This window comes from Gossypium hirsutum, chromosome A13 (genome assembly GCF_007990345.1).
Source record: "Gossypium hirsutum isolate 1008001.06 chromosome A13, Gossypium_hirsutum_v2.1, whole genome shotgun sequence".
In the NCBI taxonomy this organism is placed as follows: Eukaryota; Viridiplantae; Streptophyta; class Magnoliopsida; order Malvales; family Malvaceae; genus Gossypium; species Gossypium hirsutum.
In genome coordinates, this window is record NC_053436.1 from 83276657 (window position 1) to 83348745 (window position 72089).

A 72089-nucleotide genomic window follows, 5' to 3' on the forward strand; every position below is an offset into this window, starting at 1 on the left:
TCCGAGTTCACTTATGGATGCGAATGCTCGAGCTCGTTGAGTTGAGTCCAAGTTCGTTTATGGGCGGGTTACATGGTAACTTGATTACATATATTTCAAAAGCTATTGAGCTTGTTTAGCTATGAGTATAGCACTTACGTGCACACTATCCGCGTATCTGAAATTATATTCCGATGTGTTCAACGGGAGAATCCTAAGAGAATATGGAGAATACTTAAAACGAAAGTGATTCGAAGATGAATGTGTTGAAGAAGTGAAAATGGACAGGTATGAGTTTAATCCTTGGTTGAGAACTTGGGGAGACAAAATTGTGGTAAGATAGTTAGTATTCTTATGTTATGAGTGTCTTAATGATGTTTACGTTGGATTGCATGATCATGTTACTTATTATTTGCATGTGAACTTACTAAGCATTTATGCTTACTTCCTCCTTTTCATTCATTGTAGTTGTGACAAGCCGGCTTGAAAATCGGGATAGGTCGAAGGCTCGTTCACACTATCCGAAGACCTAAATTGGTAAAATGGCTTGTATATTTTGAGTGTGGCATGTATAGCACTATACTCACTTTGTGTAAATGATCATATGATATGGTTATGGTTTGGTAAGAAAAGGGTTTGTAAATGATTAGCTATTGGAATGGCTAATCAAGTTTATATATGATAACATGTATGCTTTATGTCTTAACTAAACCATGAAAATCCTTGGAAAGGTAAAATTGGCCACAAATCAGAATCAGACAGTAGCAGTGACGTGAATTTAAAAAATCACTAAAAATAGTTGAAATGGAATTAAATGATGAATAAGTTATGGAATCAAAGCTTGATGAGTCTATTTTCATATGGAAGAAACTAAACAGGTAAATCAGTTTTATTTTATAAGATATTTAAAGTTTTGTGAAATAGGGCCAGAGCGATTTCTGAATCCGCTATTTTGACTTTGGAAATTCACAAAAAACTATAAAAAAATATTTAGAAGCCATTATTTATATTTAAAGATTTATTATTGAGTCTAATTTTAAGAGAAACAAATGGCATAGTCTTTTGAGTTTTGTACAAAGAGAAAAGGGGTTCGTAGTGAACAGAGGTGTAAGCAGTCAAAAATTGAAACAGGGTAAACTTTAACTAATAAAATGTACTAATTTGTCTGACCAAAAATTCCAGAAAAAAAATTAGTAGATATATATATGTGTCTAGTTTTAGGAAAAATTTATGGATATTAATTTCGAGTTTCAAAACTTGAGATATGAATTTTTAAACGACTGTTATGCAGTTAGCCAAATTGTCTGGAAATTTTAAAAACAAATTGTTTGAGCTGTTTAATTAATGAATTATGTTCGTTAACACCTTGTGCTCGACTCTAGCGATGGTCTCGGGTACGGGGGCATTACATTACCAAATCACTTCATGCTAAATTCACACTAAAAAGGCATTAACATATGAATAAATTCATATCCATTATATATATATCAAGAAAATATAAATCACATCACAAAACATTGCCATATGCACATGCATAATTATATGGGCTTACAACCAATTAGCCAATATAGCCAATTTGCATGGCTACAAATTTCATCCAACCTTTATCCTTCACAAGCCAATACATTTAACCAATTCATAATGACTCATACAGAAAATAACCAAGTCCCTATACATGCTATAAACTTAAAGGGGTTTGCATTCACTTATACCCAACATGATAGCTTGATAGTGTGATAGCATCTATGGCAATCTCCAACCCGAGCTAGCTAAATAAACCTATAAGAGATGGGAAAAGAAGGGGAGTAAGCTTTAAATCTTAGTAAGTCTATATGAAAATAATAAGCACTTTATTAACATGCTTCTACCAATTCTCACAACATGATCTCAAGGTAAAACTATCATATTTGCACTTTTTTACTTATATTCATGACAAGCTGTCCACTCGAGTCATGGTCACTCAATTATTTATAACTTGAGCTATAGAATTATAAATTAATATCCATTAAAGGAATTTGAAACTAGAATCATATATCTTTCTACTGTGAAATTTTCAGAATATATGGATTAGCCAATGAGTATAGTTTATTCTTCAAATTTACCCATGTTTCGCTGTTCGACAGTTTCGACCACTCTTCAATAAAAATTATTTATCTCCTCATAAGTGATTCAGATGATGTTTTTGTTTGTTTCCTTTAAAAATAGACTCATTAATAATTTTAATCATATAGATTATAACCCATAATTATTTTTTTACAATTTTTAGTGATTTTCCAAAGTCAGAACAGGGGAGTCTGAAATCATTCTGATCTTGTGTTACGAAAATTCAAATATCTCATAATATGAAATTCTTTTTCTACACAGTTTCCTTTATAAGAAAATAGACTCAATAATCTTTAATTTCACATTTTATTCAGTCTCTAATTCAACTTCCACATTTTTTTTGGATTTTCAAAGTCAAACTACTGCTGCTGTCCAAAATGTTTTTAGTGCAACATAATGATAACTATCATAAGTTCATTTTCAACTAATCATGAACTCACCATTTTATGGATTCCATATTCAATCACACAATGTAAGTTAGCATGATATTGCAACAAAATTCATAATCATAATTCATACATCTTAGCTCACCGAGGTCTCGACATTTCAAATTCTCAATAACCATAAGCTTAGTGTACATACCTGTACCCTTTCAACATTTTTCACATATTCATTCTCTTTGACATACCCTTTTGGGATTATCATCAAATCATTCTTTGAACTACCTGTTGAACACTTGGAATACTATTGAATACGCAAAAAACTTGCACATAAGTGCCACATATACATACGTAGCCAAAGCTACCTCATATCATGTAACACTCGCCATGGAGCTACTCACGGGCCCGCTCATAAAAGCTATCGGTCAAGGTGTAACTACACGGGCTGCTCACACAAGCTGTCAGGTGGCTGACCCATTCAAGGATTAGCTAGCCATTAGTGGAACACATAAGACCATTGCCTGGAACCCAATTATATGTATCGCATCCATTATGAATCCGGACCAACTCAATGAGCTCGGATGCCACATACATATCACGAACCTAGACCAACTCAATGAGTTCGGATTTCTTAATTCCTAGTGACATGTCACTTGTATCCTAGACTATTCTTAAGGTTCAAATGGGATTTTTTTCCTCACAAGTGCATAACATCTCCATCGTACTTGCTCGTAACGTAGTGGATAATAACCAATATCATTCATACTTACAAAGTTGCCATTAGACATAGCATACATAATAATGATAAAACATTTATCACATAATGTCAACACATCAAAATATATTATATTGTCACATTATTTACACATGTATTTACAATTCATGTAATATCAAGCATTAACATTCAAGTATAACGTTGCATTATTATTATCACACGAACTTACCTCGATACCAAAAATGGTGAAAAAAGAACTTAACCGTCAAATACTTGTTTTTCCCCGATCTAAGTCCGAATCTCTTTTTCCTTGATCTATAATATCACATCTAGCTTATTAATTAGTCAAATTATTCATTGTGACCCAAAAATCATATTATGGCAAAATTACATTTTTTGCCCTTTGTCATATTTATATTTTTGCTCCTAGGCTTGTAAGATGAAATTTATTCAATTTATTTCTACTTTAAGCCTAGTTGAATCATTTTCATAACTATACCAGCCCACAATTTCCACTAAATCAGACTTTTATGACCAATTTTATAACTTTTACAAATTAGTCCTTTTTAGCGTTTTCACTGAAAAATACTTAGTAAAAGTCGTTTAACACACAACAAACATTCATATTCCTCTCTTAAACATCAAAATACACACATGTAGCATATGGGTAAATTTTTAAACATCAACCCTAGCTCAAATAAATGTTAGAAATAGCTAGATCTTGTTACGAGGATTTCAAAAATGTAAAAATCATTAAAAACGGGGTAAGAACAGACTTACTATTGAGCTTGGAAAGCTTGAACAAAACCCTAGCCATGGCTTCCATGCAAATTTAGCTTTTATTTTCCCTTTTTATTATTTTAATTGCCAAATGAGCAAAATACCCCTAACTTAAAAATATTCTAATTCACCCATTTCATGTGTCCAAAAAATTAACCAATGGTCTAATTACCATATAAGGACCTCCAATTTAAAATTTCATAGCAATTAGACACCTCTAGCTTCTAGAACTCAAGTTTTGTATTTCTTACAATTTAGTCCTTTTGACCAAATTGAGTGCCCAAATGTCAATTTTCGAACGAAATTTTCATGAAATCATCTTGTGAAATTGTAGACCATAAAAATATAATAAAAATAAATTTTAGTTTTTCAAATTTGTGATCTCGGAACCACTATTCTGACTAGACCCTAAATTGAGATGTTACAAAACCACCAACTAACAACCAGGAGTCCTCGATTCTTCCCTTAATCGACCATAATAGTACCCATTAATAGAAAGTTAATAAAAAGAAATAAAACACTTACTCTCAGACTTATCGATTGGATGGGAACAAGAGTTGCACGCAACGGGATGACTAAAAAAAAGAAAAACGAGAGAGTGGGTGTTGAAAAAGCAAGATTTTGGCACAGGAATGAAGAAGGAAAAGAAATGCAAAGAGGGGGAAGATGATAGAGAAGTTGGTGGGAGAGGAGCAAAAAGAATTAAGAAATGCAATCTCTTACTGGTGCCAAAAGCCAAAAATTAATCATCTACAGCCACGCAATGGTTTGAACATAAGACCCCAAACACACTAACACTCCACTTAACCACTAAACCAGCAAACCCATTCTAACATAAGCTTACCAATAATTAAATAAAAGCCAATTGACCAAAGGTAGGGCTTTATTCATAAAAATACCACAAATTAAGCCAAGGATAGGGCTTTAACCCAAGACCTCTCACACACTCCCAGAACACTTAGCCATTGAAGTAGATACACAATTATGTCAAAAAATTACAAAAGCTAAAAAACAAATTTTTGGAGCGTTACATGTAAAATTTTTATTAAATACATAGATCAAATTGGATAAAAACGTAAAATTAAATCATATATTAAGAAAATTTAATTTAAAAATAAGTAAATAGTAGATTGCAGATATGATTTTATTTATGTGAATTTCATATAAGCAAATTGAGAATAACATACATTAGGATTATTCTAAAACTAAGCACCAAATTTTTTTTCCACATCATCAAATTTTAAAGACATGAAATTGTTATTATACATTCACCTATAAAGAAATTATTTTATACACCCTTCCCACTACAAGATTCTTGGCCTTCTCCAATTATTTAATAACATTTCAGAAATTTTTTTTATGTTAGTGACTCATAATTTTGCTATTTTTTTACCCTAACCCTAAATCTACAATCCCGAACCATGAACCCAAAACTTAGAACCCTAAAATCGTAAACCCTAAAACTCCTAACCTCAAATCTTAAATCTCAAACTCATAACCCTTGAACCCTAAACCTTAAATCTTGAACCCAAACCTCAAACTTTAGGGTTCGTGGTTTAGGGTTTAAGATTCATGGTTTGAGTTCAAGGTTTGGGATTCGACATAAAATTATTATAGAAATTATGTGTCAAAAACATGGAAAAAAATTTCACAAAAAAAAGTAATTTTATTAAAGATAAATTAAGTTGGAGAATATATTAGATATAGATAAAACATCTCAAATTTAGCTCCATAAAATTTAGAAATATATCAAAAATATGGAATTGACCCAATGATTAGTCATTAAATGTGAAAGCTTGAAGGTTAGTTGGAGGTCCCAGTTCAAGTCTCAACTTTTACAAAATAAATTATTTTTTTTACGAATTCCCTTATTTTTTTTATATGTGTTGGCATCCAAGTTTAGTAAACCTAGGTATAAATACATTTTTTTATCAAAATAATTAGCTAATCCATTTTCTTCTACCTTATCCATTCCTAACCCCCTCTCCCTCTCTTCATCTTTATTTTTTTTTCTGTTCCCTTTTTCCTCCATTGTTGTCTTTACCTACACCTCTCATTTTATCATCTTCTTCCTCTTCTTTTTGCATCAAGATTGTGCACCATCTCCTTTGATATATTGCTGAAAATTTCCCTCAATTAAATTAGCCCTAAATCTTAAATTTTTTACTTCAAGATTGATCCCAAACATCTCTTAGAAGTGCCATTGCCGTTTCTTTCGACTAGCTTGTGTAAGGCCTCTTCTCTCGTCAAATTCTTAATTAATCTTGTCCATTAAAAATATAAATTTCCAGATCTGGAATTTAGGGTATTTTAAATGGTTTTAAATGTATTTTTCCAGATTTTAATGAGGTTTCAAATCATTTTAAAATTCAGCCCCAATTTCCGCCACCATGGGAGGTGGTGCGTACGCATATGTGTAGAATAGGGGGTTCTTTTGTTTCTTGAATCTTGGTCAATTAATTCCAGCCTTAATTTGAGTTCTTGAACACTCCTAATCATCTATTAAACCCATGTCAATTAGGGAAAAAACGTTCTTGATTGTTTGGGCATTCAAATCTCACAAATCTGGAAGCATAAGTGCGGGTAAGTGTAAAATTAATTGTTGCTTCGACATAGTTGTAGGGTAAGTGTTATGGATTGATTAAATGAAAAAATTAAATAATTATTAGCTACTTATTTTCGAGTATATTATGGAATTAGGTGCTGATCCAAATGCCTTGAATCAATTGTAAAGCCAAAGAACGATCGTACATATGGTTCGCATCGATACAATATAAGGAATCAAACTAGTTGAATTCATAAAATATTTATTAATTTGACAATTGGTTTGAACCCATAAGTGGGTAATTGGGAGTTGGTTAAGTGTTAAATTGATTTTATTTATACTGAATTTTGGTTTAGGATTGTATAAAGATTTATTAAGGAAAATTGGAAGATTCACTAGAGTGTTGCGAGAAAACAAAAAATAAGGTGTGGGTCCTAAACTTGTAAAATTTGTTTGATATTGATAAATTTTAGGTTATATTTGATAATTATCTTGTTTATTGGTTTGGAATAGTAGCCAAAATATTTTTTTTGCGAGTGGCCGAACCAGGTACGTTTCAAGCCTTAAAAGATGTGTTGGCAAAATTGCTAGTTTGGCTATATGAATGTGTAATTGAGATTGTTACGCATAGTTATATTATGTGGTATGAGAATGTTTGATGGAATGGTATGAACTGTTGAGATATTAGTTTTATGCATGATTTAAATGCATGAAATATTTACTATGATATATATACGTAAGGTTGCTATTGGTGCATAATGAAATTCGTAAAGCATGTGAATTGAACGATATTGATGGATACCATCTTAATGGTAATTTGAAAATTGGAACATTGTTTCCTTTCTCTGAAAGTATGTGATTATTGAGGACATGTTGAGCATGTCAAATAAAAGTGAAAAGTATTGAAATGTGATTGTGTATGAATTTGTATGACTTATTGCATGTGCATTGGGATAAGATTTTGTGGTTGATGGAGGAGTTCCGTAGAGTATTGGCGGCATATTAAGTCTGCATATATTTTTAATCAATGCACTGCATTTGGAGTACCGAGGGTATTGGTGATTATATCGCATTATAAATTTGGCAGTTTCACTGCATTATTGATTATTGGTGGTTTTACCACATCGAGCATTGCTCACATACGTTGGAGTTTGGCAGACGGGTTATGGGAACTCGTGGTGTGTAGCGGATGGTATAGGTAAGATCTCACATGTGCATTTTTCATGATCATGTGCATTTGAAAATTATTATTTTTAATGTTTGATCGTGCTATTGGTAACTCTATGGAATTTCTTGTATGAATGCTTAATACTCGTTTAGTCTCACATTGAGCTTGCTAAGCTCACCCCATTATCTCAACTTCTTATGATTGGAATTGGCATTCGGACGTATGGCGGACTTCGGACTTTACTTCGTCATATTATTTTAACTTAATTATATTTGTAGGTTATTTGATTATTATTTGGTTTAGGATTGTAAAGTTTCTTTAAACTGTGGTTTGGGACTATTTAAGATTTTGGGGTTTTTCACGAATGCATGGCACACATATTTGGTATAGATACATGGTTTTTATAATATGTTGACATGGACTATGCATGATATATGACTAAATTAATAATTTGACTAGTAATGGTACATTTCTACTACTAAAAAGATAACAAAATGATTTTTCAAAGGCAACGCCATCAGTAAGGTTTTACAAAAACTCACCTAATTCACTAATTTGACCTAAACATAGTTGGACTAAGTAAATAGATGTTTTTCAAAGATAACAATAGAAACCATGATTTTAAAAAAAGAAGTACTTGAAGGTTTTTAACTATCATTAGGGTAAGTTGACACTAAGATGTCTAATGTGGCCTTCTCGATTTGACTATAATGTCTAGGCCGGGTTTGAGAGGTTACATTTAAATGTATTAGAGCCAGGTTCAAAACCTCAGACTGAGATTTTAAATCTAATTAAGTTTGTCTGCATGCATGCATACATGAAAATGGAAAATTTTGGGGAAAAATAAACCACAATGGATTTGGAAAATGTTTTATACAAGAAAAGACGAAGTTCGAAGGTCCGATGCCAAGCCAATAGAAATAGTACTAAAAATCTACTAAGACTATAGAGACTATTGCATAAAACTTTTATAAAAGAATTATAAAATATGAGTGTATAAAAGACTAAAACAATGTACTAAAAGCTCTTACTTGTAAAATTGTAGATCCATAAAACACTGAAATGAATGCGAGTGGAATGATAACTCGTGGTAGGAGGGGCCGTAGAGAGTGACCTTTGAGGGCTCTGGTTGATCAGCTGCATCATTAAGGCCAGAATTGGGTAATGAACAAAATGAGGTTAACAGTAAACCCACCACTGAGGGCAGAAATATGGAAAATAAGAATGTGAATGATGACCATGTTAGGAATGATCCAGTAACTCAGGCTTTATTGAGGGCTTTGAATAAGGTTGTTGGGGCCCCAATAGGAGGTGTTAGTCGTGGGACGATTGCTGAAAGGCTCTGCTAAGTACTAGATGGAAACCACTGAACGAATTTTGGAGGATTTGGAATACACTCTAGAGTAGAAACTTAAGGGTGTCGTGTCTCTGTTAAGGGATGAGGCATATCGGGGGTGGCAATCAGTGGTTAGAGGAATACTACTAGAGCGTATTGATTGGGCTTATTTTCAAGGGGCTTTTCAGGGTAAGTATGTGGGCGCTCATTATGTGGAGGCCCGACGGTTGGAATTTATTGAACTTAAACAGGGAATCAAGACAGTTTCAGAGTATGAGGTGGAATTTCTAAGGTTAAGCCACTATACACCTAGTATGGTGGCGTCTGAGCAGGAAAAGAGTTTTTGTTTTTAGGAAGGTCTAAGGTATGACCTCAAGGTTGAGGTAGCTCCACACCAAGAACGTGTGTAAGAGGATTTGGTTTAGAAGACCAAAATTATTGAGGAGATTAAACGCATGGAGCACGAGAGGAAACAGAAACAGAGGGATCATCCCAAAATAGAAACGGGCTCTAATGGCCCAAATTCATAACCTGTTAAGCAAGCCAGAGAGGCTAGGCCACCGTAGAATAGAGAAGTAGTAAACCCTAGAGAAGGGAAGATTCAGGTTTGCCAGTATTGTCAAAGGCACCATCCGGGCAAGTGTTGGAGAGGATGGGTGCTTGTTTGGTATGTGGTTTAATGGAGCATAAGATTGGGAATTTTTCTAGTTTTCAGTATCAGGTGCAAGCTCCGGCTCAGAATCAAGGCCCAGTTGAAGGTCAAAATGGGGGAGGTAATCAGGGTGCTCAAAGGGTCCGTAATCAGAATTGAAATGAGAATGGTAATTGGGGTCAACGAGCACCAACACAAGATGTGAACTGAGTTGAGTCAAGACAACCTGCCTTAGTTTATGTGGCAAGGCATCGGGAGGATAGAGATGCGTTTGATGTCATAGCAGGTACCTTCACTATTTACTTGATACCCTATTTTGCTTTGATCGACATAGGATCTACCCATTCATATGTTGCTTGTAATGTGGCTGTAAAATTGGGGATTGGGGTAGAGGAAACTGGAAAAACTGTAATTGTAGTTAGTCCTTTAGGATCCTCCACACTTGTGAATAAAGTTTATAAAAGATGTCCTTTAGAGGTTTAAGGAGAGGTATTCCTTGTCAATTTGATGGAACTTCCTTTCAATGAATTTATTTGATTTTGGGGATGGACTGGTTTTTTGACATCAAGCTCGATTAGACTATGCATTGAAGAGGGTGAATTTGGTGACTGAATCTAGGAAAGAAGTTATTATGGTAGGGGGACGTCAGAATTATTTGTCTAATATAATCTCTGCTTTAGTAGCAGAAAAGATGGTTCGAAAAAAGTGCGAAGCATTTTTGGCTTATGTCTGAGATGCAAGTTTGGTTGACCCTGTAGTTGAAGGTATCCGTACAGTAAGGGAATTTCCCGATGTGTTTCTACATGAACTGCCGGGGTTACCTCCAGAGAGAGAAGTGGAATTTGGAATTGAGTTGTTGCCGAGAAAGACACCAATGTCCATCGCTCCCTACCGCATGGCACTGAAAGAGCTTAAGGAGTTAAAGGTGTAGTTGCAAGAACTGTTGGATAAAGGTTTTATTAGACCAAGTGTTTCGCCATGGGGTGCACCAGTTTTATTTTTAAAGAATAAATATGGAACCTTACGGTTGTGCATTGATTATCGGTAACTGAATAAATTAACTATCAATAATAAGTACCCTCTACCATGGGTTGATGACCTATTCGATCAGTTCAGAGGTGCAACTATCTTTTTCAAAATTAACTTAAGATCTGGGTGTTAACAACTCAAAGTGAAAGAATCTAATATTCCCAAAACTGCTTTTAGGACTCGTTATGGGCATTATAAGTTCCTTTTCAAGCCTTTTTGGGTTGACTAATACACCAACAACCTTTACGGATCTTATAAATCATGTCTTCCAACCTTTCCTTGATCAGTTCGTCCTGGTTTTCATTGACAACATCCTTGTTTACTCCAAGACAGAAAACGAGCATGATGAGCATTTAAAAGTGGTTTTTCAGATACTCCGTGAAAAACAACTTTTTCCCAAACTTAGTAAGTGTGAATTTTGGTTAAAGAAAGTGATGTTTTTGGGTCACATGGTATTAGCTGAGGGTATTCATGTATATCCCAAGAAGGTTGAAGCTATCTTAGATTGGAAGCAACCAAAGAATGTTTTAGAAATTCAGAGTTTTCTGGGTCTTGCTGGGTATTATCGAAGGTTTACCATGGGTTTTTCCTTGATAGCAGCTCCATTGACTAAGTTTTTGAAGAAGAATGCTCCATTTAAATGGGAAGATGAACAACAAGCTAGTTTCAAAATTTTGAAGTCCGTGTTGACAGAAGCTCCTACCTTAATTCAACTGGAATCTGGTAAGGAATATGTTATGTATAGCGATGCTTCGAATGTTGGGCTTGGTTGTGTTCTAATGCAAGATGGTAAAGTTGTAGCATATGCCTCAAGACAACTTAGGTCACATGAATGTAATTATCCCATGTAACATCCCGAATTAGGGCCTAGTCGGAACAGTGATTTTGAGACCACAAATTTGAAGATAGAAATAATCATTTTATGATTCTTACGAGGTTTATGTTATGAATGCATGTTTGTGTGAAAGTTTCATGAAGAACTTCTATGCATAAAATGTCTAATTGCATTTTAGGGACCAAATTGAATAAAGTGATAAACTTACATTCTAGAAGCTTTAAGCACGAAATTGCATTAGATATTGAATTAGAGGGTCCTAATTAGCAATTTTACCAATTTCTATAATTTTGGGCAAAAATGGACATGCATAGGAAAAATGTGAAAGAGAAACCCTAAGGGCATTTTGGTCATTTGGTAATTAAAAGAATAAAAAGGGAAAAATAGTCAAAATTAGTGTCCATCTTCTTCCTTCATTTCCAAAAATTGCAAGACACTATAGCCAAGGTTTGTTCAACATTTTCAAGCTTGATTGTAAGTGCATCGTAGCCCCATTTTTAATGTTCTTTGTATTTTTGAAGTCTTGGAAGCATGATCTACCCATTTCTAGCTATATTTTAAGCTAGGGTTCATGTATAAAATTTGACCCATGTGTGACATGTATGTATTCTGATGATTAATGGAGGAATATGAATGTTTGAGGCATGATAAACATCTTTTACTAGGTGATTTTTAGTGAAAACACCTGAACAAGGGACTTGTTGGTAAAAGTGTAAGAGAGAATAGTAATAATGTTAAATAAAGGAAAATATGTGTTGATATGAGCATAGTAAAGATTCAGCTAGGCTTGGGTAACCAAGAAAATGCATGCATTTCATTTTACGAGCCTATGGACTAAATTGTAAATATGTGAAAGTTTAAGGGTCAAAATGTAAATTTACAAAAGTATGAATTATGGTTCCATTTGAGTAATGTGAATAATAAATAAGTTAAATTTGGTATTATAGATCAAGAAAAACGTAAATCGGGACTTGCGAGGAAAGAATAAAGTACACGATGATTAAGCTCGATTAACATCATTTTGTATCGAGGTAAGTACATATGCAAATAATGTGGTGTTGTATGTTTTAATGTTTTAATATATATTGTAATAAATGTTTTATTGTAATGATGAACTATATGCTTGCTGATTGTTATGAAAGCATGAATGTTATTATGGTTGTTATCCACGACGTTACGAGCAAGTACGATGGAGATGCTATGTGCAATGAGAAAAACCCCGTTTGAACCTTAGGAATAGTTTAGGATACAAGTGACATGTCACTAGGAACTAAGACATCCGAGCTCATTGAGTGGTCTGGATTTGTGAGATGTGTGGCATCCGAGCTTGTTGAGAGGTCCGAGTTCATTATGGATGCGAGCATCCGAGCTCATTGAGAAGTCTGAGTTCATAATGGATGTGATTCATGTAACATTCGAGCTCATTGAGAGGTCTGAGTTCATTATGGATGTGTTACATGTTAAGCGGTAACTTTGGCTACTTGTATATGCAAGGTTTCCGTGTATCCAATAGTATTCTGAGAGTTCAACGGGTAATGTAATTAATGTAATGAGAGTCCCAAGGAGGGCATATGAAAGAGGTATGGTTATGGATACTTTATGATAAGTACAGGTATGTATGCTAAACTTATGAGTAATGTCTTAATAAAGATCGATTTACGATGAGCACGTATATATATATATGTCCGTATGATGAGTAAGCAAGAAGGTTTGAATGATGAATAATCTTTATGTATATGTTGCTATGTTTCTGCATGTTGATTCCTTACTACCATTTCATATTACTTGTATGTGGACTTACTAAGCTTTAATGCTTACTCCCCTATCTTTCTATCCTTTGTAGTTCCACCAAGCTAGCTTGGGGATCGGAAGCAGTCGGAATATTCGATCACACTATCAAAAGACTATTGGGTATAGTGAAATTATTATTTTGAGTATGACATGTATAGGAAACTTGGTCATTTTGTGGTATGTGTCATGCTATTTGGCCAAATTGTGAAGGCCTATGATAATGATGATTCATTTTGTAATGGCCATGTGATATGGCTCATATTTGATCATTTGGGTTGTAATCTAATTACCCATGCATGCATGTGCTAGTGTCTTGATGGTAGGATACGTTATTGCTTGGTGAGTGCATGATAATTATGTGATATGTTGTTGATCAATGAATGTATGGTAAAGTATGAATTGGGTGCTAAAGGATAAAGGATGACCTAATGGCTTAAAATAACTATAAGTATGAATGCACAATTTGAAGCCATGATAATAAGTTTAATAATGCATGAAATTGGTGTGGAATGCCTCTAAATAGTGTAACAAATGAATGTGCAATAGGATGACTTTATGCAGATGTGAGAGTGCCATGGTGTGGAATATTGAGTGCTTGAATATGTCATGTTGCCTATTATAAAGTATGTTTGAATGTATGAGTGACTATGGGTGACTATTGGCTTGGAAAATAGCCTTTAAATGGTCCACACAGGTAAACACATGGGCGTGTGTCTAGACTGTGTGACACACGATCTGCCCCATAGGCATATTGAATGACCATGTGTCCCTTTCACCTAAAATTCCTAAGTCAGTTTGCATGGTAATAAACACACGGGCAGAGACACGGCCATGTGTCTCAACTGTGTGAAGGACACGGTCCAGCGCACGAGCGTGTGCCATGGCGGTGTGCCCTTGAATGAGTGATGACGTCATAAACAGAATGTCTAGGTTTTTGGACACGGGGCGATGAAAAGGGCGTGTCCAGGCCGTGTGAGGGAACGGGCCAGGGACACGGGCGTGTGCTCGGCTATGTGAAAACCCTTGTAAGTTTGAAATGAAAAATAAATTTTAGTAATTCTACACGGGTATGGGACACAGGCATGTCGCAATGCACACGGGCATGTGCATTGCCTTCACACTGGCGTGTCAGGCTTAAACCTAGAAACTTTGTTAGAATTTTCTTAATTTCTAGGTTTAGTTCCGAATTTCTTTTAATGTATGTTTTGGACCCCATAATAAGGATAATATGATCTTGTTTTGTCAGTTTTAATTTGGAATAAAATTTTATGACCCGTATTTTTTGAAAATGCCCTATTTATGTACGGTAACGCCTTGTACCTTGTCCCGGTCTCAGGTATGGGTAAGGGGTGTTACACCCCATTCATGATTTGGATTTGGCAGTTGTTTTTTTCTCTCAAAATTTGGAGACACTATTTGTATGGTGAGAAGTGTATTATTTACACCGATCACAAGAGTTTCAAATATCTACTCACCCAAAAGGAACTTAATTTGAGGTAACGGAAGTGGATTGAGTTGTTAAAAGGCTATGATTGTACAATTGAGTATCACTCCAAAAAGGCCAATGTTGTTGCTAATGCCATGAGCAGAAATGAAATGTTTGATTTGAGGGCTATGTTCGCTCGCTTGAGTCTTTTTGATGATTGGGGTATCTTGGCTGAATTGCAAATAAGGCCTACGTGGGTTCAGGAAATCAAGGATAAATAGAGTTTGGATAAAACTCTAACAACTCGGTTTAAACAGGTCAATGATGGTTCGACTGAGGACTTTGGGATTAATTCTGATGGAATTTTATGTTTTAAGGGGAGATATTGTGTGCCTAATGATAAAAATTTGAGACAGTCCATACTTCAGGAAGTACATAACAGCTCTTATGCTATGCATCATGGAAGTACTAAGATGTATCATGATTTGACGGAAGTGTATTGGTGGCCGGGTCTTAAACTTGAAATGACTGAATATGTATCCAAATGTTTGACTTGCTAGTAGGTTAAAGCTGAACATCAGTTTCCATCAGGGTTGCTCCAACTGATTCGAATTCCACAGTGGAAGTCGGAGAGAGTAACAATGGACTTTGTTAATGGGTTTCCCTTAAAACCTACTAAGAAAGATTCAGTTTGGGTTGTGGTTGATAGATTGACTAAGTCCACCCATTTTGTTCCTGCTCGTATCGATTACTCTTTCCAAAAGTTAGCTAAGATTTATGTTTCTGAGATAGTGAAATTGCATTGTGTGCCAGTGTCGATTATTTTGGATCAGGATCCTAGATTCTGAAAGAAGTTGCACGAGGCTTTGGGTACTTGATTGGATTTTAGTATAGCTTTCCTTTCACAATCCGATGGTCAGTCAGAAAGGGTCATTCAGATATTGGAAGATATGTTGAAGAGTTGTGTAATCGACTTCTAAGGCAGTTGGAAGGAGCATTTATCTATGGTAGAATTTTCCTATAATAATAGTTTTCAGTCAAGTATCCAAATGGCACCTTATGAAGCTCTTTATGGTCGTAAATGTCGCTCGCCTTTATGTTGGACTGAAGTGGGCGAAAGGAAGTTGATTAGTCCAGAATTGGTTACAGAAACTGAGGATAAAATTTGATTAATTCAAGAAAGATTGAAGGCAGCTTTTGATAGATAAAAGTCATATGTCAATTTGAAGCGCAAGGAGATTGAGTTCAATGTGGGGGATTTTGTTTTCCTTAAAGTCTCGTGTAACATCCCGAAATAGGGCTTAGTCAGAAAAGTGGTTTTGGGACCACAAATTCGATGAATAAAATTTCATTTTTATTATATTTTTATGATCTACGATTTCACGGAATAATTTTGTGAAAATTTCGTTTGAAAATTTCGACTTTTGGGCACTAATTTTGGTCAAAAGGACTAAATTGTAAAAAAGTGCAAAAGTTGAGTTCTACATGTTAGAGGTGTCTAATTGTTATGAGTTTTTAAATTAAAGGTCCTTAAATGGTGATTAGACCATTTTGAAGTTCATGGACAAAAATGGACAGGGTATGATAGGTTTTTAAAAGTTTTTCATTAAGGGCATTTTAGTAAATTGGTAATTAAATGAATTAAAAAGCCAAAATAAGCTAAATTTGCTCATCTTCTTCCTCATGCCTGAATGTCTCATGAAAAACACCATGGCTAGGGTTTTCAAGCTTTCCAAGCTCATTTGTAAGTGATCTCGAACCTCGTTTTTAATGTTCTTTACATTTTTGAAGTCCCGGTAACATGATCTACTCATTTCTACCATTATTTTGACCTAGGGTTTATGTTTAAAAATTTATCCATGAGTAATATGCATGCATTTTAATGTCTAATGGTAGAAAATGATGTTGGGTGTTAAATAAACGACTTTTACTAAGAGGTTTTCGATGAAAACGTCCGAAAGGACCGTTTTGTAAAAGTTGTAAAATTGGTCATAAAAGGGTGATTTAGTGGAAATTTAGGACTTCCATAGTTATGAAAATGATAATTAGGCTTAAAATGTAAGGAAATTTAATAAAAATCATTTTACGAGCATTGGGGCAAAAGTGCAAATATGTGAAAGTTTAGGGGTCAAAATGCAAATTTGTAAAAATATGATTTTTGGACCCATATGAATAATGTGACTAATTAGTAGGCTAAATGTGATATTATAGATCAAGGAAATCGAGATTCGGGCTTAACTCGGGAAAATACAAGGTTATGGACTAAAATGGTAAATTGTCGTTTCTGGATCCTAGGTAAGTTCGTGTGTTAATAATAATGCAATACCATGCATGAATTGTAATTCTCTATTGATATGGCATAAGTTGTATGATTTAATATGTTTAAGAGAAGTTGATGTAAAGAAACTTAGAAAAGGATTGTTATTATTCTGCTAATTAGTTTACACCTATGAAGAGAGAATTAACATAAACAAGGAAAGCAATCCCTAAAAAACAGTAACTTCCTAAGAATAAGTGACTGAGATTAGTTTCTATTTACAAGGGAACTCCTAGTAATAAGGTAAGTTTTCTGCCCTTAATCTTAGGAATTCCAACACTCCCCCTCAAGCTGGAGTGTAGATGTTTATCAAACCCAGCTTGCCAATAAGTTCCTCAAACATGTTTCTGTTCAAAATTTTAGTTAACACGTCTACAACTTGTTGTCTAGTAGGTAGGTAGGTGATGCACACTTCTCCTGAGTGTATTTTTTTCTTTTATAAAGTGGCGATCTATTTCCACATGTTTGATGCGATCGTGATGCACAAGATTATGTGCTATGTTGACAGCTGCCTGGTTGTCACAGTACATCTTCATAGGCCTGGTGTAAGGCACTTTTAGTTCCCCCATAAGTCTTTGTATCCAAACTTCTTCGCATATGCCATGAAATAGTGCTCGATACTCAGCCTCCACACTGCTGCGTGCTACAACAGACTATTGTTTGCTTCTCCACGTCACGAGGTTACCCCAAACATAACTACAATAGCCACTTGTAGAGCATCTATCGTTAACAGAACCTGCCCAGTCTGCATCAGTGTAGACTTCCACATTTTGGTTGGCAGTTTTCTTGAAATGCAGGCCTTTACTAGGAGTCCCTTTCAGATACCTTAATATTCTATATGCAGCTTTCAGGTGCTTCTCCCTCGGGGCATGCTTGTACTAACTGATAACGCTTACATTGAAGGCTATGTCTGGACAGGTGTAAGATAGGTAGATGCGTCTTTCTACTAGTCGTTGATATCTCCCCCTGTTGATTTCTTCTCCATCCTCATCAGTTCCTAATTTAAGGTTAAATTCCATAGGAGTTTCGGCTGGTTTACAGCCCATCAAACCAACTTCTGACAGTAGATCAAGAACATGTTTCCTTTGGGAGATGGAAATACCTATTTGGGACCTTGCTACCTCCATACCAAGAAAGTATTTAAGATTCCTCAAGTCTTTAAGCTCGAACTCTGTACCAAGGAATTCTTTCAACCTCACAATTTCGCTTGAGTCATCTCCTGTTAATATGAAATCGCCCACATAAATGATGAGGATGCAGCATTTTCCCTTTTCTGAGTGCTTGTAGAACATGGTGTGGTCTACCTGCCCTTGAATGTAATTTCTGCTGGTCATAGCTTTTGCAAATCGGCTGAACTACGCTCGTAGAGATTGTTTCAGTCTATACAAGTACTTCTTCAACTTACACACTTGGCCCTTGCTTTCTTCAAACTTGGGTGGGACATCTACGTACATTTCCTCACTTAATTCCCCGTTGAGGAAAGCTTTTTTTACATCCAATTAAGTCAAGTGGCAATCAAGTTTGGCAGTAAGAGATAGGAGGACTCAGATGGTGTTTAACTTGGCAACCGGTGCAAACATCTCGTCGTAGTCAAGACCATAAGTTTGAGTGAATCCTTTAGCCACAAGTCAAGCCTTGTATCGTTCAATACGACCATCGGGTTTAAATTTGTAGTGAAAATCCATTTGCGTCCTACTATTTTTTTCCCTTAGGTAGATTTGAGACTTCTCATGTTTCATTGTTTTTGAGGGCCTTCATTTCTTCCATCACAGCTTGTCTCCACTCAGCTGATTCAAGAGCCTCTTCTATATTTTTTTGGAGTTTTTACAGAATCAACATTAGTCACAAAAGCTTTGTAAGACTTAGATAAATTTCCATAGGACACAAACCGAGAAATAGGGTGTTGAGTGCAGCTCCTTGTGCCCTTTTGAACTGCAATTGGAAGATAGATGGATGGTGACAGAGGTGGGACTTCTATTTTAGAATAGTCCTCGGTTGGGGATGAAATTGGCACTACTGTATCAGTTTCAGGAGAACAATTCCGTCGAGAGTAAACCTGTATTTTGGGAACCTATTTTTGTTATTTTCCTTAATCAGGGAGCTGTTGTACTTCTGTGGTGGTATTGTTATTGGGAAGGATCGGGCTAACTTCTTACTGCACAGGGGAAACAACCTCTAAATCTGGGATTACCATAGCACCTTGGTTGTTAGGCTTGTTTGTAATAGTAGTGGTAGGATCATGAGGTATAATAAGGAGAGTATTAAGGGTCTCATCTTCATTGAAAGTCTCCCCCTAAAGATGAGATACTGTAAAGTATGGTTCATTTTCAAAGAAGATAACATCCCGAGAGACAAACATTCTACGCAAGGTTGGTGAGTAACACTTATAGCCTTTTTGTGTGGGGGAATTTTCAATGAAGATGCAGGTGTGGGCTCAAGGATCAAGTTTGGATTGATTTGGTTGATGGTTATGGACAAAAAATTTGCAATCGATTATTTTGGCTGGAAGATTAGGAACACGAAATAGAGGAAATGACTTTAGAAGGGTATTTAGAGCTGTTTGGAAATTGAGAACCTTTGATGGCATTTGGTTTATGAGATAGCAGGCAGTTAGGACAGCCTCTCCCCACAAGTATTTGGGAACATTCATGGTGAACATTATGGCTCGAGCCATAGCAAGGAGATGTCAATTTTTCTCTCGGAGATCCTGTTTTGTTGAGGAGTGTCAGGACAAGAGCTTTGGTGTATGATGCCTTGGTCAGAAAGGTATGGGCTTAGGACAGAGTTAAAGTATTCTCTCCTATTGTCAGTGTGGAGAGTATGTATGGTAGAGTTGAACTGGGTTCGAACCATTGAGTGAAAATTTTGGAATACTTTGGGTGTTTCAGATTTTTCTTTGAGGAGATAGACCCAACATACCCTAATGTGATCATCAATGAATGTTATAAACCACCTAGGCCCCGTAATATTTTTCACTCGGCTGGCTCCCCATAGGTCACTGTGGATTAATGAAAATGGTTGGGACTGGATATATGGTTTTAACGGGTATGGCACACGGGTATGTTTGGATAATTGGAAAATTTCACACTTCAAGGAATTAATAATTTTATTTCAAAATAATAGCAGAAGATGTTTCTTCAAATACAAAAAGTTTGGATGCCCTAACCTACGATGCCATAACATAATCGTGTCCTCTTTTGAAGTGGATAAAGCCAGTCCTCCTTGTCTGCTGTCTTTATTCCAAACATATAGTCCATCATCAACTTTAGCAGTGCCAATCATCCTCCCCGATTTCTGTTCCTGTATCACACATCCAATTGCAGAAAATTTAGCAAGAAGTTTTTCATCCTTAGTAAGTTTACTGATTGAAAGTAAATTGCAGGACAAGTTTGGGACATGTAGGACTTTATCGAGAGAAAAATTCTCTAGTATTTTTACTTCTCCTACTCTAGCCACAGGTGAGTAAGGACCATCAGCTATGCAGATTTGGGACTTGTCATGACAAGGGGTGTAGGTGTGAAACAAAGTGGAGTTACCTGTCATGTGATCGGAGGCACCCGGATCGAGTATCCAAGAGGATTGATTATTAGATTCAAAGGCAATATTAAGCGCAGTACCTTGGGCGGCTAAAGATCCTTGAGCAGTGGAAGTACCAAGTATCTTATGGAGAGTCTCAAGTTGGGTTTTGGTTAGGCGAACATCAAGAACATCATCTGCAGCAGTAGAGGATAAAAGGGTAGTCTAATTATCATTCTGTTTTTTTTTCAGGATAGCCATGGAGTTTGAAGTACTTTTCCTTTGTATGACCAACACGGTTGCAGTGGTTACACCATTGTCTGGTTAATCCAGAATCATTTCCAGCACGAGGTTTTTGTGGCTGTGGACCTCTGGAGATGAGGGTAGAAGTCTCAGTAGGCCATTTGCCAAGAGTTGTCACATGTTTAGGTTCTTTTGAGTCTCCCATCATAACAAGACGATGCTTTTCTTCTCTTCTAACTTCTACAAATGCTTCACCGATGGTTGGGAGAGGTAATCTGCCCAGAATTCAGCCACGGACCTCATCTAACTCACTGTTTAGTCCTGCTAGAAACTTATAAAGACGTTCATTGTTGAGAAGAGACATAAACTTGGTGTGTTCCAAACCTTCACCCCAATCTGCCTCATAGTACATATCCAGTTCCTGCCACAAAATTTTTAGATTGTTGTAGTAGTGAGTTACTTCGACTGTCCCTTGTTAGAGATCCTTTAACTTAAGCTTGATCTCAAATACTTGGGAGGCATTTCCAAGATCCGAGTAGTTTTCTTTGACTACATCCCACATGTCTTTTGAAGTTTTGAAAAGGAGATAGGCGCGACTTATATAGCCTTCCATCGAATTAATTAGCCAAGCCATTACAATCGAGTTGTTGAGTTCCCAAGTGGCATAAGTCAGGTCAGCTGTGGTTGGTCGTCGAATTTCTCTATTGATGTATCCTAATTTGCCACGACCACGAATCACCATAATGATCGATTGAGACCATTGCAAGAAGTTCTTCCCATCTAGCCGATGATTGGTGATTATAAGGGAGGAATTAAGTTCACCTTGAGTGATTCCCTGATTGACATTCTGAGTTATTTGTGAAGTCTCAGTTTCAGACAGAGTTTCATTGATGTCACCCATGGGAGGAGGACTAAATCGGAGGGATTTTTAGAAAGGGAGATTAGAGACAAATGAGCAGGATCAAATGAATCCTAAAGCTCTTGATAACATGAAGAAACTTAGAAAAAGATTATTATTATTTTGCTAATTAGTTTACACCTATAAAGAGAGGAATTAACACAAACAAGGAAAAAAATCCCCAAAAAATAGTAACTTTCTAAGAATCAGTGACTGAGATTAGTTTTTATTTACAAAGGAACTCTTAGTAATCAGGTAAGTTTTCTGTCCTTAATTTTAGGAATTCCAACATGATGAATGGTGTGTATAATATGGAAAATGTAATGCTTGTTGTGTCATGCAAAATTGAATGGAAAATTATTGTTACATGAATTGAATGTTAAATTACTATTACATGGGTTGTATGAATTGCTACACGATTGTACCTGACGAGATTTCGGCGAGTAAGTTCGAATAACCTAAAGTAAACCTCTAATATGCCTAAATACATGTTTTATGAATGTGAGATGGTTGTATATAACCATGGCATGAAAATCCATGAAATATGTTAGTAATGAAAATGACAAAATGATAAATGTCTTGGTTGAATGAATAAGAGATATCTGATGGATACGCCATTCTTAATTGATACGAGATCCTGCATGTGTTGCAGAAAAGAATTTAGCCCAGACGGGTAATCCGTTGATCTCGGAATAAAAAGGATCTAACCCGGAGGGTGTTCCTAAAGTGATCTAGCCTTCCGAAGAATATGTGTAAAAGGATTTAGCTCGGACGGGTAATCCGAATTAAGGTCTGAATTTAGCCTGGACTGGTAATTCAGATCCGAGCTCATTGAGGGTGTTTTTCGTCACAAGGGATTTAGCCTGGACTGGTAATCCCGACATCACTCTATGAGTTTATATTTCGGTGGATTAAGCATGGACTGGTAATCCCGCCGTAAGATGTGAGGTTCGCGAGAGTGTGTGCTTGAAAATGATCACTTGTATGATTTAACGGTAAATGGCTATCCATCGAGATTCTCGAGAAATTCAACGAGATCAAAATGAGAAATGAGAATGGAAATTCTTGAATCACTGAGCTCAACTAAGATTAATACTATGATGTTTTGTCATGAGACTAATTTGATGGTTGAGTGCATGTGATAGAAAATTATCCTATACTTGGGATGTATGACTAAGTATGCCCATGAGAAATAATGACTTTTATATTGAGCTATATTGTGAAAAATGAATAAGGGATCCATGAAATGGTAAGTTCATGATTAATTGGAAATGATCTTATGATAGTGAACATTATATTGTACCAAAACAGATTTGGACAGCAGCATTAGTCCTACTTTGAAAATCCACCAAAAATAGTGGAAATTGAGTTATGATAGTCGTTAAACTAACTATAAATTCGACTAAGGCAAGCGCACCTATCGAATAGTAGCATAGTTCTCGTGAGACTGAAAATATTGTATCTACGAGGACTAAAAGTACTAGTAATTACTATCTTTTTATTATCTAGCCTAATAATTAAAGTGTGTTTTTAAACTAAAACTAATTATCTAATTGACTAAGATTACGACAAAGATGAAGTTTGGAAAATACTTTAGGAAAAACCGATGGAGAAGACAATACCCAAGGAAGAATCCACCTGGACTTCACTTATTACTTCTGAATTAGACAATTTATTCACTTAACTTAATCCGTAGAAATCCTTAATTTATGTTAATATCTCTCTCGAGACTGACTTTAGGTTGATTAATTGAAATCTCTTTCTAATTAAAACCCCTATTGTCACATTAACTCGATCTATGGATTCCCTTATTATGAATGATCTACTCTTAAAGAGGGACTTCTGCTCCACTAAATAAGCACATCAAAACCTGAATTAATACCCTGGAATATTAAAACAAGAATTTAGAACTCACAATTAAGAATAAGAATAAGTCTTTATATATAATTCAAATAGTAATAAGATTCGTCATAAGGTTCATCTCCCTTAGGTATTTACGGAGTTTAGTTCATAATAATAATGGAAAACATCTCAAAGTTTGGAAAACAACAAAACATAAAGAAACCCAAAGAACTTCTAGGAAATTGGATGGAAATCTTCAATCTTGATGTAGATCCTAGCTCCGAGGTGATTCCGATGGCTGTCCTTGAGTATTTTTCTTCCTCCAACTCTGTGTCCTTGTGCTCGCCAGGGACACGGCTGTGTGCCACGCTCGTGTGCAAGTGCTCAAACTGTGTGCAATTCTGACCTGGATTAATGTTGACATGGCCATGACACACGTGCATGTGGACTGCCCGTGTGCCTCACACGAGCGTCTGGTTTACCTGTGTGGAAGTACCTAGGCTGTGTGTAACACTATTTTAAGCCCAAATTGTCCGTTTTGGCCTGTTTCTCGCTCTTTTTGTTATCCTAAGCTCTCCTGAGTATAAAAACATTGTTTTAAAGGATTAGGAGCATCAAATTCACTAAAACCAAGGAAAGAATCATTCATAAGTATGCCAAGCATGGGATAAAAATATGTATAATTTACAGTTTATCAAATATCCCCACACTTAAGCATTTGCTTGTCCTTAAGCAAAATCCTCAGCTCCCAATCAAAATAAATTCTTCTCAACTTATAATTCTCATCAATAATGTTTCAAAATAATCCACAAGCAGTCATACATTGAAAATTTAACAAAAAGAACATTAAAGTTTCAAATAGTCAAAGTTGAGAATTTTAATCATAAAATTATAGGCATCCCCCTTTATCTAAGCAATTATCTTTAATTCCAAATTGACAATGGTTGACATCCTTACTAAAGGTTCACTCAAATCACTCAATGTGTTTAAGGTTCAATGATTAAGCACTCATTAGTCAAACATGAAAAGTTATTGCCATAGGCTTGCATGAAAATCAAATCTCCACCACTATAAATGAAATGATACACAAATCAAAAGGTCTTTGAAGGGTTGTAACGGGGCTTTGGGTTAAGGTATGGATAAAGGCTGAAAAAGAAACGGTTAGAATCGAGATTAACTTGATAAATTACCTAACGGAAAAGTAACTAACATCACTTGAATAAATTCAAGCTTCATCTTAGAATATGGAATTAAATACTTAAGCTCAAAAAAAAAAGAATTACTACCAATATATATGGTTTTTTTTAAGAATAAAAACAAATAATTGTATAAGAAAAAATTATAAGATTCGAATGAAAGACAATAGTTAGACAATTAACCAAATTAAATCTCGACAAAAAGGGACTCAATAAATTAGGAAAAATTCTCAACGAATCCAAAAGTATGATATAGGGGTTAAATTTAGGGTAAATTTAAAAAATAGTTTGTTAAGCTCAAAAGGGTTCACTAAAGGTTAAGTATGAGGGTAGGCTTTTTATGGGGTAAATGGGTTAAGACCTAAGTGCCTTTATCATTTTCATATATCAAATCAAAGGTGTGGTCTCGACATGTATAATCAATACAAGTTCTAGGATAACAAATCAATGTTGACACACTCAACCAATAAAATCAGTGAGCAAGAAAGATATATGCTCTAAAAGGCTCAAAATCTCACGAAAATTATGGGTATTTGATGTCAATCCTGTAAATTCAAAACTTCAAGAAAATACCTCAATTTAGGGGAACAACCTAGCAATTCTACTTCTCAAAAATTTCAACTTATCATACTTGATTTTCTTATGTCTTTAAGTTTAAACAATCAATGCATAGTTACTTATGATTTAATTCAAAACATATCAATAAAAATCATAGATCAATCAAAATTTACTCTAATACTGATATGAGAAGATTATTTGAGAGCAAGATTAAAAATTCAGGGATTTTCTAATAATCACATAGATAACCTCCCCACACTTAAGATGGAAATTGTCCTCAATGTACAAAGATAGTTAATAACAATATAAGCATAATATTAGAAGAGAATGAGAGAAGCGAAACTGCCTTGAATATTTGGATGAGGTCCTTGGAATAGCGAGAGCAGGAATTGTAGAGAAAGTCAAATAAAAGGCATGATTCTGAGGTACTAATAAAAATAAACACCATTGTGAAAGAGAATTAAGGGATAATTCGATAATAATCATAAAGATAAGCAGAGTTTAAAATATAAAACATAAGTCTTTGAAAATAAATAAGACACAATAGAATTTAAATAAAAATTAAAATAAAAAATAAAAATAATAGTAAAATAAAGGGATTCAAAAGTCCTCATCATCAGAGTTGTGAGTCGGTGGCACTGAAGAAGAGATATAGAGGTGGTAGCAAATCTGTCAGAGAGTGGCATCGATGCTGCCGAATCACTCGAAACACTACTGCTTAAAGTGAGTGAATCGCTCAGATAAGTTTGTCAAAGTAGCAGCAAGAGGGAAGTGACGCAGTGGTGGGGGTGGGGGTGGGTCCTCGTGAGGGGGAGGGACATCGTCAATAATGTCCTCTGGCTCATCCTGGTCAGCAGACTGGACAAGTCGGCACTGAGGTGGGTCGAGTCCACGAATCGCTCTATCTTCCGCATGTGGATCATACTAGAAATTCCTTGCGGAGACATCTGGCCAACTAATGTGAGTGTCGATGACATTTGGAGTGTCAAAGACGCTGAAGTGTCGAGCAGGGTGAGTCAAGTAAGGGCCAAAGAGGTGTGGCCCCTCCTATGGTGATCCGTCTGGTGGCGAAAGGCGAGGGCGGTAAAATATGCCAAGTCAAACACATGGCCAGTCGCCATGCTCTATAAGAAGTATGCGTCAGTGGTGCTAATGACTTCGGTGCTCTCTCTCCTCCCAGTCAAAGTATGAGCTAAGATGGCATGAATGTAGCGAAGTGCTGGAGGGAGAGAAGTCGCCTTTGAGTGACTAGCATCATAGGGGACCGTGCTCGTCATAAGGTTGGTCCAACAGCAAGATGGCAAATAGTGGTTGTGACAATGAAGTTGTAGAAAATTTGCTGAAGCCATGAACTCCTCCGTGTAGAGGCCCAAAGCAACGCCAAACTCGGGTACACTCATATGCCTGACAAGTCCACCAAGTCTGAAAACGATAGGACCGGCCTCGTCATGTGTGTTGATCACGTGCTATAGGTGGAAAGTAGTGCAGAACTCCAATGTCAGCTCTGAATATGTGGGCTCGATGATTGCAAAGAACCGATCTTATGATGCGGTATCGAGATGGAATCGAACGAGGTGAGCAAGTTGGACCTGCTCCAAAGCAGCCCAGTCAATACAGTGGCCCACTCCCAATAGTCGTAAATGTAGTAGCTAAAACAGGTCATCCTGTGGGTTGGAGGAGAATCGAAGTAGTGGGTGACGAGCTTCGATTGAGGCGCTCGATGAGGTTGCACCAGGACCCTTCCACTTTTTCGAAGCGGGTACAATAATCTTCTTGCCTCTTGTGTTTGTCATGATGGGTCTACAATAAAAAAAGCAAACAATTCAATTTGTACGAATCAAAATACAAAACATTGCCTAAAAAGAGTCGTTCAAGTTTAACTCCATAATAATGGCCATAATTACAATGTGAATTGCCTAACAAGAACTTAAATGCATTATATTTCCTAAGTGTAACCTAAATACATAATATTTCTAAAATAAAAATTAAAGGGAATTGTTCAAGAAGAAAGACAAGAGTGAGCAATAGTTAATGGAAATGAATAGTAACAAAGTCAGGAGGCCAATGAGAAAAAAGGGAGTTAAAAATAAAAATTGTAATAATAATAAACAACAAAAAAAACTTAAATAAAAATATAATGAAAAAATAAAAAAAAATAAAGGTTAAAAAGTGAAAAAGGGAGAACCGATGGTGGTTGGTGGTGGGTTGAAGTAAAAACGGCGGTGGAGGGCACTGGTCGGCCGAACGGTGGAGAGTAGGGACGGGACACGGGTGTGGGGAGTGAGTCGTGCGATGCACTAGTGGAAGGGGAAAAAGAAAGGGAAAGAAAGGGAAAGGGAGAGGGATGGGAGGAGGGAGGTCAGTGGTGGAGGCTGCTGTTTGTTCATTGGTGTGAAGAGGGTGCTCGGGGGTGGGGGGAAGTTTGGAGACTGCAGCGGCTAAGGGGGAAAGGTAGGGGAAGAAGGCAATGGAAAAAAAATTAGGTTTTGCGGTGTGGGGTTTAAAAAGGGGCACAACCATGTGGCTCATGCCCAGCCTGTGTTTATCACGAAATTTGAATGTATAATCGTCACACAGCCTGTGAACACGCCCGTGTGGTCAGGCCGTGTGGTGCACACGGTCACGTCGCACGCCTGTGTGGTACTTCCCACGCCCGTGTGCCTTGCCCGTGTGGCTCCCTAACTTAATTAAAATTTTTAATTTTAGCTCCAGTTTTCACACGGCCTAGGGCACACCGTATGTCCAGGCCGTGTGCTTCACAAGACCGTGTCACATGGCCGTTTGGATCGGCTTCATGGCTGAATGGCTCGGTGTTTGCGAAAATTTTAGCTCTGTTTTCACACGGCCAAGGACACGCCCCTGTGTCCAGGCCATGTGAGCCACTGTACCTACATAAAAACACTAAAAATAGCTAAATTAAACTAGTTAGTGGTGTTAGTGCTCAGGTTGCCTCCCGAGAAGCGCTTATTTAGAGTCTACGCTCGACTTACCTCTTGTTCACATGATTACGGTAGATTGAGGAGTTGAAACTCCTCACTTCTGCTATCAATTTTATCAAAATAAGGTATGAGTCGAGTATTATTTACCTTAAAATTTCTGAATTTAGTATATGTTACCTTGACTGTACCATGTGGAAAGATTTTCATTATCGTGAAGGGAGTCGCTCCGTCTACATTGTGCTCTAAAGTATCAAATCGGGGGTCCTTTTTATCTAACAATACTTTATCCCTAACTTTAATTCGCTTTGTTTCATCCCTACGCTCATTGTGGTGTCGCTTTGATTTTTCGTGTGCTTTTGGTTTCTCCTTGACATTTGTTCACCATTCGTCTAGTTCATTGAGTTGAAGCCTTCATTCTTCGTGAGTCAATCTAGTTTTGTGGCAAGGATTAGAATGAGGCTCCATCACGCTCTTCCTAGGGGACTCCTACAAAGAAGTTTGAGTTGTAATATTATTTAAATTAATCGAACGTAAACTATCATCTCCATTACTAGATATTTTAGTAGAATGATGAGCTTGGAGTGTAATCATGCCATCGCCTATACGAAGTATCAATTCACCTGTGCCAACATCTATGATAGTTCTAGCAGTTGCTAAAAAGGGACTTCCTAAGATTAAAGGCATGTCACTATCCTCTTCCATGTCTAGAACAACAAAATCAATTGGGAATATAAATTTATTGATTTTAACAAGCACGTCTTCATAATACCCCTAGGGAATCTAATTGTTTTATCTACCAATTGAATGCTCATCCTAGTTTGTTTGGGTTCCCCAAGACCTAGTTCTTTAAATATTTTATAGGGCATGACATTAATACTTGCCCCTAAATCAGCCAAAGCATTGTTAACATTTAAACTACCAATTAAACAAGGAATTGTAAAACTCCCTGGACCTTTCAACTTGTTGGGTAGCTTATTATGTAGAATGGCTGAGCAAACTACGTTCAACTCCACATGCGACGCCTCATCCAACTTTCACTTATTTGCTAAAACCTCCTTTAAAAATTTAACTGTGTTCGGCATCTGCGAAAAAGATTCAATAAACGGTAAGTTAATATGTAATTTCTTTAATAATTTAAGGAATTTACCAAATTGTTCGTCCATGTGGTCTTTCCTTGTCACACTGGGGTATGGCATACAAGGTTTATATTCTTTACTTATCGGTTTTTACTGTGGTCCACCTCATCCTTACCTTTACTTACCACAATTCCTTGTCTTGGTTCTGGTTTAGGTTCAACTAACCCTTCTTCATCTCAAACAGTAATTGCATTAAGCTGTTCCCTTGGGTTAGTTTCAGTATTACTCGGTAAGCTACCTTGTGGTCATTCGAAAATCAACTTAGCAAGATGTCCTATTTGAGTTTTGAGCCCTTGAATCGACACTTGTTGATTTTTAAGAGTTGTCTTTGTATTCTAAAAATGAGTTTCTGACACCGAGATGAATTTTGTTAGCATCTCCTCAAGGTTTAGCTTCTTTTCCTGTTGGTAAGGTGGTTGTTGAAAACCTAGGGGATGTTGTGGCCTTTCATTTCCTTGACCACCCCACAAGAAATTGGGATGGTTCCTCCAACCTGCATTATAAGTGTTACTGTATGGGTTATTTTGAGGCCTAGAATTAATATTACCCATGTATTGAACTTGTTCCTCCTTGGTGCTAAGGTTGAATGTTGGATAATCTGTGTGTACTCCTCCTCCACTTGAATCACACCTCATCACTGGGTGTACCTGAGTAGAACCATACAAACCGTCAATCTTTTTATTTAAAAGTTCTACCTGGTTAGACAGCATAGTAACCGCGTCGAGGTTGAAAACACCAGTAGCTTTTGTTGCCTTCATTCTCATGACTTGCCACTGATGGTTATTTAGTGACATTTCTTCAATAAATTCATAAGCCTCTTCAGGTGTTTTGTTGTTTAATGTTCCACCAGTGGCTACATCGACAAGTTACCTTGTAGAGGGGTTCACACCGTTGTAAAACGTCTAAACTTGCAGTCATAGAGGTAACCCATGGTGAGGAAACCTTTTCAATAAGTCCTTGTACCTCTCCCATGCATCATAAAGAGTTTCTAAATCCATCTGCACAAAAAAAGAGATATCATTCCTTAATTTATCCGTTTTCGCTGACGAAAAATATTTTAGTAAAAATTTTTCGGTCATTTGTTCCCAAGTTGTGATTGACCCTTGTGGTAATGAGTTCAACCACTATTTATCTTTGTTCCTCAATGAGAATGGAAACAATCGAAGGCAAATGGCATCGTCAGAAACGCCATTGATCTTAAAAGTGTCGCAAAATTCTAGAAATTTTTCTAAATGAGTGTTTGGATCCTCGTCCTGTAAACCATCAAACTGAACAAACTGTTGTATCATTTGAATCGTGTTAGGTTTCAGCTCAAAATTATTTGCAGCAACAACTGGCCTAACTATACTCGCTTCAGTTCCTGTTAATGTAGGTTTAACATAATCATACATAGTACGAGGAGCACGATCCTGATTTACTGGGTTTGCAACAGCCACAGGAGGTAACAGATTATTTTGATTATCAGCTATCTCCTCGGTTGTGGTTTGAATATCGTCCTCTTGTCCTTCCTCCATGTATCGTAGGCTTTGCCTTATTTCTCTTCATTTTTTGCGAGCTATGCTTTCAATCTCACTATCAAAAAGTAAAGGTCCTGACGGGTTTCTTCTAGTCATAAACTATAAAGACCTGCCAGAAGTAAATAAAAGAAAATTTAGTAATTTAAGCAAAAATAAAATTAAATTGCAATAAAAAATAAAAAATGGCTAAAGTAATAAAAATTAAGCGTTCCTAATATCTTAGTCCCTGACAACGGTGCCAAAAACTTGATGGTCGTTAAACTAACTATAAATTCGACTAAGGTAAGCGCACCTATCGAATAGTAGTATAGTTCTGGTGAGACCGGAAATATCGTATCCACGAGGACTAAAAGTATTAGTAATTACTATCTTTTTATTATTTAGCCTAAGAATTAAAGTGTGTTTTTAAACTAAAACTAATTATCTAATTAACTATGATTACGACAAAGATGAAGTTTGGAAAATACTTTAGGAAAAACTGATGGAGAAGACAATACCCAAGGAAGAACCCACCTAGACTTCACTTATTACTTCTAAATTAGACAATTTACTCACTTAACTTAATCCGTAGAAATCACTAATTTATATCAAATCTCTCTCGAGACTAAGAACAATTGACTTTAGGTTGATTAATTGAAATCTCTTTCTAATGAAAAGCCCTATTGTCGCATTAACTCGATGTATGGATTCCCTTATTAGATTCGACTCTAATCCGGCAGATTTATGTCGTCCTGTCTCTAGGATTGCATTCAACTCCGCTTAATTATGAATGATCTACTCTTAAACAGGGACTTCTGCTCCACTGAATAAGCACATCAAAACCTGAATTAATACCCTGGAATATTAAAATAAGAATTTAGAACTCACAATTAAGAATAAGAATAAGTCTTTATCATATAATTCAAATAGTAATAAGATTCGTCATAGGGTTCATCTCCCTTAGGTATTTAAGGAGTTTAGTTCATAATAATAATGGAAAACATCTCAAAGTTTGGAAAACAACAAAACATAAAGAAACCCAAAGAACTTCTAGGAAATTGGATGGAAATCTTCAGTCTTGATGTAGATCCTGGCTCCGAGGTGATTCCGATGGCTGTCCTTGAGTATTTTTCTACCTCCAACTCTGTGTCTCCCTCTAATCCTCTTCTAGGGTGTTTATATAGGCTTTAGAATGCTTCCAAACCCTCAAAAGTGGCCTTTTTTAGTAGAACTAGACTTGGGCTCGATAGGGACACGGTTGTGTGCTGCGCCCGTGTGCAAGTGCTCAAACCATGTGCAATTCTGACTTGGATTAATGTCGACACAGCCATGACACATGGGCGTGTAGACTGCCCGTGTGCCTCACACGAGCGTGTGGTTTACCTGTGTGGAAGTGCCTAGGCCGTGTGTAACACTATTTTAAGCCCAATTTGTCTGTTTTGGCCCGTTTCTCGCTCTTTTTGTTATCCTAAGCTCTCTTGAGTATAAAAATATGAATTTAAAGGATTAGGAGCATCAAATTCACTAAAACCAAGGAAAAAATCATTCATAAGTATGCCAAGCATGGGGTAAAAATAAGTATAATTTATGGTTTATCAAGTTAGAGACTGAATTAAATATGAAATGAAAGCTTATTGAGTCTAGTTTCACATAGAAGAAACGATACAAGCTAAGAAATTTAATATTATGAGATATTCGAATTCTCTTGAGACAGAGTCAGAATGAGTTCAGAATCCCCTGTTCTGACTTTGAAAAATCAGTAGAAGTTTTTAAAAAATAATCATGTGTTAGGAATCATATGAATGAAATCCTCAATGAGTCTACTTTTAGGAGAAAAAGACGGGAAAATTATCCGAGTCTCATACTATGAGATAAATAAATTTTAGTGAAGAAAGGTTGAAGCTGTCAAAAAGCAAAATAGGGGAGACTTTGAATAATAAACTGTAGTTATTGGATTGACCAAAAATTCTGAAAATTTTATGGTAAGAGTAGATATGAGTCTAGGTTCTAGAAAAATTATCAGATCTTAATTTAGAGTTTCGTAGCTCTGGATATAAATAATTTAATGACTATGACTCGAGAAAACAGCTTAGCTAGATTTTGAACAATAGAAAGAATATGAAAATAGCATGTTATCGCATTGCTTATTATTTTCATGCAAGCTTACTAAGCGTAAAGCTTACTCCCTCCTTTTCATTTCTTTTAGTTTTGTCAGGTCAGCTCGAGGTTGGAGATCGTCGGAGGTAGCATCACACTATCGAGCCATTATCTGTGGAGTATTGATATGTGTATGTTAAATGTTTTCAAGTGAGTGGCATGTATAGGGACTTAGTTTTTCTATGATGACTATTTTTGTGATTAGCCAAAGTTATTGGCTTATATTGATTTGTTGTTTATAGCCATGAGATGTGACTTATAATGTTTTTGGCTTGTAAGCCTATTTATCCATGATATGTGCTAATGTCTTATGATATGGTTATGTGATTGTGCTCGCTCACTATGTATGAGAAGTATATGGCACGTGTACATGATGAATGCCTTAGGACCACTTGAGGCGGTCATGGTCATAGAATGATTGTGTGATATGATAATAAGTTGTTAGTGCCCTGAACATGGATGTTGATGTATAAGTTAATAACCATAACATAATGGTATAAGTGATTAATAAGATGACAAGGTCAAATGTCTGTGTGTTCATGTGAAAATGACAAAAAGGCTTGGAAATTAGCCTAAGTTTTGACCACACGGGTAGAGACATAGCCGTATGTCTCAGCTGTATAGAGGGTACGGCCTCTGGCCACGGGCGTATGCCTTGGCCGTGTGCCCTTAAATGGTTGCTGACGTCATAAATAGAGAGTTACACGGGCTGAGGACAAGGGCGTGTCCCAAGCCACACGGGCGTGTGTGACCACACGGCCCAACCCACACAAGCGTGTGACTCTCCCAAGCAAGAAAAATTGGTTAAGGTGCCCAAAGATTTTCAAAGTACTCGGTTTAGTCCCGAACCACCCCAATGTATGTTATAGGCTTCGAAGGCCTGTATAAGGGATGATATGCATGTGTTTGAAAAGTTCTAATTTTGGGAAAAATTTGGTGACTTGGTTTTGTATGTTTCTGAATGTTTAAGTCTGGTAACACCTCAAACCCTGCCCCAGAGTTGTATACGGGTGAGGGGTGTTACATCTCTCCATGGAAAAAAGTTTTGAGATTTGGTCGAAAGGGCAAGTTAAGCCCTGATTCATCGGTATGAAATGTTGAGGTATTAGTTTTATGCATGATTTAAATGCATGAAATATTTACTATGATATATATACGTGAGGTTACTATTTGTGCATAATGAAATTCGTAAAGTATGTGAATTGAACAATATTGATGGATACCATCTTAATGGTAATTTGAAAATTGGAACATTGTTTCCTTTCTCTGAAAGTATGTGATTATTGAGGACATGTTGAGCATGTCAAATAACAGTGAAAAGTATTGAAATGTGATTGTGTATGAATTTGTATGACATATTGTATGTGCATTAGGATGAGATTTTTTGGTTGACAAAGGAGTTCCATGTAGTACCGGTGGCACATTAAGTCTGCATACATTTTTAGTCAGTGCATTATATTTGGAGTGCCAAGGGGATTGGCAATTTTATAGCATTATATATTCGGTAGTTTCACTATATTATTAATTATTAGTGGTTTTACAACATCGAGCATTTCTCACATACGTTGGAGTGTGGTAGATGGGTTCTGGGGAACACGTGGTGTGTAGCGGATGATATGGGTAGGATCTCACATGTGCATTTTTCACGATCATGTGCATATAAAAATTATTATTTTTAATGTTTGATTGTGCTATTGGTACCTCTATGAAATTGCCTGTATAAATGCTTAATACTCGTTTAGTCTCACACTGAGCTTGTTAAGCTCACCCCATTATCTCAACTTCTTAGGTAATGATCGAACTTAGGATTGGAATGGCATGCGGACATATGGCAGACTTCGGACGTTGCTTTGTCATATTATTTTAACTTAATTATATTTTTAGGTTATTTTATTATTATTTGGTTTTGGATTGTAAAGTTTCTTTAAAATGTGGTTTGGGATTGTTCGAGATTTTGAGGTTTTTCATGCATGCATGACACACATATTTGGTATAGATACATGGTTTTTATAATATGTTGAAATGGACTATGCATGATATATGACTAAATTAATAATTTGACTAGTAATGGTACATTTCTACTGGTAAGAAGATAACAAAATGATTTTTCAAAGGCAACACCGTCAGTAAGGTTTTACAAAATCTCACCTAAGTCGCTAATTTGACCTAAGCATGGTTGGACTAAGTAAATGGACGTTTTCCAAAACTAACAATAGAACCCACGGTTGTAAAAAAAGAAGTACTTGAAGGTTTTTAACTATCATTAGGGTAAGTTTGACACTAAGGTGTCCAATGTGGCCTTCTCGATTCGACCATAATGTCTAGGTCGGGTTTGGGAGGTTACAATAGATGAGTGTTTAATAATGCTTGGTTATATTTAAAATCTAATAACGGATAACTGGCCACAATACCTTATCGCGACACAGATAAACAATGATTACATAGTGTTTCCTACTAACATGGTCTCTTAATATCTTATTGTATTCGACAATTTTGAAGTTAAGATATTGGTTTCTCGAACTCCTACTTAAATCTTCAAACATGTCAAAAATGTGAGTAGGAATACTATTAAAATAATGAGGAAAAGAAGATTATAAACTAGAACAAAATAAAGAAGGATATAGGTTACTTATGTCTTAAAATTAATGGGAAAGCAAGAGGTTTATGAAGATGGAAACATGAAAAAGAAGAGGTTGATGAAGATGAATAGAGAAAACAGCCAAGTGTAACTATTGCATATATATAAAGGGGCTTGGCAGGGGCCTCAGCCCTCCTAAAATTAAAAAAAAAATAGATTTACATAGCTTTGAACTAAAATGTATAACTTTTATTAAATACATGAATCAAATTGAATAAAAATGTAAAATTGAATGATATATTAAGGAAATTTAATATAAAAATAATAAAATTGCATATGGCAGGCAGAATTTGATATATTTGAATTTCATATTAGCAAATTGGTTATAACTTATATTAGGATGATCTTATAAGCTATGGTTTTTAGGCACCAATAGAATTTTTCCACATCGTCCAATTTTAAAGACATGAAATAATTATTATACATTCATCTATAGAGAAATTAGTTTACTGAGCCTTCCCACCACATTATTCATGATCATTTCCAGTTATTTAATGACATTTCAACAATGCTTTCCATAAAATTGACACATAATTTTTCTATTTTTTTACCCTGAACCCTAATCCAAGAATCCTAAACCATGAACCCCAAACGTAGAACCCTATGTAACACTCAATACTTGATCCGATTACTGGACCTGAGTTACGAGATGCTATGAATAAATCTGGAACAATCACATGCAATTTAGAACATTGAATGATCATATAAACACATACATTAATTATTATTAAAAAATGGAAATAGGACTAAATCAACCCTTAAAATACAATAGATTAAATTCGGGCCTGAAAAAAGACCAAAAAGTAAAATTTTCAAAACTTTGAACTAAGTATTGATACCAAAGAAATAAGTATCGATATTTTTATAATAGTTATCGATACCAAAATTGATATCAATACCATTTTGGCATTCTGTAATTTGAAAAAAATGTTCATTTGGTTAAGTATCGAAACCTTGGTCCCTGGTATCGATACTTTTACCCAGATGGTAAAAAATCACAAGTTTGAAAGTTCATTTCAAGCCCGAACATGTATCCTAACTGATGGATAAAAATAGCTGCATAAAACTCACTAAATGCTTTATAAACATGCCATGATTCAACCATGATCTATGAACTATCTTAACTATATAATTAATGACTAAGTATGCAATTAGGTACCATAATCCTAATACTAACGAATATGCCATTTGGCACCTTCACAACCAAATTCAAAACTTAAACTCAATTATACATACAAGCATGTATCATCATAGTACAATTTACCTTTATACATAATTAAAACTTACCATATCATTGAAACAATTTAATTTAATGAATGCATATACTACAACTATCAAATAAATTTACCATACATTTCACCCAAGATTACCATTTCTCATCTAGTTCATGATCCAAATCTAACACACCATCATCACACATACAATCATCATTTACTTTTTATACATACCATAGTATCATTGAATTCATCCTTATGCATGACAACCATTATAACAAATTCAACTTCAATTTATAACTTTAAACCATCAATCTAGAATAGCCTATGTACATATCATATAACCATTTAAAGAACAAACCATAATCAAGAACCAAAGTACTAACATTCAAGAATGACCAAAAATGATTCACCTATATACACACCACAAAACTGAATTTTTAAATGATAGAAAATCTACTGAATCAATACCAAGATAATGTAAGCTTCTCGACAATCTGCCTGACACATTTTGCAAGTTGACACTACAGGTGCATTAGTCAAACCAAATGGCATCACAAGAAATTCATAATGTCTGTACCTTGTCCTAAACGCGGTTTTCAGCACATCTGAATCTTTAACTCGCAACTTATAGTAACTAGAATGAAGATCAATCTTCAAAAATACTATTGCACCTTTCAATTGATCAAACAGATCTTCAATACACAATAATGGATACTTGTTCTTGATCGTCACCTTATTGAGTTGTCTATAATCGATACATAACCGCATAGACCCATCTTTCTTCCTGACGAATAACACAGGAGCACGCAAAGGAGAAAAGCTGGGCCGAGCAAAGCCCTAATTTGTCAACTCTTGCAACTATGCTTTCAATTCTTTCAATTTTGTATGTGTCGTTTTGTATAGGGCTACCGATATCGAAGATGTTCCCAGCACCAACTCAATAGCAAACTCAACTTCTTGAGTCAGAGTTAGCCCTGGTAAATCCTCTAAAAACACATCTGAGAACTCACATATCACCGAAATCGATTCTAGTATCAATTTTAAAACCCTAGAATAAACTATATAAGTGAGATATGCTTCACAACCCTTTTTAACATATTTTGTCCAGTTATAGCAGAGATTATACTAGATGTACCATCCAATTTGTCTGACTCAACTCAGACCCGTTTGCTATGCTGACATTTTAGCACAATATGTTTTCTTCTACAATTCACAATAGCATCAAGCAGTGTCAACCAATCCATACCCAGAATCATAACAAACTCATCAAAAGGTAACAATATCAAACTAGAGGGGAAATCGTAACCCCTAAATTTCAGTGGGCATGATCTACATATCTGATTAACTAAAACACATTGACTCAAGGAATTCGTAACTTTAATAGTATATTCAATGAATTCAACAAGTATTTTCTTTTTGTTTACTACTGTAGTGCATACATACGAATGAGTTGATCCAAGATCAATCAATGCATATACATTAGTATCAAAGAGAGAAAAAATTACCCATAATAACATCTAGAGTAGTAACTTCCTCGTGAGCCTAAATTGCATAAGCTCTAGCAGGTGTTCTCGCTTCTGACTGTTCATTCATCTCGTTATTCTTTCCTCGACCGAGAGTAGTATTTCCAGCATTTCCAGATCGTCTACCCCTTTGAGAAGTTGCTTCAAGCTTATTTGATTGATTCCCAAAATCATTTTGCTTCTTAGGACAATTACGAAGAAAGTGGTCAATAGACCCACAATGGAAACAAGCTCCCGACTTTAATTGACACTCTCTAAAATGTCTTTTATTGCATTCATCACACACCGAAACGGTTCTCTCCACATTTCCTACACTTGTAACACTCGTCATCAGAGTGTTGACTGACTGGAAATTACTTTTTCTTGATTTCTCTTGATTAACAAACTCTAAAGGAGCAACTGATCGACTTATGTCATTTCTAAATATATTCGAGGGAGATGATTGAGTAGGCTTAAATGATCATATTTTAATATGATCTTTAAATCTCGAATCTGACTATCGTTTACTTTTCCAAACCTCTTCGACCATCTAAGCCTACTCGAAAAGTTTTATAAATTCTCGTAGCTTTAATGTTGTTACAGCCAACTAGATCTCATCGTTCAACCCATCTTCAAATCTGATACACATTTTCTCCTCATTTGATACGATGTTACGAGCCTACTTGGTTAATTGTACAAATTCTCATTCATACTCAGCTACAGTTTGGTTTCCTTGTTTTAACTCGATATATTCTTTCTTTTTCTAGTTGATAAACAACCAACTAACATACTTTTTCTTGAATTCATTCTGAAAGAAATCCCAATAGACCCCATCATCAGGTACCATCGTGATCAAAGTATCCCACCATAGATATACCTAATCTTTCAGTAAGGACACCGCACACCTTAAAAAATCTTCAAGGGCGCACAATAGCTTCGCAAAAACTCTCCTTGTTTTTAATAGCCAATACTCAGACTTCGAAGAATCATCATCTATCGTACCTCTAAACTCTTCCACTCCATATTTTTGAATTTTTTCTATAGATACCTGAGTAACCATTATAGGTACAGGGTTGGTAGTATTTAAGGGTGTCGAATAAGGCACAACAGGGGGTGGAGGTGGCAGAGTTGCAAGATTTTCTTACTTAAACTCGTTGAACCATTGGTTAATCATTCCCATAGACATATTTTTCATCTCATCACCGACTGATTGTGGAATAGGCATACTATTGCTTGCCTCAGGATTCGAAGCTTGAACATTACTTTTAGCTTCATTAACTATAGCTCGATTCGATTCAATTGAAATATTAAATCTATAAGAATTAATATGTTAGAACTGATCAAAAGCATCAAATTATCACAGGGTATATGTGGCATGTATATACTAAACTTTGCTATGCTACGTTACTCCTAGAATTGACTAAATCATAGCTCTGAATACCGCTAAATGTAATACCCCTAACTCACATTTGTTGCTAGAATAGGGTTATAGAGTATTACTGGTAATACATAATTTAAATCTTTTGTTTTCAAACATTTCATTAATCATCGTATAATTCATCCAAACCCTTCCATGTCATCCCTTATTCAAGTCGTCGAGGCCTTAGAAATACTCTAGAAAAAATTCAGGACTAAATAGGAAACATTTAAAACTTCATAGAAAAAGATAGAAATTTTCACACTGCAGGGGTCACACGATCTTGTGCCCAAGCCGTGTGACTCATACAGCTAAGACACATGCTCATGTCTTAGGCCGTGTGGACATTCGAAGTACGGACACACGGTCATGTCCCAACCCATGTTTGTGCCCGTGTAACTCTCTGACTTGGGTTACACAACCAAGCCACACACCCGTGTGCTACTACGTGTAACTCTTGAAATGGCCTCACACGCTCGTGTGCCAGGCCGTGTGGTAGGCCGTGTAACAGCCCATGTCTTCGACCGTGTGGAGAAGAAAATGTCTAAAATCAAGCCATTTCTTTCACCCTTCACAAGCATAAACCTAGGCACTTTTGCACATATGATAAAGACTTCTAAACATACTCAAAACCTGCATAAAAAGATTCATACAATAGGCTGATAATCCATACAACCAATATGCCATATAAGCACCTAAAACACATACATAAAACATACCTAAACATGATCAAACTTAACCATTCATCAACTAGTTTATCTTCATACAAAATCATTTCCTAACTAACCACAAATCAATGTAATAGCCCAATTTTAGCTAAATCAGAACAGTGGTCTCGGGACCACAAATCTGATTTTGGAAAATTATTTTAATATTATTTTATGTGTTTACAACATGATAGTATGTATGTTAGAAAATTTTGTGAACTTAATTTATTGTTTAATAGCTTAATTTGAGAAAAAGGACTAAATCGCGTAAAATGCAAAATTTGCATTCTATTAGTTAAAGGTGTCAAATTGCTTTGCCCTCTAAATATGATGGCCTTAAATGGTAATTAAACCATTTTAAAGGTTAATGGAAATTAATGGACATCCATTATATGTCTTATATGTTTATAAGAAAGGTTATATTAGTAAATTGATTAATTAAGTAATAATAAATAAAACAAAACATAAAGTCATGTTTTTGGCCAAATGAAGCTTGTAGAAAAGATAAAGTAGGGTTTTACATTCAACTAGGTTAATTCAAGCAATTAAGGTACGATTTTTTATCCGATTTTGATGATTTTTACGTTTTTGAGATCGTTGTTTTGTATTCTAGCTAGCTCGTACCTTAGATTTTGAAAATTTTAAAGGTTTAACATATTGGCATTGTTGAATGCTTGAGTAATTTGATGACTGATGATAGATTATGAAGGTTAATTGATAGATTAATAGTTTTTGTAAAGTGATTTTTGACAAAAATGTCAAATAGGGGTTAAATAAAAAAAATATGCAAATTCAGTGGTTGTAATGTGAAATAAATGAAAGCTTTGGGTTGCTAGGGGCTTATATGAAATTTGACCGAGTATGGGTTGAGTGAAATTATGTGAATTGTGTGTATTAATGAAATAGGGACTAAATTGTAAAAATGTGGAAGTTTAAGGGCTAATAAGCAAATTTACTTAGATGCGTGTTATGGAATAAATTGAAAGAATATGTGATTGAATAAGTTAATTTTGAATATATTTAGATCAAGAAAAGAGGAATCTGAAATTAGATCAGGGGAAAGGAAAGATTATCGAGTAATTGACTCATTTCCCCGTTTTCATACTCGAGGTAAGTTCGTATGTAACGAGCTCTATTATAATTGTAACAGTCCAGTTTAGACCCTAGTCAAAATATTGGTTTTGGGACCACAAATCTGAGTCAGAAAATTTTTTTAATATTATTTTTTGAGCTTAAAATATGTGAATTGACATGTGCGAAAGTTTCGTGTGAAAATTTGATCATTTGTGTGCTTAATTTGCAAAAAGGACCTAATCGCGTAAAATGTAAAAGTTACTTCCTATATGTTAAGTATGCTTATTTGTTATGTCTTTGTAAATGAGAGGCCCTTATGTGGTTAATATGCCATTTACATGGTTAATGGACATTAATGGCCTTATTATATGTGAATTTATAATGGTTTATTAAAGGGTATTTTGATAATTGGTATATTAATCATATATTAAATAAAACAAAACATGTTAATGGATGATTCATTCATCCTTATTGCCAAAAATCACAAGAAAAAAGAAAGAAAATAAGTTTCTTAGGGTTCGACCAAGCAAATTGATGATTAAGGTATGTGTTTTGATCGGTTTTTGATAATTTCTAATTTTTGTAATCGTTGCTTTGTATACTATCAAGCCCATGTCTCAATTTCTGATTTTATTGATGATTTTGAGTTGAGCCATTGATGAAATTATAAGCTTTGTGAAGTTAGTTGTTGGTACATGAAGGATATGTTTTGGGTTAACATATTTTGTATTTGAATTTTTGATTAATTTGAGTAATTTGGACTAGATTCTGAAATTTGTAAATAGAGGGACTAAAATGTGAAATACATTAAATATGTGGACTTGTATGAGCGCTACGAATATTCAGGTAAGCATAAGTATATGCAAATTTTGTGTATTTTGTGATTTTTGTGATTAGGGACTAAATTGACAAAATGTGAAAATGTGAGGGCTAATTTGGAAAATACCCTAAATGTGTGTTTGTGGATTTATTTGAATGATTTGGTGAATAAAAGAGTTAAATTTTAATTTATATAGATCAAGAACTAAAGAAAACAGAATTAGATCGGCGAAAGTTGAAAGAAAGTCGTCAAGTAGCCGATTCTGTCTATCAAAATCCGAACGAGGTAAGTCTATATACAAATAAATGTGTTTGTAATGGTTTACTTATGTTTAAATTCTATTGAACAATGATGAATGGCTTATTGAATTGAATATGAGATATCCGAGAAAGTATCGTCAAATTTCCAACATCCGAAAATCCCTATACGAACCATGGGAATAGTTAGGATACATATGCCATGACATAGGATCTGATATGTGTTATCTTGTAAGACCACGTCAGGTATGTTGGCATCGAGTTATGATTTACGTGTAAAACCACGTCTAGGACGTTGGCATCGTATTTGATTTCTTGTAAGACCCTGTCTGGGACAGTGACATCAATATTTGATTATATGTAAGACAACACCTGGGACGTTGGCATTGTACGAGATTTCTGAGCTATCCGTGTATCCTTATGATTCTGATCGGTTCAACGGGCATTCTGAGAAAGTAGATGACTATGTGAATTTGTATCTGAATTAGGTATGTTTGAATTGTATACCATGTTTGAGAACAAAAGGTAAGTATATGTACCTTGACGAATATATGATATAAGTATGAGTTACTATGAGAATGAGTTATGATATATATATGTGAATTATGTTCAAAGGAAATATAAGAGATATATGGCTAAGTGAATGTATTTTGCCTTAAATTTTATGAATGAATTGATGTTATTTGTTATGTTTATTTGTATATGGCTTACTAAGCTTTTGAAAGCTTACTCTTTGTGTGTTTGCATTATTTTATAGATATCGTAGCTATCAGGGGCTCGGGGATCATCAAGGATCATCATCACACTATCGAACTCTATTTTGGTACCTTTTGAAAATGTATATATTGTAGAATGGCATGTATAGGCTAGAGGATTTTGGTTATGTTTTGTGATGTGTATATCTAGCCATGTGATATGGCTTGGTTATGGATGAGCTTGTGTTCATAAATGGTATGTGTTAATGTGCTTCAATAGCCTAGTGAAATGGTCAATTTGGTAAGGTTTTGGCATGTGAATGAATGAGGTGAATTGGAGTTATGAAACATATGATTTTATATGACTTTGGCTTATGATTTGATATGATTGAGTATAGTTTATAAGCTTGAATTTGGTTGATAATAATATGGCATGAATGATGTAAGTTTTGGTATTTAAATTGGCCGAAATTATAGTGCAAATGTGTTTGGTTTGATGCTTGTAGGTTTGACCCAAATTGGGTGGCAAATTGGCTTTTCAAATGGCCTATTTTTGTCCACACGGGCAGAGACACGTACATGTGTCTCAGCCGTGTGCGACAAACGGTCATCTTGCAGTGCCGTGTGTCCCCTAAGGTACCCTACGATTTTAAGTCAGTCTTGAGCACGGCCAAGGCACAGCGGCGTGTGGCTAGTCGTGTGACCCAAGTCAGTTTCAACCACGGCCAAGGCACACGGGCATGTCTTGTGGCCATGTGATTAAATCAGTATATATGCCCTGAGTTGACACGGCCTAGACACACAGGTGTGTCTAATGCCGTGTGAGGTACACGGCCTATTCACACAGGTGTGTGACCTCTGTAACTTAAAAAAATGTTTAAGTTTTTGAAAAAAATTGTATGTGCTCGGTTTGGTCCCGAACCTTCTCCAAAGTATGTTTAAGGTTTTGTAAAACTTCTAAGGAACTATTTGTGTATGAATTGTTGTGATATTATGATGTATGATTTATGATTTTGTAATGTTCCAATATGTCTAGTAATGCCTTTTAACCCTAGTCCGGCGATGGATATGGTATAAATATGATTTATGATTATGTATTGGTTGATGACCTTTGGCTGCATATTTTTTACTTAAAATGGTACAAATTGAGTTTACGTAGGTATGTGCAAAAAGGGTGGCAAATTGGCCTTGCAAATGGCCTATTTTTGTTCACACGGGTAGAGACACGGGCGAGTGACACATGGTTAGGTTACACGGTCATGTTTCCCCTAATATTGAAATTGAATTGAGGTTAGTATGCTCCACACGGTCCCACACATGGGCGTGTGACTGGCAGTGTGGTATAAGTTAGTATACCCCTTAAATGGCACATGGCCTAGCACACGGGGGTGTGTGGCCATTTCGAAGGTCACACGGGCTAGACACACGGGTTTGTGGTCGGCCATGTGACCCAAGTCAGTATACTCTTTAATTTTCACACGGCTAGACACACGGGTGTGTGGTCGGCCGTGTGACCCAAGTCAATATACTCTTTAATTTTCACACGGCCTAGCAGACGGGCGTGTCCTCGGCCGTGTGATGCAAGTCAGTATGTATGCCCTATTTCCATACGGCTTAAGACACGGGCGTGTCTACTAGCCATGTCAGGCACACGGCCTGTCACATGGGTGTGTGACCTTGTATGATTGAAAAATTTCTAAGTTTTTCGAAATTATCGTATGTTATCGGTTTAGTCCCGAACCATTTCTAAAGCATGTTTAAGGCCTCGTAAGTCATTATAAGGGACAATGTGATTGTATTGAATGATGTATGAAAATGAGCACTATATGTTGTGTTTTGATAGGTAATACCTCATAACCCTATTTCGACAACGGATACGGGTTAAGGGTGTTACGATCAAACATATAAAATTGGTCATTCAAAACATACTATTACTTGGCCATATCCATACTAATCCACAAAACATTAAAGTGCCAAAAGCACACAAACCAATATACCATTTTTATAAACCAAATATATCAACTTAATTCATCAATAAACCAAAACAACCCATAAGTGTTTACTTTCATAACATTCTATTTGTATCAAAAGATATCTATTCACAACTTAGACAAGTACCTAATCACTTAGTTTAGTAATTCACCATACTATACCAAAACAACTTATATAGCCACATATACATGCCACAACCCTAAAGAGAACAATAACTACCAACACTGATGGATAGTGTGAGTCGTAGATTTGATCCATCCAAAAGTTAGCAATACTGATCTACAAAACAATACACAAAAACATATAAAGCTTACAGAGCTTAATAAGAACATAGTAAATCTTTTAACTTATCATCAATTAAATCTTTTAACTTATCATCAATTGAATGTAACTTTTATTTTACTCGATTGAAATTATTGAAGTATAAACAGGGGTACGTATGTGCAATCAAGGGTACTGAAGTACAAGCATGGGCACATATGTGCAATCATGGGTACCGAAGTACAAGCAGGGCACGTATGTGGGATCAGGGTTATCGAACAAATAGGGGCACGTATGTGCAATCAGGGGTACCAAAGTACAAATAGGGGCATGTATGTGCAATCATGTATAATTAACATAAGTATTTTATCACATGGTTATAAGATGAAAAATATATATGGAAATTTAATGACACATCTACATACTATGAACTTACATTGACAACTAGCGCGTAGAAGTACGATCGATCTAATCCGTGACTTTAGCCTTCCCTTAGTTTATAACCGGTTGAGATATATCTTGATCTAAATAAATAAGTATTTTCAATTAAATGTTTCAATAAATATCAATTATTCAATTCGATCCACAAAACACATTTTTTGTATAATTACAATTTTACCCTAACATTTTCACTTATTTACAATTTAGTCCTTAAGCTCGTAAAATGAAATTCATGCAATTTCATCCCTGCCCAAGCTAGTCAATTTTCATATAGGTCCATATCAACTCATAAAATTCATTATTTCACAATTTTCACGATTCAATTTACACGTTTTACAAATAAATCCCTATTTGACAATTTCAACAAAATGCACTTTACAAAAGTTGTTTATCTATCAAGAAATATTCATTTTCTTCCATCAAACATTAAAAACCACATGAATATATTCATGGAAAAACCCTAACCTATTAACAATTTTGCAAGTTAGTCCGCAAGCTAGCTAGATTAAGCTACAACGCCTTCAAAAACAAAAAAAATCATCAAAAACAGTATAAAATCATACTTACATGCAAGGATTTTATGTAGCCGAATGGAAGAATCCTAAATAAGCTTTCCTATTTTAAATTTTTGGTGAAGAACATCTTTGAAGAAGATAAGAAACTTTTGTTTTAATTAAATTAACCTTAATTTACCTATTTACATTTTTAGCCTTGAAAAATAAGCTTAATTACATCAAAACAAACTCATCAATGTCCACTATCTATAATGATGGTCTATTTACCATTAATGTATTCCTACGTTAAGGCTCAATAGCTATTTAATACATTTAGCTACTAGAACTCTACTTTCATACCTTTTATGATTTAGTCATTTTTACTAATTAAACATGCATACGATAAAATTTCTTAGCAAATTTTTTATACAACCTTACTAATATTTCGTAGACTCTAAAATAATAATAAAATAAATATCTTCACATCAAAGTTGTGGTCCTGAAATTACTGTTCTGATTTCACTAAACACGGGTTGTTATACCTCTCTTCTTCTCTTTCATTTTTTTCCTTTCGTCCTTGTTGCCACCCTAAGCTTCTTGATCTACCATATTTTTATTTTATTTTTTCCACAAGATATTGCACCGTGTCCCCCTCCATCTTGCTACCATTTTTCCCTTAATTTTAAAGTCCCAAATCTAAAATTTTGGATCTCCAAAATCGATCTCCAGTGTTTCCAACAAGTGCCATTACCGCCCTTATCACCTAGTTTGTGTAAGTTCTCCTATTTTCTCAATTTCTTGATGAATCTTGTGAGTTCAAAACTAAAATTTCAAGATATTTAAATTAATGGATTTTTAAATATTTAATGGGCATTTTTCTAGCCTTCTAAGTGATCTTAAAAGTGATTTCAAATCAGTATCAATTCGGTCACCGTTGGTGGTGGTGCACACACCTATGGGTAAGAAAGGGGGTTGTTTGTTTTAGTTTCTTACCATATTTTTTCCAAAATTATTTCGGGTTCTTAAATACCTTCTAATCTGCCTTTAATTATGTCTTAATTATGGAAATTCAATTTTCATCAATCGGCAATTCAGATCTGACAATTCGGGAAACGTATGTGTGGTTTATTGCAAACTAGTTCATAGTTTATATTTAGATATTGGAGAAAGATTCTTAATTCATTAAATAAAGAATTTTAATCATGGACTAGATGCTGATTTTATAGTATTTAAGTGTGTCATGTGTAAAATTAAACGCCCCAAACCAATAGTGAAGCCGAAGGATGTTCACGCATACGATTTGCATCAAATGAGTGTAAAAAACATAACTAGTTTGGATCTGAAAAAAAGTTATAATTGTAATGATCAAATTGACCCCATAGATGGGTGTTTGGAGGCTGTTTAAAAGGCATATTGATTCAGTTTTATACTAATTTTTAATTTAGGTTAATTTTAAAGTTTATTAGAGAAACTACAAGATTTACAAGTGTGTTGCAGAAGAGCGCAAAATAAGGTGTGGGTCCTAACTTAAAAACTTGTTTATTAATAATGATTTTAATGATATAATTGATGATTTAGGTTTCTGATCGAGCTTGGCTAATTAGCTAAGTAATTCAATTTGTAAGTGGCTGAACCAGGTACGTTTCAAGCCCTAATTATTTGGCATGTTAGCAAAGTTGCTCAATTGACTGAATGGATGCATGATTGATATTGCTGTGGATGGCTAGTTAATGCAATGTATGATTGTTTGTTTGTATAGCATGATTTTGAATGAAAATAAGGCTTATGTATGATAGATTGGTAAGAATATTCTCTATGTAATGTTTGAAAGATACTACACATGCGCACAGAAAAGTTTGTGTAAACACATGAAATTGTGATTTGTTAAATGATACCACCTTGATGGTAAATTGAAAGTTGGATCAATGATCTTATTTACTGAAAGTATTTGATAATTGATAAACTGTAATTTATACATATTTCTATCCCATGCTTAGCACATTTTCTGGATGATTTTTCCTTAAAATTGGTGAATTCGATGCTCCTAATGCCTTAATTTCATATTTTATACTTAGGTGAGCATAGGAGAGTGAAAGGAACGAGAAACAAGCCAAAAACGGAAAAAATGGGCCAACGTACGAAATCAACACGGCCTAGACCTCCTAACATGGGCAGACCACACAGCCGTATCAATTTGGCAGAATCGAAGCACGACTCAAATGGGTGGACCACACGCCCGTGCTTATTTAACAGGCTTGACCACAGCCTGAAGTAATCGCACACGGGCGTGTCCATGCTGAGCCCGAGTTTAGTCCAATTCAGAAAAGGCCAATTTTGAGGGTTCTTAGGCATTCTAAAGCCTATAAATACACCCTAGAGGAGGAGGAGAAAAGGACGCATAGAAGAGGAAGCAAGGAACTGCTCAAGGAAAGCCGATTGATCCATCTCAGAAGCTAGATACATCATTAAGACTGGAGATCTCCCCTCAATTTCCCTTTAGGAGTTTTGGGTTTTTCTTTATGTTTTGTATTCATTATTCTTCTGAGATGTTTACCTTTTAGTTATGAACTAAAACCCTTAAATACCTAAGGGGAATGAAACCTAAGGCAGATCTTGTTATTATTATCTGAATTGTATGATAAATATTTGACTTGTTCTTAATTATGTGTTCTTAACTCTTGTTTTGATATTCTAGGATATTGAGTCAAGTTAAGCTCTTATTCAGAGGAGGAATAGACCCTGTCTAATAGTACATTTGTAATAATTAAGCGGAGTTGATTGCGCGCCTAGAGATAGGCTGACAAGGCTTTTCTGGATTAGGGTGAAACCTAAGAAGGGGATCCATAGATCGAGTTAATGCAACCCTAGGGAGTTAATTAGTAAGAGATTTCAATTATTCAACCTAGGGTAAGATGTTGTTAGTCTCGAGAGGGATAATAATATAACTTAAGGATTTCTACGGATCAAGTCAAATGAATAAATCGTCCGATTCAGAGTCAAATAATAAGGGAAGTCTAGGTAGATTTTTCCTTAGGTATTGTCTTAATTCAATCGTTTTTCCAAAAGTAATTTCCCAATTCTATTTTCTGTAAATTCTTAGTTTAGTTAATTAGTTAGTTAAAAGAAACCCCATTATTCTTAGGCTAGATAATAAAAAGATAGTCATTACTAGTACATTTAGTTCCTCTGGGTTCGACAATCCAGTCTTGCTAAAGCTATACTACTGTTCGATAGGTACACTTGCCTTCATCGTGATAATAGTTAGTTTTAAGAATAATTCATTATAAATATTTAAAACCTGTCACGAATATCACGTATCAAGTTTTTGGCGCCGTTGCTGGGCAACTAAGATATTAGGAACACTCGATTTTTATTACTTTAGCCATTTACTTTTACTGCAATTTAAATTTATTTCTAATTGTTATTACTATTTCTTCTTTTTCCCTTTTTTTGGCAGGTTCTTATAGTTTATGACTAGAAGAAACCCGTCAGGACTATTACTTTTTGATAGTGAGATCGATCACATAGTTCGCAGAAACCAAAGAGAAATAAGGCGAAGCTTACGTTACACAAAAGAGCAAGAGGAAGATACTTCAACCACCACCGAGGAGATGGCTGAAAACCAAGAAAATCCGCTACCTCATGCGATTGTTGTTAATCAAAATATGCTCCGCGCACTATGTATGATTATGCTAAACCTTCTTTAACAGGAACTGAATCGAGCATAGTTAGACCTGCTGTAGCTGCAAATACTTTTGAACTGAAACCTAACACAATTCAAATGTACAGCAATTCGTTCAGTTTGATGGTTTGCAAGACGAAGATCCCAACTCTCACTTGGCAAACTTTTTGGAACTATGTGATACATTTAAAATCAATGGTGTTTCTGATAATGCCATACATCTTCGGTTGTTTCCCTTTTCATTAAGGAACAAAGCTAAATAGTGGTTGAACTTGTTAGCACGAGGTCAATTACTACTTGGGAACAAATGACCGAAAAGTTTTTATTAAAATATTTTCCGCCGGCTAAAACGACTAAATTACGTAATGATATCTCTTCTTTTGTGCAGATGGATTTAGAAACACTCTATGATGCATGGGAGAGATACAAAGACCTTTTGCGAAGATGCCCTCACTATGGATTACCATTCTGGCTACAGGTTCAAACCTTTAATAATGGCATGAATCCTTCGACTCGACAAATGGTTGACGCAGCTGCTGGCGGAACAATCAATAATAAAACACCTGAAGATGCTTATGAGTTTATAGAGGAGATGTCACTGAATAACTATCAGTGGCAAGTCATGAGGATAAAGCCAACGAAAATAGCCGGTGTTTATAACGTCTATTCAGCCACCATGCTCTCTAATTAGGTAGAACTCTTGAATAACAAAATTGATGGTTTTCTTAGTTCTTCACAGGTTCACCCAGTAATGTAGTGCAAAGCAAGTGGAGGTGGATCAAGCAATTCAGAATACCAACCTTATGGCCACAACATGGACAACAAGTAGTTAAATTACATGGGTAATAATCCTTAATCTCAAAACAATCCATATAGTAACACTTACAATGCAGGTTGGAGAAACCACCCAAATTTCTCATGGGGAGGCCAAGGAAATCAGAGACCACCTCTAGGCTACCAACAACCACCCTATCAACAGGAAAAGAAGCCAGACCTTGAAGAGATGCTCTCAAAGTTTATATCGGTGTCAGAAACTCCTTTTTAGAATACTGAGACAGCACTTAAGAATCAACAAGCATCAATCCAAAGGCTCGAAACTCAGATTGGACAGCTTGCCAAATTAATTTCTGAACGACCACAAGGTAGCTTGCCAAGCAACACAAATCTAACCCAAGGGAGCAAATCAACACGATTACTAGTCAAGATGAAGAAGGGTTAGTCACACCTGTACCAGAACGAAGGCAAGAAACTGAGATAAGAAAAGGTAAAAGTGAGGTCGACCACAATGAGCAAAAACCGGTAAGTACATAATACAAACCTCGTGTACCATACCCAAATGCGAGAAGGAAATACCACTCAGATGAACAATTTGGTAAATTCCTTAAACTTTTAAAGAAACTACATATTAACTTACCGTTTATTGAAGCACTTTCAAAGATGCCAAACGCAATCAAATTTTTAAAGGAGCTTCTAGCAAATAAACGAAAGTTAGATGAAAGGTCGCATGTGGAGCTGAACGCGGTTTGCTTAGCCATTCTTCAGAATACGATACCCAACAAATTGAAAGACCTAGGGAGTTTTACAATTCCTTTCTTAATTGGTAGTTTAAATGTTAATAATGCATTAGCTGATTTAGGGGCTAGTATTAACGTCATGCCTTACAAAATGTTTAAACAACTAGGTCTTGGGAAACCCAAACAGACTTGGATGAGCATTCAATTAGCAGATAAAACTATAAGATTTCCTAGGGGTATTATTGAAGATGTGCTAGTTAAAATTGATAAATTTATATTTCCCGTTGACTTCGTTGTTCTAGACATAGAGGAGGATAGCAACACTCCTTTGATTTTAGGAAGGCCCTTTTTAGCAATGGCTAAAATGATTATTTATGTTGGCACAGGTTACCTCACACTTCATGTGGGAGACGAAACAATCACCCTTCAAGCTTGCAATTCCGGCATCACATCGAAAATTGAAGGTGATTGTCTAAACCATTCTACTAAAACTGACATTATGGTGCAACCTACTTTGCAGGAAATGAGTTTGAAGGAAGTACATGAACCATTTTCAAGCAACAGTAGAGGACCCATTCATGAAGAATGAAGGCTACAAATAGAGGAGCTGGATGAATGGCGGACACATAAACCGAGAACACACGATAAACTAAAACTACACCATAACAAGCTCAATACCTTTCCAAATCAACTTAAGGCTGGAGATAAAGTTTTATTAGATGCCGCATATCCTCACATTGTCATTGCCAAACAGAATGAAGAAATTCCTCTTACGGTACTTAGCATTTTCCCATTCTGTACAGTCGAGGTAAGTCATCCCAAGTTCAGCACTTTTAAGGTAAACAATACCCGCCTAAAACCTTATTTTGATGAGATTCACAGCAAGAATGAGGAGTATAAACTCCTTGAACCACCATGACCATTCAATGGATGGTAAAGTCTAGCTTAGAATTTAAATAAGCTCTTCTCGGGAGGCAAACCGAGCACTAACAATATTACTTTCTTTAAATTTTAGTTTTTAAAAATCTAACATACTAACCAAATTATTGAGCACAGGCTTTTCAGAACCACACAGCCAGGCACACGAGTGTGCCGTAGGCCGTGCACATACCACGGGATGCAACACGACCGTGTGATACGGCCATGTGAAAACAGGGAAAACATTTCTTCCCCAACACGGGATGCGATAAGTAGCCACGGCTGTGCGACATAGTAGTGATCTTCTGAGCTTAAGTAGTTAAATTCCACATTCTGAGAAAAAGCTCTATTGTACGCAATTGATGACTAGTCATTTTTCTAGTTAGGCAAATTTTCAATTCGATCTCGATTCTAACCTTTTCTTTCAGCTTGTGACTACACCCTCTAACCAAAGCCACGTTACAACCCTCTAAAGACCTTTTGATTGATGTTTCATCTCAATTTATAGTGGTGGAGATTTGATTTTCATGCAAGCCTATGGTAATGACTTTTCATTATTGACTATTGAGTGCTTCATTTATTGTCCTTAAACACCTCGAGTGATTTGAGTGAATCTTTAGTGAGGATGTGAAACTCTGTGACATTTTAAATCAAAGGTAATTACTTAGACGAGGGGAGACACCTATGTTTCCATGATAAAATACTCAACTTGGAATGTTTGAAACTTTGATGTTCTTTGAGTTGAATTTTCAATGTATGATTACCTATGGATTATTCTAAGATATTATCGATAGAAATTAAAAGTTAAGAAGAATTTATTTTGATTATGAGTTGAGGATTTTGCTTAAGGACAAGCAAATGCTTAAGTGTGGGGGTATTTGATAAACTGTAATTTATACATATTTCTATCCCATGCTTAGCACATTTTATGGATGATTTTTCCTTAAAATTGGTGAATTTGATGCTCCTAATGCCTTAATTTTATATTTTATACTTAGGTGAGCATAGGAGAATGAAAGGAACGAGAAACGGGCGAAAAATGGAGAAAATGGGCCAACGTACGAAATCAACACGGCCTAGACCTCCTTACACGGGCAGACCACATGGCCGTGTCAATCTGGCAGAATCAAAGCACAACTCACACGGGTGGACCACACGCTCATGCCTATTTCACAGGCTTGACCACGGCCTGAAGTAATCGCACACGGGTGTGTCCCTGTTGAGCCCAAGTTTAGTCCAATTCAGAAAAGGCCAATTTTGAGGGATCTTTGGCATTCTAAAGCCTATAAATACACCCTAGAGGAGGAGGAGAAAAGGACGCATAGAGGAGGAAGCAAGGAACTGCTCAAGGAAAGCCGATTGATCCATCTCAGAAGCCGAATTCATCATCAAGACTGGAGATCTCCCCTCAATTTCCCTTTAGGAGTTTTAGTTTTTTCTTTATGTTTTGTATTCATTATTATTCTGAGATGTTTACTTTTTTAGTTATGAACTAAAACCTCTAAATACCTAAGGGGAATGAAACCTAAGATAGATCTTGTTATTATTATCTGAATTGTATGATAAATATTTGACTTGTTCTTAATTATGTGTTCTTAATTCTTGTTTTGATATTCCAGGATATTGATTCAAGTTAAGCTCTTATTCAAAGGAGGAATAGACCCTGTCTAAGAGTACATTTGTCATGATTAAGCGGAGTTGATTGCGCGCCTAGAGATAGGGTGACAAGATTTTGCCTGATTAGGGTGGAACCTATTAAGGGGATCCATAGATCGAGTTAATGCAACCCTAGGGAGTTAATTAGAAAGAGATTTCAATTATTCAACCTAGGGTTAGACGTTGTTAGTCTCGAAAGGGATAATAATATAACTTAGGAATTTCTACGGATCAAGTCAAATGAATAAATCGTCCGATTCAGAGTCAAATAACAAGTGAAGTCTAGGTGAATTTTTCCTTAGGTATTGTCTTAATTCAATCATTTTTCCAAAAGTAATTCCCCAATTCTATTTTCTTTGAATTCTTAGTTTAGTTAATTAGTTAGTTAAAACTAACCCCATTATTCTTAGGCTAGACAATAAAAAGACAGTCATCACTAGTACTTGTAGTTCCTTTGGGTTCGACAATCCGGTCTTGCTAAAGCTATACTACTATTCGATAGGTACACTTGCCTTCATCATGATAATAGTTAGTTTCAAGAACGATTCATTATAAATATTTAAAACCTGTCATGAATATCACGTATCAATAATAGGAAGACATGTTGAACATGTCAATAAAATGTGAAATATTGAATTATGATTATGTATGAGATTATATGACATATTGCATGTGTATTGGGGTGCGTTATTATTGTGCTGACAAAGGAGTTCTGTGGAGTATTGGTGGCATATTAAGTCCGTATTTATTTGTAGTCAATGTACTGCACTTGGAGTATTGAGGAGATTGGCGATTTTACTGCATTATTCATTATTCAGTAGATTTTTTGCATTTATTATTATCCGGTGGTTTTACCTCAACGAGCTTTGCTCACATTTGTTGGAGTTTGGCAAACGGGTTCTACGGAACCTGTGGTGTGTAGCAGATGGTTGGGGTAGGAATTTCTTTGCATTGCATCATGCTCATAACATGCTCGAATATTATTGATTTATGTTACATACTATATTGTGTTGTGTTGAATGGTATCCAAATAAATGATTGTTACTCGAATGAATCATGACCCATGCTCTTACACCATTTGACATCGGTTTTGGTAATGACTATGTAATAATATGAAATTCCAATGATGGTTTTGTGTCCTTCTGCTAATGCTAATATGTTTCACTATATTTGATATTTGTGACTATTCAATTAACTGTTCGACTCACACTGAGCTTTCATAAGCTCACCCCCCATTGTGTTTAACTTTTTAGGTAAACCTTGAAGCTAGACTGGACTCGGCATTCAGAGAATCACCTTAGACCTCAGACTATTTTTAATAAGTATTATTAATAAGTCTTTATTGGTTTTGGTTTGTAATTTTCAATTGTTTTTGTTCTTTGGCTTGGTACTTTTCATTTGGGGAGTTTTGCATACATGGATTATTCAAGCAAAATAACGAAAAAATGCATGATATTTGGCTTAAGTAAAATTTGACATTGATCCCTAATTTCTATTGCCTTTCAAAGAAACCTTTTTTGAAAAAAAATCTATAAGGTGACTAGATTTCCAAAATGGCATGAATAATGGTTTTTCCATTACATTAGTTAACATCAAGTTTTTACAAAGTAAAGCAATGAGCAAACATTTTTTTTCTTTCTAAAACAACATTGTCAATAATAAAGTGAATCCTAAGGACAAATTACCTAATAAATTAATGTTTTTAAACTAACTCAAAGTACAACTACAAATTTTCTCTAAAATAAGTTTATTTAAGGTCTTCAAAAGTAACATAAGTTAGCTTGGCTATTTCAGTGGCTAATGTAGCCTTTTCAATCAAGTCATAATGCCTATGCCAGGTTTGGGAGGTTACAGATTAGTGGGGGAAGTGGTTAGTTTTTAATAAAACTTCTTATTTTTTTAATTCCTAAAATTTTCCTCAAAATCCTCTTCTTTTTGTTGTTCCATTTTTCCTCCATCTCTATATTTCTTCAATTTTGGTTTTCACGTTGGATTTATGGTAAAAGATTTTCTCTAGTTTCATCAATTATTTTTCTTTCATTCTAATAATTGTCATTTCTTGATTCACTTGTTTTTATTCTTTAGTCATTTGTCATATCTGTTTTGGAAATTTCGTCATTGCAATATCAAGTTCCAATGTAAGTAAATCTTTTTGTGGGGTTGTGAAGTGGGAATGTGTATTATTGATTCTATGGTTTAGGTTGATTTTTAAAGGGGTTAAGCATCAATTTTGATTAATTCTTTGTCCGTATTAGGTGAAGTTTGCGAGATGATTAATTCTCTTATGATCAAAGTGTTGTTAGCAACTGTTGTTTTATCAAGGGTAAGTGACTATCACTACTGTTAGAGGCTAATTTTGCTGTAATGAAGTTTTATTATTGACATTAGTTTTGAATTAGCATTTCAGGTTTGCTAAAATCTTGATAATTAACTCGTGTGAATTGTCAATTTAGGATTCTGGAAGTCTTGCAGTGGTGTTTGCTTTAGAAATCAGTAAGGTGTGTAACGGAAAACTTGAAAAACATCGAATGGTGAAAAGTTGAAATGCATTTTGTCGATGTCACATGGCCGTGTGGCAGATCGTGTGTGCCATAAAGCCATATGCCAAGCTTTATGCCAAATCATATGTATCACATGGGTTGGGTCAATTGGGCCGTGTGGGCCACACGAGCATGTGTGAGGTCGTGTGACAGGCCGTGTGGGCCACATAGGCTAGCCAGTTGGGTTGTGTGGGCCACTCAGCCATGTGAGTTCATTTTTTGAAAATCTTCACCTAGCCCCGTTTGACTCAAAAATTCGCAACTAGATTTTCTATGGGGTGCATACTACTTAATAAGACTTGAAAATAAAGCATCTGTTAATATGTTTTTGTAATTGATGTGTTTAAGGTATGTGATTTATATACGTATGATCTGTGTTTTCTGAATTTTAGGTTTTTGTTTGCTATGTTGAGTATTGGTATATGATGTTTGAATCTGTTAGATTTACGTATTTTTGGATTCTACTATATGACCATGCATGTGACACTAGGGCAAAATTGATTTGTTTATATTTAATTTGTTACACGCCTGTTCTACTAAAGCATGGAATGCCATGCCTTCTGATCTCTGATATTGTACGACTGCATGTTTTACATGCTTTTCAATCAGATTTAGTATATGCATGCCATGTCACATTGCATGGGATGGGGATGATATGGAAAGGAGGAAGTTTTGTCAGTTTAATGATCTGTACTATCTAGTGGTTTATCCACATTTTTATTCTGGTAGCTTGGTTGCAATATAGTGACTTGACTACATACATCTGATATGGTAGTTTTAACTGCAATCTCTGGTGGCATTGACCACAACTATTCTGTTGGTGTGTAGCGGGGTTGGGTAGGAAGTTTTTTGAAAAACATGCATTGTGTATTCTACAAAGTACTACATTGGCATAAGCATGCACTATTAGTTTTGCTCAATTGATCGATATGAGATTCTCTAGAATTATATGATTTGATTGTTGTGTTATTTGTATTCACGGTTCGAGTTTGTTACACACTGAGCTTTATAGCTCACCCCTTTGTTTTATCTCTGACTCTTCAGGTAATCTTCGAGTTTAGGATCAGATGGCATGCGAGAGCTCGGATAGATTTTTTGGATGAGTAAATAAATCGGTTTATGATCAGTTTATTTCTGATCTTTTGGTTTGTAACTTTTCTTTAGTCTTGTTTTATGGTTTCAACTCATTTTCCATCGGACTTTCGTATTTTTAGCGTATAACGATGATAACATACGATTTATCATATTAGAAATTGGTTTTCAAAATTAAAATCGGTAAAAAGAAAAATCCGCTACTATATGACTTGGTGGTTCCACTGTAAAATAAGAGTATTCAAGCATAAGATTTTCTAGAATACATAAGAGCTTTGCCATAGTAATATTTTTGAAATACATAGTGAAATCAAAAGTTCTCAAACAAGATGAAATTAAGAGTTTTTCCTTAAAATAAATAAGTTTTTCCAAAATAACATGTAAGTGTTTTGCTAAAAATAATATTTTCAGAATTCACAATTTCTAAAGTTGGGATTAAACTTCTAGTTTTTTTTTTAAACAAGCAAATGTAATTTATCCAGATTCGGCCATAACGTCTAAGCTGAGTTTGGGGTGTTACAAACCCCCTAACTAAGGTTTAATTATAGATCCAAATCTTTAACTTTGTTTAATTTCTTTAATTATTTTTTTTTTAAAAACATTGTTCATATTTATTCTCAAAAGAAAACCATTTAATTAATTCAATTAATTAAAGATGTTGATAAATTGAATTTGTGAACCTCTTAATCTTGTTAAAATATACTAAAAATCATTTTAAAAACATATATCTTAGCTCTTTATTATGAGATCAACCATTTTGATGCAAAAAAACTAGGGATCTTTAATTTTCTTACTTAGATTTATGAAAATTCAAATTAAAAACAACTAATAAAAGTTAAATACATAAGAAAACAATATATTTACTTTTGGTTCGAAAACCTCAACGAATTTTTACTAATTAAGAAAAAACAAGCTAAGTTTAGGTGAGAAATTGGTGAAGAAAGAGTGATTTTCTTGAAAAACTAAAGGAATAAGGGGTGTTTGAATGCCAAGAAAATATAAGAGATGCAGAAATTTTTGAGAGAAAATTTTCCAATCTAGATCTGACAAAATTTTAAAATGAAAAAAATATGGAGAGAAGTAATTTTTTTAAAATTGGGTTATTTACCCTCTAAGTCCTCTCTTATTTCTCCTTTTTTCTAATAACTCCTTTTTTAACTACTAGTCTTAATTTACATATGTAACCTCTACTTTAACCACTATTCCAAAATAGTCTTTATTAATTTTTACTAATGCCCGAATTATTAATAGCATTATTATTTCATTTAATTATTATTTTTACTATTATTAACTAATTATTTATTTTATCATATTTTAATTCCTATGACACAAAACCCGATTTTTATCTTGAACCTACAATATAATCCCCATTTCTAGTAACCCGATTTTTGGGACGTGACAGTTTTGTTGATCTTGTCTAAGTTGATTGTTTGTTTCTTATTGATTAAGTTACCAATTTGAAATTTGTGTATGAGAACATAGGGCTTTGGGACAAAGGTGGATTTGCAATGCTTCCTCCTCTCCTTGAGGAAGGCTACCTCATTGTTCCACTGATCAGATCTTTGGGTTCACCATTCCCATGTCCCTTTTGACCTATAGTTGGTTGTTGTAGAGCCTTAACTTTTTTTGTTGTTCTGGTCTAAAGTATGGTTGTTTTTTAGGTTTATAATATGCATACCTTTTTCTAAGGTCTTTTTTGGATTTTAGTTTTAGGAGGTTTTCAAAGGAAACCAAAAGGATAATAAATCAATTGGCAAAATGAAGTATATGTATTATATGAAATGACTTACGCAAAATTGATAAACCATAATATTTACATATTTTTATCCCATGCTTGGCATATTTTTGGATGATTTATCATAAGATTTAGTGAATTTGATGCTCCTAATCATTTAAATTAATGTTTTATACTTAAGTGAACATAAGAAGGTGAAAAGAGCAAGAAACGGGCCAAAAACGGACAGAATGGGCTTATCTCAATATTTCACACGGCCTAGCACTTTCACATGGGTAAACCACACACTCGTATGAAACACACGGGTAGGCCACATGCCCGTGTGTCATGGCTGTGTCGACTAAAAACCAACTCAGAATTACACACAAATTGAGCACCTTCACACGGGCGTGGCACGTGGCTGTGTCCCTATCGAGCCTAAGTCTAATTCTACTCGAAAAAGGCTAATTTTTAGGGTTTTGAAGCATTCCAAAGTCTATATAAACACTCCAGAAGAGGATCAAAGGGGACACGCGGAGTAGAAGGCAAAGAATACGCGAGGACAGCCATCGGAATTAGCTCGGAAGCAGGATCTACTTCAAGACTGAAGATCTCCATTCAATTTCCTTAGAAATTCTTTTGGTTTCTTTATGTTTTGTATTTTTCCCAATTTTGAGATGTTTTCCCCTATCATTATGAACTAAACTCCCTAAATACCTAAGGGAGCTGAAACTTAAGACAGATCTTATTACTATTTGAATTATATGATAAATACTTGTTCTTATTCTTAATTATGTGTTCTTAATTCTTGCAATAATATTTCAGGATATTAATTCAAGCTTGATGTGCTTATTCAGTGGAGCAAAAGTCCCTGTTTAAGAGTAGATCTTCCATAATTAAGCGGAGTTGCATGCAATCCTAAAGATAGGACAACATAAATCTGTTGAATTAGAGTCAAATCTAATAAGGGAATCCATAGATCGAGTTAATACGATAATAGGGGTTTTAATTAGAAAGAGATTTCAATTAATCAACCTAGAGTCAGTTCTTTTTAGTCTCGAGAGAGATGTTAACATAAATCAGGGATTTCTACGGATTAAGTCAAGTGAATAAATCATCTAATTCAGAAGTAATAAGTGAAGTCTAGGTGGATTCTTCCTTGGGTATTGTCTTCTCCATCGGTTTTCCAACAGTATTTTTCAACTTTTATCTCTATCATATTCTTAGTTAATTCGATAGCTATTCTTAGTTTCAAAACATCCCTTTAATTCTTAAGCTAGATAATAAAAAGATAGTAATTACTAGTACTTTTAGTCCTTGTGGATACGATATTTCCGGTCTCACCATAACTATACTACTATTCGATAGGTGTGCTTGCCTTAGTCGAATTTTTAGTTAGTTTAGCGACCATAAAAAATATGTACATTTTATGTCTCCGTATTATTTCTTACACATTTTTTATGAATTTCAACATGAGAAAATATTCATCAAATAGAATCAAGTCTAGTAAGTTTTAGGATTTTTTTTGTAATTAGAAGTAGAGGTAAGGATACTAAAGATTGAACCCAAGTTTTCATGCCACAATCGAAAAGTATCAAGCATCAAATTCATAGTATCACTTTAATACGACAAGGTAACATATAAATTAACTGCTACACATTTGACACTATAAAACCAATTAGCCCTAGTCCCCCCCTAAAATGAAAATTTTTCCATTTAGGACCTTTAAATTTTTTAAGATTTTAAATTAGTAAAGGTAAAATTACACTTTGGCCCCCTAAAAATAATAAAAAAATTGATTTAATCCTTTTAAAAATTATAAATGTATAGGCTATTCAAATGGTGAAATTGTATTTTTACCATAGTAAGAATTAAAATTTAATTTTGGCCCCCCTAAAAAAATTCTACTTTCGCCCCTGTAGATACCTGCTTTTACCATGCAATTATTACAAGAAAAAACAGCAAAAACCTAGGTAAGACATCCAAATAAAATCAACAACACTAAATTCTTTTCCTATACATGTTAGACACCTATCACTTTATTATTAAAAATAATAATAACTACCTACCATATTTGGAATTTTTGTACTTTTTAAAGACAACTCATATTTCCAAAATTTAGACTAATAATTAGCCAAGTTCTTCACTTCCCTAAAATGGTTGAAATCCAACTAAATTTAAAAATTAATATATATATTGCTTTTAGATTAGATGATAAATAATTTTGGTATTCATTTTTAGTAGTCTAAAAAATAATTACAATTAGTGAATTCAAAGAATCAAACATGGGGTCAAAGGTCTATGCATCCTTGAGAAATGACAATCCTCTAAGTGATTCTTCATCTCAATTTTCATTTTCTTCTTTAAGTTTTGTGTAACATGTATAATCTTCTATTTAGATTAACCAAACCTTGGTTTGCTTTAATTTATTTGGATATGGTTTGATTGTGCTTATTTTTGTTCTTGAATTCAATTTTACTAGGATAAAAAATGTTGGATTAATCTCTTTGTATTTTATTTCATTTTTCCTTCTTTATAATTTTATTATGCTTATTTTTGTTTAAATTAACTTATCATCATTATAATTTTTTGTTGTTGTTGATGTTGTTGTTATAAATATTATAAGATCATTACATGAATCTTCTTTTAGAATAGTTGATAATATAGACAATTTTTCTTCTTTTTTTTTTCTTTTCATTTTGTATTTGTAAGTTATACTAAGATTGAGTTAATTTGGAATAACTTGATAAAAATTTGAAGTTGTTTACTCTCTAGATTTCTTGTTCTTATATAAAAATTGGAAACTAAGATAAATAAATATATATATACTTTTTAATGAAAATGCAAACATATAGGTTGGCACAATTGTTGACAAATAGAAGAGTACAATATTATTGAAAACAAAAAACAAAAAAAAAATGTCAGCAAACCCATCACATTGCTTATACCTTTTTTTTTTTACAGATTATTGGAGAGATGCCTAAATAGGTTAGTGACAAAGACATACCGCCTATTGAGGAAGAGGCCAAAAATGTTAGAAATATTATCATAATTGCAAGAGAATTTCCCTGTTTGGAAATTTTTAATAGCCAAGAAGAATTATTTACTATTGAATACCTTTCACAATAAAGTTCGCAATGATGTTGTCCTACAATAAAAAAAATTAGAAAAATACTTAGTCAACTAGTGATTTAGAAAGATCAAAATTTGTAATAGAAATGTTCCTTGAAAAAAAAAGTGGAATGATTGCACTGTTATCACATGTACCTCTCAAGAATGGAAAACAAACTATTGTCAAGATGTTTGTGTTGTGTGACATGAAAACTTAGGTTCAATCTTTAGTATCCTTACTTGTACTTCTAATTACCAAAAAATCTTAAAACTAGTTAGATTAGATTCTATCCGGATGAAAATTTATTCATGTTGAATTTAATATAAAAAATGGGATAAGAACGTACATATTTTGGATATGACATTTCATTAAATACATATACTTCATTTTTCTAACTGATCTATTATCCCATTGTTTTCCTTTGACAAACTACAAAAACTAAAATCCAACACAGACCTTGAAAAAAATATATGCCTATCATAAACCTAAGAAACAACTATACCTTAAACCAGAACTAAAAAAAAACATTAAGGCTCTGCAATAACCAATTATAGCTAAAAAGGTACATGGAAATGGTGGACCCAAAGATTTGATCAGTGGAATAATGAGGTAGCCTTCCTCAAGGTGAGGAAGAAGCATTGCAAATCCATCTTGGTCCCAAAGCCCTATGTTCCCATACACAATTCAAACTGATAACATAATTAGTAGAAATATATATTTTTTTTATTAGATAAAAAAAACACATTAAAGATATAACCTAAACCTTGGCAAATATACTTCAACAAAAGAACTCAGAAAGGCTAAAAATAAAATAAATTCAATTTAAGACTAAATTCTAATTAAATCTATTAAAACTTAAATTTTCAAAATTCCAAGGCTAAAAATAAAATAAAAGAAAATCTAAATTTCAAATATGACTCAGCCTGAAAGATCTAAAATCTAAAATCTCAAAATAATAAATCTATATAAGATCCAAAATTAATACCAAACACCAATTAAATCGGTAACACCCCAAACCCGGCCTAGATGTTATGGCCGAATCTGGCGGTGTCACATTGAAGTGTTTTCGTAAAACGTGATAACGTTTGAAAAGCAAAATGTTTATTTAGCCTCTTTGTGTAATCTAGAAAATAATTTTAAAACTTGCGTCACTGTCAAAAAGTATTTACTTTAAAACTTTATTAATTCCAAAATCCCGTTTATCGTGGAAGCTTCTGAAACGGTTTTGCGTAATCGTGGTATTTTGGTAAATCATGCATATATTTTGAAAACGCCCATCCTACCACTAGCAGGTATAAATCATAATAAAATAATAAAAAGCAAAATTAAAGAATAAAACTTAAAAGAGGCCTTTTACATAAAAATACCCAAATAAAACTACTTATAAGTTAAAAGATAAATTTGAAAGCGTAAGCTGTTGTTTGTCCACCTCTGAGTCCCTCGTAGCACCGATCCGCCTATGGATTGCTTGTATAGTTAAAATAGATAGGTGAGTTTATGAAAACTCAGTGTGTAATCCCTTATCCGCCTATCAGTATATAGCATACAGTAACAGTCTGGGCCTGAGCCTAAGCCCTATTCAGAAATAGTTCAGAGTGGGAGCCCAATACAGTAACAAAACAGTACAATAATGCAACCTGTAACGCCCCGAATTTTAGGCCTATAAGTTCTAGGTTTTTGAGTGTAGTGATAGTGGGAAGGTTGCACGTATGTGTTTAGGTATGCACTTTAGTGTCAAAATGGGCTTGCTGGTTTGGTGGTTGTGTAACATCCCGAATTAGGGCCTAGTTGGAACAGTAGTTTCGGGACCACAAATCCGACGTAATAAAATTTATTTTTATTATATTTTTATGGTCTACAATTTCACGGAATGATATTGTGAAAATTTCGTTAAAAAATTTCGACGTTTGGGCACTCAGTTTGGTCAAAAGGACTAAATTGTAAAAAGTGCAAAAGTTGAGTTCTACATGTTAGAGGTGTCTAATTGTTATGAAATTTTAAATGGGAGGTCCTTAAATGGTAATTAGACCATTAGTTAATTTTTGGATAAAAATAGACATGAAATGGGTGTAATAAAATATTTTTAAGTTAGGGGCATTTTGGTAAACTAATAATTAAATGAATTAAAAAACCAAAATAGCCAAAATTTGGTCATCTTCTCCATGTACCGTCTGAAACCCCCATGGAAGCCATGGTTAGGGTTTGTTTCAAGCTTCCAATCTCATTTGTAAGTGCTCCCGAGCCCCGTTTTTAAAGTTCTTTACATTTTTGAAATCTCGGTAACATATTCTAGTTATTTCTACCATTATTTTGAGCTAGGGTTTATGTTTAAAAATTTACTCATGAGTAATATGCATTAATTTTGATGTCTAATGGTAGAAAATGAGTGTTGGTAATAAATGACTTTTACTAAGCGGTTTTCGATGAAAACATTTGAAAGGACCGTTTTGTAAAAGTTGTAAAATTGGTCATAAATGGGTGATTTAGTGGAAATTGGGGGCTACCATAGTTATGAAAAATGATCAGCATGTCATAAAACATAAGAAAATAGGATGAAGTTTAATTTCCGAGCATTGGGGCAAAAGTGCAAATATGCAAAAGTTTAGAGGTCAAATTACAAATTTGTAAAAAAATGATTTTTGGACCCCTATGAATAATGTGACTAATTAAATGTGATATTATAGATCAAGAAAAACAAGATTCGGACTTAGAACGAGGTCAAACAAGGTTAAGCGCAAACTCGAAATAAATAGTCGTACTCGAAACCGAGGTAAGTTCATATGTCAATGATAATGCAATGATATTATTATTGTTCATACTCGAACTTAAATTAATGTGTTAACATTGGGTGATGGATATTTATTTAGTTTATATGAAGATTATATATTGTAACAAATGCCAAATTATAATTATATGTAATACCATGTTTATCTTATGGATTAATGTCTAAATAAACATGGAAATGTGTTGAATTAGGTGTACATGGCATGAGCAACTATGCATAATGAGATACTTGATGAAAAGAGAAAAATCTCGGTTGAATAAAAAGGGAGATTCGATGGATGAACTATGGCTTACATGACTTGAGATCCTGCATGTGTTGCAGAAAAGGATTTAGCCCGGACGGGTAATCCGTGATCTCAAGTATGAAAAGGATCTAGCCCGGATGGGTGTTCCTTAAGTGATTGAGCCTCCTGAAGAATATGTGTACATTAAGGATTTAGCCCGGACGGGTAATCCGATTGGGGTCTGAATTTAGCCTAGACTGGTAATTCAGATCCGAGCTCATTGAGAGTACTTGTCGTACAAGGGATTTAGCCTGGACTGGTAATCTCGACATCACACCATGAGTTTATATTATGGGGGATTTAGCCTGGACTGGTAATCCCGCCGTAAGATGTGAGGTTCGTGAGAGTGCGCATATGAAGTGATCACTTGTATGAATTGACAGTGAATGAGAAATCCATCGAGATTCCAAGAAATTCAACAAGATTAATATGAGAAATGAAATAAAAGGCTCTTGCCATGATACATAATGTATATTATATGATAATATTATGATGCATGTGAGTTGTCACGTTTGGACGAGTGCGGTGCTAAATGATAGCACAGGTAAGTACTCGAAACCCATGAACACGTACTTGACATGAGAAATGAAATTGACTTATGACAATGGTGCAAATGAATGACTGATATTTATGAGAATAATTTCTACGACAAATTGTGATGGTTATTATCTTGTTGCACTAGGATAGATTTGGTACAGCAGCATTGGTTCGACTTTGAAAATCTACTAAAACTTTTGGAAACTGAATTAAAGACTGAATAAAATATGGAATTAAATCTTAATGAGTCTAGTTTCACATAAAGGAAACGGTGTAAGAAAAAGAATTTTGTATCATGAGATATTTGAATTCTTGTGAGACAGAGTCGGAGTGATTCCAGACTCCCCTGTCTCAACTTTTTAAAATCACTATAAATTGTAAAAAAATAATTATGAGTTAAATTTTATATGAATGAAATCATTAGTGAGTTTAATTTTAGGATAAAGAGACGGTAACATTATCCAAGTCTCGTACTAGGAGATAAATAAATTTTAGTGAAGAAAGGTCGAAGCTGTCAAACAGCGAAACATGAGAGAATTTGAATAATAAACTGTACTTATTGGATAGACCAAAAATTCTAAAAGTTTTATAATAATAAGAGATATGAGTCTAGTTTCTGGTACAATTAACAGATATTAATTTGGAATTCTGTAGCTCGAGTTATAAATAATTTATCGACTATAACTCAAGTAGACAGATTGACCATAATATGAATAAAAGCATAATTGTAGTTGTTTTACCTAAGGAAACATGTTATTATAATGCTTATTATTTTCATATGGACTTGCTAAGCGTAAAGCTTACTCCCCCTTTCCATTTATTTTAGTTTTGACAGGTCAGCTAGGGGTTAGAGATCGTCGGAGGCAGCATCACACTATCAAGCATTTACCCTTGGAGTATTGACATGTATCTGTTAAACGTGTTCAAGTGAGTGGCATGTATAGGGACTTATTTTTTCTATGATCGACGTCGTTGTGATTAGCCAAATGTATTGGCTTATAATGATTTGTTGTATGTAGCCATGAGATGTGGCTTATAATGATTTTGGCTTGTAAGCCTATTCATCCATGATATATGTAAATGTCTCATGATGTGGGTATGTGATTATGCTTGCTCACTATGTATAAGAAGTATATAACATATATACATGGTGAATACCTTAGGACCATATGAGGTGGTCATGGCTATGGAATAAATGTGTGATATGGTAATAAGTTGATAATACCCTGAACATGGATGTTTAATTTATAAGTTTGTAAACATAGTATAATGGTATAAGGAGTAAAAAGGGGTGACTTAAGGCTTAGAAAATAGTCTATTAAGGTCTACATGGTTGGACACACGGGCGTGTGTCTAGGCCGTGTGTGACACACGATTCCCTCCCATGGGTGTGTGCTATGGCTGTCTGTCCCCTGCATTTAAAATTTGAGTTAGTATAGGACACGGGTGGGTCACATGGGCGTGTCCCATAACCGTGTCCCAAAGTCAGTATTGAACACGGACAAGCAGCATGGGCATGTGCCATGGCCGTGTTTAAAAGTCAGTGTTGCCCACGGGCTAAGGGTAGGGGCGTGTCCCAAGCCACAGAGGCATGTGAGTCCACACGGCCCATCTACACAGGCGTGTGGTACTCCTAAGCTAGAAATTTATTAAGTTGCCCAAAGTTTATCGAATGTTTTGTCCCAAACTGCCTTAATGTAAGTTATAGGCCTCGATGGCCTGTTTAAGGGACGATAGCATATGTTCTAAAAGTTTTAATTTTGGGCAAAATTTGGTGACCCGATTTTATACGTTTATGAATGTTTAAGTCTGGAAATGCCTCGAACCCTGTCCCAGTGTTGGATACGGGTGAGGGGTGTTACAAGTTGTGTGTGTGTTAGCTTGACTCTAGGTCCCTAGTTCGAGTCTCTGTGTAGGCATTTTAGAAAACATTTTATTTATTTCTGTTTTAAGTTAAAATACTTATTTAGTTTATTTGTTTGTTATTATTATTATTATTATTATTTATTTTTACTTTTATTCTTCTTCCATTTCACGTTCTTTTTTGTTACTCTTCCCCTCTTCCCCTCTTCGTTTCTTTTTCTTTTTGCTATTTTCTTTCAATAAAAATGAGTTAATTGCGGATTCTGGAGTTTCGCTCCTCTGTCATTTCCTTCGTCGTCGAAAACAGGTGTGGGATTCGAACTTTCCCTGCATTATTTTAGTTTTCCCAAATTTCGATTTGACCTATTGTGTATAAGTATTTTTAATGCTTTAGTTTTGGTTTCTTGAACGCTGAAAGGGAGAGAAATACTCCGATTGTTGATATGTTTTCGATATTACTTAAGTTGGGGATGGTTTGGTGGCTAAAGTGATGTTCCGGGGCTATTTTGGGGTGGTTACGTGACCTCCCCGACGGTCGTGTGACCGTTTTGGGGATTTTTTCGTTTCTCTCACAGCCGTGTCCCTTGGTCCACACGGGCGTATGAGTTTGGGGATTAGGATTTCAGAGATTTGAGGTCACACGGTCGTGTGACTAAGTTGGGAATTAGGGATTCCACACCGGCTGGTGTTTTGGAACACACGGCTATGTCTAGTGGGCACACGGGCGTGTGAGACCCTCACACGACCATGTCTGCCCTGCATCTTATTTTAGCAAATTAGACAGTCAGTTACACGGCCTGCTCACATGGTCGTGTCCTTGCTTCACACGGGCACGTGCCTCTGTCACACGGCCGTGTGCTACCCGTCACACGGCCGTTTGGAGCTCCACAAGGCTTGGAGTATCCCACATAGCTGTAGCACACGGGCGTGTGGCCATATTTCACTAGATTTTAATTTTAGAGCATGTGTAAGTGCGATAGGGACTTTGTGTGTTTAAACCCTTAGCTAAGCTTTAGTAAAGGTGTTTACAAATCTGATCTGAGTTTGGATAATGTATTTTTGTGATTGGTTGTGTGTCATGGTTGATTCTTAACCCGGTTAGCTGGGTAAGTGTGCGTGCAGCTAGTTTTTATCTGACCGTCTAACTACGTGTCATTGATATGCGAGGTTATTTTGTAGTTGATATGAACTCAAGTAATGAGTGTGTACATTTTTTATTCTGATTGACTAAATATGAGTGACTTTCTCTGATTGACTATCTGGAAATTGGTATTCTGAGTTTTGTGCATCTACCAACATACATACATTTGCATGAACTATTTTGGGCAGGATTTTGAAGGAATGAAGATTTACGAAACTGGTAGCTGACCTGCTAGTGAATGATAGCCCTATTACCCAGGGGGTCGTGGGCGATCCCAATACCCTGAGGGTCATGGACATTACTGATAATGGTATAGCGGTTTACCGCATTGCACAGTACAACTTATACACTAGCTATGCCGCATAATATATCTGATCTGGTATTTCATACTGCATGTCTATACCGCGATCTTCTGCATGGCACGGTACAGCTTACCGATATCCCTTAATACCTAGAGGGTCGAGGGAAGTCCCAATTCCCTGAGGGTTGAGGACAATGCTGATGTCCATCGCTGCCGGGTAACCTGGGATGACATTATATGGAGTGTAGGGTTGTATGGATGGGTTGATTATAACCCCACATAGAGTGATTGGTTAGATGAGCTTACAGCTCTATTGAGGTGTGATGGGGGACGGAGAGCTGTGTTAGCTGGATGGGTGGGTTCCTTTAACTCAACTGCACTCATATGTATTTTATCGATTGTTTGTGAATGTGACTGACTGTTATTTTTTGACCGGAAAGTGTTTCTGACACTGTGTACTCTGATTGTGACTGTCTGACTGAGCCGTTATAACGACGGTGTGATTGAGTGTGTTTAAATATGTGCTAAATACAGTTATCTACCGATATGTCCATTTAGAATGTACCAACTGGTTCCGTATAGTTCTATAAGTATGTTTCGCTTCTGAATTGCTTTCTAGATTCTCTATTTCTGATTCTATAGTAGCTGGTTTTGATCTCACACTAAGCTCACCCCCACTTCTATTTCCCCTTTCAGGTACAGTTTGTTGATGGGCTCAATATGCGGAGGTTTCGAACAGTTTTGGAGGAAACAAGCTAAAAGTTTTATTTCAGTTTTTAAATTGGATTCAGGTTTTTTTTGTTGAACGATAAAGTTTTATAATAATGTGGTGCAACTTTTGTTTTAAGTTTTCTGTAACACCCCAAACCCGGCCTGGAAGTTTGGCTCGAACTTGGCGTGTCACATTGAAGTGTTTTTCGAAAAACATGTTTCCATTAAAAACCCTTCTTAATAATTAAAAACTTATACCCTTTTTAAACCTTGTTAGAAAACCTCAGTGAATAACATTCGTAACAACTTTGTAAAAATCTTGGTAGTTGCGGAAACTTACTTTAAAAACAATTGCGGTTACGTGATGTTTTGAATAACAGTAGTTGCTTTGGAAAATCGTGTTCTAATACTAGCAATTATAAGAACAATAAATAAAATTCCAAATTTGAAATCTAGAAAATTACAACGGCTTTACTACAACCCACATAAAATAATTTAAAGGTAATAATCAAAACTGTAACATAAACAGTGTGTGTGGCTTCCTCCGAGCCCTTAGTAACCCCGATCCATCTAAGGCTGGAAATTACCTGAAAGGTTAATAAACGGGGTGAGTTTACAAAAACCCAGTGTGAAATCCCCTATTATAAAAAGGAACAGTCAGTCATCTAAAAGAATTAAAAGTCTGGCCCCAGCCTTACTTACAATTTCAGTACCAATCGGGTCTTAGCCCATTACAACAGACAGTACCAGATGGACCTTAGCCCATTACAGAGTAAGAAACATTATCAGAATAGGAACGAAAATGAAAATCAGAATCAGTAACAGAATCAGAATCAATATTAGTAACAAAATCAGAATCAGAATCAGAATTACGTGACAGAATCAGAATCAGAATGTGAATGCAATCCCAACCCAATCCAACCGTATACACCCCCGTACCAACCTTACACCATGTGGGGAGACAACTCGACCCACCCATCCGTTACACACCACAGAATTTGTAGCATGGCTGCCAGAATAGATATCGTGACAGAGTCACCAGATACAGATATTGTGGCAGAGCCACCAGAATCAGATAATGTGGCAAACCCACCTAACAGAATACGTGGCACAAAGCCATAGATAAATGTAATAACTTCGGCACATAGCCATTAGTGACGGTAATATAACTGGCACACAGCCTTCGGTAAATATGATCGACACAGAGTCGTCAACAAATATGTTAGGCACATAGCTACAGGTAAATACGTTTGGCACGAAGCCATAGTTAAGATGGCACAAAGCCATATTTAGGTTGGCACAGAGCCATTAATAACGGGTCTATAATCGGCATGAAGCCCACAACAATGGCACACAGCCTTCGGTAGCGTGATCGGCACTTAGCCATCGATCGGTCAACAGATATTGTGATGGAGTCACCAAATACAGATATTGTGGCAGAGCCACCAAAACAGATATTTGTGGCATAGCCACCAGAACGCTTCCTCCGTACAAAATCCCAACCCATGCAACATGTCATGTATGCAGAATGTCATGCCCATATTTGAATCAAACAATCACAGTCAAGTCATTCATATCACCAACATATATTCACAATCAAATTCGTCAAACACACAGTCCAAGTCAGTCACTTGCCCACAAGGGCAAAACAGTCATTTAACACCCTAGGCGCAAAATGGTAATTTTAC

At 35.3% G+C, this 72089-nt stretch overlaps 2 non-coding genes across 2 annotated transcripts; one reads left to right on the top strand and one right to left on the bottom strand.

The window, feature by feature from the left end:
- Window positions 1-30308: 30308 nt before the first annotated feature.
- LOC121213478 (small nucleolar RNA R71) lies at window positions 30309-30415 on the top strand. Its single transcript, XR_005908859.1, has one exon. It is a non-coding gene; the product is annotated as a small nucleolar RNA R71 (small nucleolar RNA).
- A 20175-nt stretch (window positions 30416-50590) lies between these two features.
- LOC121213289 (small nucleolar RNA R71) lies at window positions 50591-50696 on the bottom strand. Its single transcript, XR_005908672.1, has one exon. It is a non-coding gene; the product is annotated as a small nucleolar RNA R71 (small nucleolar RNA).
- Window positions 50697-72089: the final 21393 nt, after the last annotated feature.